This window comes from Engystomops pustulosus, chromosome 6, assembly GCF_040894005.1.
Source record: "Engystomops pustulosus chromosome 6, aEngPut4.maternal, whole genome shotgun sequence".
NCBI classification, from domain to species: domain Eukaryota; kingdom Metazoa; phylum Chordata; class Amphibia; order Anura; family Leptodactylidae; genus Engystomops; species Engystomops pustulosus.
Window position 1 is genome coordinate 84746980 of NC_092416.1, and position 72089 is coordinate 84819068.

The 72089-nt window shown below is 40.7% G+C and overlaps 2 protein-coding genes and 1 long non-coding RNA gene across 4 annotated transcripts; 1 reads left to right on the top strand and 2 right to left on the bottom strand.

Moving 5' to 3' along the window:
- Window positions 1-342: 342 nt before the first annotated feature.
- Window positions 343-29979, top strand: LOC140135397 (galanin peptides-like). Of its 2 annotated transcripts, none has more exons than XM_072156887.1 (6): window positions 343-468; window positions 22488-22568; window positions 23140-23194; window positions 25446-25535; window positions 27023-27097; window positions 27204-29979. In XM_072156887.1, exons 1-6 carry the CDS (start codon window positions 373-375, stop codon window positions 27260-27262), a joined length of 456 nt encoding a protein of 151 aa, XP_072012988.1. In that variant the 5' UTR covers window positions 343-372; the 3' UTR covers window positions 27263-29979. The 2 variants fall into 2 exon arrangements, with proteins under 2 accessions (XP_072012988.1, XP_072012989.1); XM_072156888.1 differs by lacking the exon at window positions 343-468 and adding an exon at window positions 17076-17237 and having other exon boundaries at window positions 27204-29975.
- Window positions 29105-39191, bottom strand: LOC140135398 (uncharacterized). Its single transcript, XR_011856508.1, has 3 exons — window positions 38901-39191; window positions 35485-35599; window positions 29105-29128 (listed from the first exon to the last, which is right to left on the bottom strand). It is a non-coding gene; the product is annotated as an uncharacterized lncRNA (long non-coding RNA).
- A 16961-nt stretch (window positions 39192-56152) lies between these two features.
- PTH2 (parathyroid hormone 2) lies at window positions 56153-60391 on the bottom strand. Its single transcript, XM_072113364.1, has 3 exons — window positions 60275-60391; window positions 58096-58205; window positions 56153-56649 (listed from the first exon to the last, which is right to left on the bottom strand). Exons 2-3 carry the CDS (start codon window positions 58200-58202, stop codon window positions 56217-56219), a joined length of 540 nt encoding a protein of 179 aa, XP_071969465.1. The 5' UTR covers window positions 58203-58205; window positions 60275-60391; the 3' UTR covers window positions 56153-56216.
- Between the last annotated feature and the right edge of the window lie 11698 nt (window positions 60392-72089).

Consider the following 72089-nt stretch of genomic DNA (forward strand, 5'->3'; position numbering starts at 1 on the left):
ACTGTGATTAATAGCACTACACTGCCTGGATTTGTGGAGTATTTAGCTCTCCGCCTCCCTGACTTTGTCATGCCCCATAAATGGGTTAAATGTTCAGTTTTTCCATGAAATAGGCAGATACATTATATATGTAGGTGAATTCATTAAAAGGGGCTATATATAAAATCATTCATGGTGAATTATGTATGGCACCACATATAATTTATTAGTGTTACAGTATCATTTATTCAAGGACTATAGAGTAATAATATATTCAGGATTGCAATGTAATTTGTGATATATGCAGAGTGCTTAGAGTGGTTTTATTATGGGGGTATATTTCTGTTCTCCAGGTTACATTATATCTAAGTGACTTAGTTGCACAGTGTGGAGATGTACTGCCAGAAGCTGAAGATATCTGTTGGAAAATTCTGTAGCCATAAGTCATGGCACTTCTGCACACAAAGTAGAAGTCCTGTATTTTGTCAGGTAAGAGATCACAATTTTGCCTCTGTTTGATTATTGCCCTGACTTAAAGGAAATCTACCATTTGTTTTTATGCATTGTGAACCATACATACCTTGAGAATGCTGTAGCTACACTGATGCAGAAACATATCTTGTTTAATCACTGAACTCAATTATAATTATAAAATTCAGGACTGTCCAGAGAGGACTAATCAACCTGAGCTGGATGACTCAGATAGAAGCAGGGGGGTGGTGCAGCAATTGATTACTTATGCCTGTCAGGGACAACACAGTGAATACAGCATTCTCTGGAGCATAATACTGGTAAGAGGAGAAGCGCTGGGGCAGCCACAGGAGCAACAGCCTCATTATCATAATTTTATAATAGTTTTTTCAGCAAAACCATTCAGATCAGGGATTTAACAAGATATATTTCTCCATCAGTGTAGCTACAGCATCCTCAATGTATGTTTGGTTCTCAATCCATGAAATCAAATGGTAGATACCAGATAACCATGCCCCATTATTATGACTGATAGCTCTGTATCTCTTCAAATCCATGCTTTGCCTCCTTGTACTTAGGGATCGTCTGCTAATATTCAACTACAGACATATGGGAACTACTCTATGTACATATGGGAAATATTGGGGCTCATTTACTAAAGGTCCGCAGAGCGCGTTTTCGTCGGGTTTCCCGACAATTTCCGCCAATTATCGCCACATTTAACAGGGTTTTTGGCGCACGCGATCTGATTTTGGCGCATCGGCTTTCATGCGACACAAATCGGGGGGCGGGCGTCGGACGATCCGTTCGGACAATGCGCAGGATTTATCATCGGAAATTGTGTCGCAAAACACGCACTTCGGCGGACCTCGGGGGAAGCCACAGATGCAGGATCTCGGGCGCACAATGCTGGCGAATCGCGCCGGGCTCCATCTTCGTGGGACCGTCCGGATTGGGGATCGCGACAGGACCGGGTAAGTAAATGTGCCCCATTGTATCAATTTTGTTACACAGTGCCTTGTGTTACATTCCTGACCAGTGACATCATCGCAGGTCTCTCAGCCTTAGAAGAATAGCAAACTGTACCCAATGTATGTGATCACATTAAGTCACAGCAGCCTCCATTGAGGATGGAGAGCAGTAGAAATCCATGGAGGCTGCTGTGACTTCATGTGGTCAGATACATACATAGGGTACAGTTTGCTATTATCAAAAGTCTAAAGGATCTGAGATGATGTCACTCTGACACACATGACAGTTGACAACTGTGACCAGTAAGGAGACATAAGGCATGGGGAGGATTAGATAGGAGTGGCCGGGCAAGCAGGACACCCCCCCCTCCTCTGATGCCAGGTAATATAAGATAAAAGGTGATTTATGTGTATGTAAGCAAAACCATTTTTAGCTAACAGAAGGGTGTCAGTCAGTTATTAGAGCTCTATAGGAACCTGTCACAGGCTGTATATGTGCAAATGTGGTGACATCTTCCTTTTAAATACCTGTATAAGCAGTTTCCACTAGAAAGAATGAGCAAAGTCTGACAGAAAGCCCTTAGTAAATGTGCCCCATTGTGTGGAGAAGGAAGGGATTAATGTGCTCAGTGTGTAGCAGGACTGGAAGAAGAACACTAAAACAGTGAGAACTGTACTATGTGCATCTTGCCTATGCAGAGTGCACCAGATTCATGATTTCTGGTGCACATTCTTCATTAATCTGTCGCTCTGGCAGAGCGCACCAACTTTTTCTTGGTGCACTTTTAACAAGGGGCGTGCAACAAACTTCTGTCAGACTGTGCATGATTAATATGGCGCACCCTCTGACTGAGCACGTAACATCCAGTGCGTCAGGGATAGTGCAGCCGCAAAACAAAGGGCTCATGTGCGATACATTTGTGGCGCGGACACTTCTTAAATACATATGCAAGCATTTTGCACAGAAAACTGGCACACATCCTTTAGTAAACCTGGGCCATTGTTTGACAGCAAGGGACCAGGGAAAGTGTCACCTATGGATGAAGACAAAGTAGCGACAGAGAGGATCCCAGCAGGCAACAGCAAGAGAAAACACAGACACATGTATTGGACTGACCTGATGTGGGATTATAGATAATGAAAGAAAAAGAGAAACACTATGAAAACAGAAGGACTCAAATATAATTTATAAAACTGAGATATTCCATTCACAATTTCTTCAATTGCTACCCTATATGCTGATGAAGGCATGCAAGTTATTAGTAGGCTAAAATCACACAAGCAGATGACTGGATGCTTAGGTTGGGTTCACACGTGGCATTTACACACAAAGGCATTGGGGCACATTTACTAAGGGTCCGCAGCCGCGAATCCGTTGGGTTTTTCCCGAATATTTCCGCTTTGCGCTGTATTTCACGGGATTGTGGCGCACGCGATCGATTTTTGGCGCAATCGCGCCGACTTTCGCGCGACAGAAATCGGGGGGCGTGGCCACCGGACAACCCGAAGGATTCGGAAAAACCACAGAATTTAAAAAGCCATTTGTGTCGCAAGATCAAGCACTCACATACACCAGAAAAAAGCAGGTGAACTCCAGTGGACCTCGGCGCAGCAGCGACACCTGGTGAATATCGGCGCACGGACCTTAGTGAATCCCGGCAGAACCCGAATCAGCGTCGGAGAACCCGCCGCTGGATCGCGACTGGACCGGGTAAGTAAATGTGCCCCATTGTGTTTACTGTGCATTAAAGGGGTTTGAGCATGAAAGAAAATTTCAATCCACTAGTGATGTTTACACAATAAAGATAATGTTTAACCCCTTACTTTACACTTTTACTCAGTTTTATTGTTGTTTTAGCTCCTATGATTCAGTGTTGGTCAATGTAAATGATAAAATCCCAGAGTTTGGACGGGGACTCTCTAAGCCAGTGATTTTCAACCTTTTTTGAGCCGCGGCACACTTTTTATACTTAGAAAATCCTGGGGCACACCACCAACCAAAATAGCACAAAATGACACTAAAACAGTCATATTATACATATAGTTAATATAGATTCTAAATTTATTTTACTCACTCAGTGTGAAACCTGGGCCTGTTTCAATAAACACAACAGGGATATCCTGGCAGGAATGGTGGAAAGACACACACGAAGCTCTTCCTCAACGGTTCTCAGTTTCTCCCTGTTTTTAGTATATGATGCTGATTATTATGTGGCTCATATACTGCAAAATAAAGGGGTACAATGAGAAGTACTATGGCCATGAGGCCAGAGTACAAGTGCCCGCTCATATACTCAGCATATGAGCTGGTACTTGTAGTACTCCAGCCTCATGACTATAGTATTTCTCATTTTACATTTCTCATTGTTATATGCAGTATACTGCTGGAGTACTACAAGTACCAGCTCATATGCTGAGTATTCTGCCAACAGTTCATATAGTCAGGCAAAAGCTCATATAGTCAGCATTATTGGTGGGCATTACCTTGGCGGTGGGCAAATGCGAGAGTCTCTCCGCTCTCAGGATGATGCGCCGGCCTCGGTGACGTCATTTTGTCGTGCGAGGTTCAAAGCTTGCGCATGTGTTATTGTACACGTCTCCTACATTGTAAGAAGCCGTGACTGCGCATCGCTGTGCATTGCCGGGAAACAAAACACAGGGGCACCATAGTTTGGGGAAATTTCCCCACGGCACACCCGACCATGTGTCGCGGCACACTAGTGTGCCACGGCACACAGGTTGAAAATCACTGCTCTAAGCAGCCACTTCATGATCCCTCTTATGCTGTGTTCTGACAGTGTGGTTAGATTATCAGGGTACAAGGTTTATATACACTTTCATTTAGCTTCTGAACATTGTACTTGTATCTGACACATAGAAAGAGAGAGACAGATCAGAGCTAATGAGATGCATATTACACATTATCAACTATGCTAGCTCACCTATAACACACACCCCCTCTCCCTTTCTTGGATAAAGATCTTATCTGTCTATAGCTTGTAGCTGTACTCTCCTCACAATGTGTTGCTTCACGGCAGGAAGTCAGTGTCTGTGTGTGTGAGCTCGTTCTGGAATGCAAGGGTGGGGGCTAGAGGCAGAGAGCAGAGAACGATTCAGCTCCGCAACATCAGACACCCTAAACTCAAAAGATCCAGGGTTGAGTATAGGGGCAACCAAAATTGTGTACACCAGGGCTGATTGAGACAGAATTATGTCTGTGAAATGCTGTATTTTTGTTCATAACATTGAATTAGAGAATGTGTTATTTTGTTAACTTGGGTACGTTTAAGAAGTTTACCTTCATGGGAATACCACTTTAAAATTTTGTTCAAGTAAATACTATGTTAACACAATGCAATTAGGCAAATGTAAAAACCACATGTGAATGCTGTCTTTTCGTTGTTTCCAGCCCCCAAATTCTGTTATGGGTGACTGATGATGGAGATTAGGACGACTGCTAAAATAAGATTGTGATGATGATTAACTGATTAATCAGATGTAGATATTACCTTACTACCAATATATTGATATATAAGCTGATCATGCTACTTCTTTTTTCAATATATATTTCATAATGGCTGCTTAATGGGGATTTTTTTTTTTTGAGCGATATGTGTATGTCTCTTTGGACCTAGTATAACACTTTTCATAAGCCTAATAGCGGTACATATCAAGAATTATTATCTGCAATGTGTAATACTTTTACATCAATGCACTAGTAATATCTGTGAACAGCTAAAGACCTCCATAAAACCATTAAATGCCAGTTCACAGACATAAATGTGGCCAAAATTAGTGAAGATTGGTTAGAGAAAAACACATTAATTAACTACACTACTCCTCCACCTGAGACACCACATCCTCCCAGCTGCAACCTTCCAGTATGTCTTTCCATTTTTTATTGTGCCTATTGTAAATACGTAACCAAGCTTGAGGGACTATGGGTGCGGCATAAAATAGCATCACGTGGCTTTCTCTCCTTAATGAAAATCTCAACAAGTTATTGTGAGAACCCTGAAGTAAGAAAACACTTATCAACAATGAACCAACCAAACTGAGGGAACCCAAACTGCAATACAAATCATACCCTGAATCATAAAAGAAAAACATCAGTCATTATATTAATTTTAATTTAAAAAATCACATTGAATATAAGTGATGGCAAGGATTAAATAGGTTTAAGAAAATTACAAAGAAAAAAATCTTATCTTCCTGCTGATCTTGTCTGTCCTGTGTTTGTTTCATGTGACCACTAGAGCCAGTCTGAGGCTCCAGTGATCTAATGTTATCCTACCAGCATCACTGCTCAATATTGGGAGCCATTATGCCAATAGAGAGGTGAGTACATGGCCTAATTCAATTTTTTTCCTCACATTCTCTGCTATATAGGTTTATTATTTTTTTGTCATAGTCAGGTATGTCTAAAATTTTTCCCCAGAAAGAAAGTCACCATTGAGTCAAATTCAGCATTTACTTAAATAGGACCTTTCACCACCCCAGACTACCCAAACTGATGATTCCGAGGGCTGTATGGTCAGAAAGGAGGAGCTGCAGCACCTGTGGGAGGGGGGGAGGTGACGGTGATCGGAAAATCAGATGGTGTCAGAGAAGAGCGCATAGCCGCGGCTCTACCGGCTGTTACAGACAGAAGAGGAGCTGCGGGGAGCGGAGCATCGTGGAGAAGACAGAAGAGGAGCCGCGCCAAACATCAGGACCACCCCAGCTGGCTGGCCGTATTGTACAGGGGGCTGGCTGGCTGTATACTACTGGGGGCTGGCTGGCAGTTTACTACAGGGGGCTGGCTGTCTATATACTAAAGGGGGCTGGTCGGCCATATAATAAAGGGGGCTGCCTATATACTGGGAGGCTGTGACCAATGCATTTCCCACCCTCGGCTTATATTCGAGTCAATAGGTTTTTCCAGTTTTTGGTGGTAAAATTATACTCGGGTCAGCTTATATACGGTATATACGGTATGTTTTCATCTGTTTGACTTCCTTTACCCTTCAGAGTTTACGGTAGTTATAACCACAATACTCTGCTGACTGCATTACTAACATATAATTCCAGCAATAAGTGTAGGTAATGGTGATAGAGGGGAAAATGTTTCGTAGCACAGGTGAGGTTGCTTACCAATGTGACGTATGTTATGATAACCAGTAGGCATGGTTATATTGGAATCAGATGGCCAAAAATAACATCAGTGATTAGGTAGAGAAGAAGTCAAGACTAGGTTATAATTATTGTTCATTGCATATGGGACATGTGGTAAAAAACTAAGACTGTACCATAACCAGCAACACATCTGATGACAAAAAAAATCCCATTTTAATAAGTGTGTTACCAATGGTTGTACAGCTGTTAGGACTATCTGAGTTCAAATATTAGACTTTTATTACTAATCTTAGGGAGTGCATTTGACATTTTTAACATGTATCATTAAATCAATGTCCCTTCTCACAAACCACTATGCCGAGGGATTTAAGTGAAATATTCAGCTCCTATAACCCAGATTTTTTTTACTGAATTTTTGGTTCATGGAACCTGAGAAATCTTATCTTTTCATATGGAAATTGAATTTCTGATAATAACTAAAGCTGAGCTTCAGCATAGAAAAATACAAATAGCTACCAGAGCGATTATTCTGAATTGCCTCAAAATGAAAAAAAAATCAGGTAATGGCCTATTTTTTTTCTAAGAAACCAATCTATACCATCTAATAAATAATAACCTGATTATCATGAGAAAAGAAAAGTTAATGCAGGGCATATAAGCAAGAAGGTAAACTAGTATAAAATAAATTCAATTACATTATAAAATGCTGAGTTTATAACAGAATTTTTTTTTGTTACAGCTAGATTTCACTTTGCCATCAGTGCTTGAACAATTTGGAAACTTGTGTTTAATAAAAGGCTGGTGTGACATTTAAAAAAAATCTCTTGAAGCAGGAAATGCTACTAAATGCTACTTAATATATCTATCTAGTAGAAAAGTTCAAGGCAGCACAAAAAACCCCTCAGAAGGAGGGCTGCAGTTCCCCCATAGGTCCTGGTTTGTTCCTCCATAGACAAAAAAGGTAGAGGGTTCCAGATTCAAAACAGGGTGATCTTTATTGAGCAAGTGGCAACGTTTCGGTGTAAAACACCTTCATCAAGCCCTCACAATTAGTTTCATCAACTTAAATGAACAATTGCTTAGAAGAGCATTCCAGTCATCCAAAATAAATTACAATAAATAGTAGTGGGTAACTTTTTGATTCTAAGTCCTCTGGGAATCATTTTCTTTGCCAGTTAAGAATCCAAAGTTTCCGAATCCCACCAAATACGTGCCTCTTTTTCAGATAATATGGACAGCTGATTCCACTCTAGAAAGCAACCTGAGGTGCCATCCTCCTTTGAGGGATCTAAACTTATTTGTTTGCGATCAAATGTTTCTTTGATTCACCTCATTCAAGGGAAAACCTCATCCAAAGCACATGATTGCGACATGTCAACAGGTTATTCTGTAATTTTACAAACAAACAATGGGGGTCATTTACTAAGGGCCTGATTCGCGTTTTCCCGACGTGTTACCTGAATATTTCCGATTTGCGCCGATTTACCCTGAATTGCCCCGGGATTTTGGCGCACGCAATCGGATTGTGGCGCATCGGCGATGGCATGCACGCGACAGAAATCGGGGGGCGTGGCCGAACGAAAACCCGACGGATTTGGAAAAACCGCCGCATTTTTAAAAAAAATTTGTCGTGGAGCTTGCACTTACCTTCACTCAGCCCGGCTCGGTGTACTCCAGTGCGTTCCGATGCTCTTCAGCGCAGCAGCGCCACCTGGTGGACGGCGGAGGAACTACCTTAATGAATCCCGGCCAGACCCGAATCCACCGCAGAGAACGCGCCGCTGGATCGCGAATGGACCGGGTAAGTAAATCTGCCCTAATATATAGGACACACAACGATATTTTTCAGATATTACAAATGAATCAGTAAATGTATCAGCCATTTCTCAGCATTTTAGAAAGTTGCATAAGTGAAAGACCAAAGGCTTCTTATGGAAGGGCATAGAAAAAGTTTACCAACCAGTGCCGTGTCGTGATTTGAAACGAAAACTTCTTAACAAAGAAGCATACTGGATCTTCACTCTGGACAGTAGGCAGCCGAAGGGACTTAATAAAATACTAGACCTCATACGTTCTATTTATATTTATTGCACAATTGATCATATCTGTTCATTATTCTATTTATTTATTTATGATTATCAACCTTTACATTCTTACTTCAGGTTCTATATATTTAAATATCCCATTCTGAATAATAATTCATCTTGAAATGTATCCCTCTTCACTATGGTTACGCATCTTCTCATTCACGCTCCTCTGATGCGCTAACAGATACCGCTGCGCAGCACGGCCGTTTTCTCTCACTGTGCGTGCTCCGGCAGCCATCTTGGTGCTCCCTGGTCTTCGATTCCCCTATGCACTACACACATGCGCGAACGGCCATATTGGTCCCATTACGCGCTCCCTACCTCATTTATGCCATCACTTTTGGCGTCTCTAATGCCTTTCTGCACCTGCGCATGCCATTTCTGGCACCAATATGCTAACAACAGCCACCTACAAGACAACTTATGTAAGTCTTTCATACATTTTGGATATACTAGGGGTTAATATATTGTCCTTCTCTGATTTCTCCTTTGTGTACCCTGTCTCTTATTGGTCCAATGGCCCCATGTGGTCCACCTTCAGTCTGTATATATATGTATCCATCTAGCATGTTTTCATTTCACTTCTGTCCTACACTTTGAAAAAGGGCTGTGCCCGAAACACGTTAGTAAGGACTTTAAGTTTTATCCTTTTTATCCATTTTACTTTATATTATTGCACTTTTTTCACCTGTGTATCACTTTTATGAATAAATAATCAATTTATTGGAGATACAAGTCCAACTCCTCATTCAAGTTGTTGGTAAATATCCATGGTAATTAGCGCCACATCTTTTGCCAATACCTTTTTCAAAACCATTGTTTACATTTGATTCCAAGTTCCATTTTTTTGGGAACCTGGGAAAACCTTCTTGGCTAGTGGCTGCTGCATTTTACCAAGGATCCAACTCAATCTGGACAAGTGGAGCATCTTTCTGCTTTTCAGACCCCTAAATGGGGTATTTCACCTTGTGACAAGACATCGACAGGTGAGCACCCCATATTGGGGCGGGTTTACTTCACATTACTGCTGGAAGGTATCACCCGAGGCGCCATCCTCTGTGTTTATGTTTTTTCTTCACTGTAGGTGTAGTACAAATCAACCAAGCCTCTCAGGGAAAGGAATACACTAGTGTTCCCACTTGCAGAAACAGCATAATTTAAACTAACATATCAATGCATCTATAATGTAACATTATGATAGTATAAGTGCATGTGTGCAATGGCATCAGGCAGTTTCCACAATAATGCTGCCATATACTGTACATGTCTTGGTCCAAGGTTTCGGAACCTTGGACCATGGGTGAATTATTTGATTTTCCTGATGTATTTCCACCAGCATGACTGACAAATGACAAATTATAGCTAAGATTTATCATTTACTATGGTAACCCACATAGTATCACAGTATCATAGTATATAAGGCTGGAAAAAGACGCAAGTCCATCAAGTCCAACCTTTAAGAATTAAATAAATGTTTTATCCCCATAACCCGTGATATTTTTGCTCTCCAGAAAGGCATCCAGGCCTCTCTTGAACATGTACATAGAGTCCGCCATAACACCCTCCTGCGGCAGAGAGTTCCATAGTCTCACTGCTCTTACAGTAAAGAACCTTTGTCTATGGTGATGGTAGAATCGCCTCTCCTCTAGGCGCAGAGGATGCCCCCTTGTCCTGGTCACAGGCCTAGGTATAAAAAGATCTTTGGAGAGATCCTTGTACTGTCCGTTCAGGTATTTGTACATTGTAATGAGGTCTCCCCTCAGTCGTCTTTTTTCTAAACTGAATAATCCCAAATTTTGTAATATGTCATTGTATTCTAATCCCCCCATTCCACTAATAATCCTGGTTGCTCTCCTCTGCACCCGTTCCAGCTCTACTATATCCTTTTTATACACTGGTGCCCAAAACTGGACACAATATTCCATGTGTGGTCTGACCAGCAATTTGTATAAGGGCAAAACTATGTCTTTATCATGAGAATCTATTCCTCTCTTGATACATCCCATAATTTTATTTGCTTTGGCAGCAGCTGCTTGGCTCTGGTCACTAAAATTAAGTTTACCATCCACCAATACCCCCAAGTCCTTTTCAGCTCCAGTTTGACCAAGTAATTGACCGTTTAGAACATAATTATACTTTTTGCTATGTGCTCCTCTGCTCATTGATTACAGGAAGCAGCCCCATCATGTCTGCTCTGTCCAGTTTACACACTGCTCTTATGTTCCCACACACAAACCACCTCCTCCCACTGCAGCTGCTCAGAATATTATCCATAAGCCTGCTATGCAAACCACTTCTATCTCTTTATAAGCCAAAAGTCAGATCAGTGAAGAGAAGGTAGGATGAACACAGTAGTCTAATGCATAGGATGAAGGCTATTTACTTCTGTGTGTTCTCTATGCTACCCCACTGTCCTGGGCTGAGGGGAAAGTGGTAGCTGCACAGATCTTTCTCCCAGGATTACGGTATGGGGTAGTATAAACTAAAGCAGCTTCCGGACCCTCCTAATCCTTATTCTGGTAACAATTGGAACTTGGTGTTACATTGTTTTGGTAGTAGAACCAATCGTACTGCCATTTCTCTATATACTTATGAGAAAACACTCATTATAGCATGGGCATCTCAAATTCTATAGAAATCATCAACATCGGTAATTATCATAATTAATAACTACTATTAGTACCTGCTTACATACTGTACTTTGTGTCTTGTACACTTGTACACTTTATCATGTATGATGAACTCCCCACCCCTCCTATGCCACTGGATACATCAAGACTTTCAATTATCGGTCACGTCCCCTCCAACTTGGTGTGGAGGTGGTGTTAAAGGGCAAATCATTGCAATTACTGGAAGTGTGCCAGTAATTGCGATTATTTCAGGCCTTTAATGCCAGAAAACTGGTGTACAAGCCTTTATAAATGTTTGCCATAGTTTGTACTTTGTAACATTATAATGAAAGTTATTATGAGTTCATGTAGGATGTGCTGTCCTTACTTGTGTCAACAGAGTTCTGTATTTTGTTACTCATCATTAGAAGCTATGGGGAAATTACCTAGATAATTATGTTCTTAATCTGTTTTTGTAGCTTTTTCCAGGCTTGCAAGAAGCCTTTAATTGAACGGAGTGGCCACTTATTTCAGCAGCATCATTAAGACAAAAATTTTAATGGAAAGAAAATTAATTAATTCTACGTTTTTTCTTAGTTTATCTACTGAAGGTTCCTATAACAGGCCAGTCATGGGTAGAGGAAGGTACAAAAATACTTGCCAAACATTTACATACATAGAGTAGTTTCTAAAGACCAGTATGTATTTGTGTTCAACCCTTGGTCTTAAATTTGTAAAAAAAGAAACTGGCACATTTACTAAGAGTAGTGCAAACTGCCAGTGTATTATGCAGGGTGCGCCGCAAAGTGTTGTGTGCACCAGAAATGTGTCTCGGACAAATAGCTGTGCAATCAGTTTGCACTGAAAAAGACAGGCAAAGTCTGACAGAAAACTGGAGCACGGCCCTCAGTAAATGTCAGCCAATGTGTATATAACACATTGGGGCACATTTATTAAAAAAAGTGCAAACTGAACTAAATGCAGTTTGCCTCTGTAGTGTGCATGATGTGCCAGATACATGATTGCGGGCAACTTTTCTTCATAAATCTAAGTGCAGCTGTGCACGTGCGACACAATTGTGGTGTAGACACTTCTTAAAGGGCTCACCAGACTCATGAAATGTGTTGCACATTCTTCATGAATCTGGCAGAGAGCACCAACTTTTTTTTGGTGCACCATTATCATAGGACGTGCAACACAATTTTGTTGGACTCTGCAAGATAAATGTGAGCACTGTAATGCCCCTGGTGCTGCCTGACAACTATGGAGGTGGATTATCACCCATGCCTCTTCTGAATCATCAAGATGGTCATTAGCGAACTTCAAACGGGCTTGGACATGTGCTAGCGTAAACAGGGGGACCTTGTGTGTCCTACAGGATTTTAATCCATGATAGCATAGTGTTTAACTAATGGTAATCTTTAAAGGGATTCCCATATTGGCAAATTAATGTTATTGTTTGATGATAAATTATACAGTTTTCCAATACATTTTTCCCACACAGTCCACACTGCTATATACACTGTACAGTGAAAGGGGCAGCATTCTAATGAGACAGAGAGAGGACTCCCTGTCTGCTTAGGCCGAGATATGAAGAGACACTGAGCTGTCAATCAAAAGAGTGAGGCGGGGCTCACTGGTAGCCTGGAGAACCATGACTCTTTGTCAACTCATTGGCATATCAAAAAAACGACTGTAATTAACCCCTTCCCGACATTTGACATACTATTACTGCATGGCGGGAGGTGCGTTCCCGCAAAATGCAGTAATAGTACGTCAAGCTTCTGGCGCCGGCTCCTAAACGGAGCAGGCGCCAGAAGCTGCGGGTGTCGGCTATATATTATAGCCGACACCTCCCTCTAACACCCGCGATCGGAGATTTATCCGATCGCGGGTGTTAACCCCTAACACGCCGCGGTCGCGCTGACCGCGGCGTGTCAGGGGCATTTTCGCTGGAATCGGACCCCCCCCCCCCCCCGCGGCGCTTACCGGGGGGGTCCGCTGCTCCGATCGCAGCCCCCTGCCCCTCCTGCCGGGAGCCGGGTCCTGCGGTCCTCCTGCCGGGAGCCGGGTCCCTGCCTTCTGGCAGGACCCGGCTGTGACACACTGAGCACGCGCAGCATGCTCAGTGTGTCACATAATACAGTGTAATACATCTGTATTACACTGTATTAGGTGAAGAATAGCTTGAACAAGTGATCAATGGATCACTTGTTCAAGCTAACCTGTAAAAGTAAAGAAAAAAGGTAAAAAAAACACTAATAACACACTTTTGAATAAAAATAATTAATTAAATAAAGTTAAAGTCCCCCTAAACACAAACATTCCCTATACACATCTAATAAAGTGAAAAAACCTGAAAATTTCCAAAATACCCCACATATTTGGTATCAGAAACATTATTTGGGGTCAGAAACATTATTGGACCCGTACGGTGAACGCCGTAATAACAAAACGCGAAAAACTCGCCAAAAATGTAAATTTTCATAAAATCCCTTCACAAAAATGTTCCAAAAAGTGATCAAAAAAAAGTTATGTGCACCAAAATGGTACCACTGAAAAGGACAACTCAACACGTAAAAAATAAGCCCTAAACTAGCACTGTCAACAAAAAAGTATTAAAGTTATATCTCCGAAAAGAAGGCGATGCAAAAACAAAGGAGATTTTCTTTATATTTGTTTTTTCCTGTAAAATATATAAAAAACTATATAAATGAGGTATCACCGTAATCATAGTGATCTAGAGAATAAAAATATTATAGTATTTTTAGTGTATGGTGTACGACCCCAAAAATATACAAAAAAAATGAAACCAAAATTGACAATTTTCTTTTCCTCCATACATTAAAGAGTTAATAAAATCTCATCAAAAAGCTACAGACCCACTAAAATGAAGTATTTGTAAAGTTCATCTCATGTCGCAAAAAATAAGCCCTTATATGTCCAAATTGCCAAAAAAATAAAGATTGTATAGCCATTATAAAGTGACAATGGATAATCTGCTCTGAATGGCGCAGCTACCCTTCGATGCCCTGGCGTGTGCCCATACAGCAGGTTACCACCACATATGGGGTATTACTATACACGGGAGAGATTGGGTATCAATTTTTGTGGAGGGATGTAGTTTCTATAATGGGGTAATTTATGGGGTTTTACTTTTATTCAGGCCTCTCAAAGTGACTTGAAACCTGAGCAGGTCCCTCAATAGCAGGATTTTGCTTTTTTTATGAAAATGTGAAAAATCGCATCTAACGTTCAAAGCCCCATAACATCCTACAAAAATGATAGTATGTATAAAAAACCACGGAGGTATAAAGTAGACATTTGGTGAATGTTAGTTATTATGTTTTCTGGTGTTATGACTCATGTGTGGAAAAAGTAGAACATTTTGAATTTCGAAAAATTGAGAATTTTTCCAAATTTTCACCAAATATCTGATTTTCTCATAAATAAATGCAAAACATACAACCAAAATTTTGTAACTAACATGAAGTACAATGTGTCACGAGAAAACAATTTCAAAATCACTTGGATATGTTAAAGCGTTTCGAAGTTATAACCACTTATAGTGACACAGGGCAGATTTGAAAAAATGGGTCGTGTCAGGAAGGTGAAAAGTGGCTTCAACGTTAAGGGGTTAAGGTACAGTGCCTCAGTGGCAGATCATTTTAGGTGATATGGGAAAGACTTTTAACCCTTTACCAGCAATTTTACTGGTGTGAGTAATAAAATTCTGGTGAAAGGTCTTCTTTAAGGCCAGTGTAGTTCTGGGCAGATTCTTGACTTTTCTCAGATTTGTTTTTACCCCATGAGGCAAGATCTTGCATGACTGAGGAAGATTGACAGTCATAATGGGGGTCATTTACTAAGGGCCCGATTCGCGTTTTCCCGACGTGTTACCCGAATATTACCGATTTGCGCCGATTTCCCCTGAATTGCCCCGGTGTCCATAGATAGCTCTTTGGTCTTAGCTATGGTGAAGTCGTGGGATGGTGATTGAGTGTGTGGACAGGTGTCTTTTAAGCTCAAACAAGTGCAATTAATACAAGTTATGAGTGTATAGTAGGAGGAGCTTCTAGTGGGTCTGAGAGAGCCAGAATTTTTGCTGGTTAGCAAAAATCAAATCGATGCACGCTTTTTATAATCATATCAAATAGTACATATAAAAAATAACATTGAAAATATTTATATGGCAACTCAAAAGAAAACTACCTTTTGTAAAAGGCTTTATGGTTAACTTGAAAGGTCACCTTAAGGAATTTTCTATAGTGTAAAGCCCACTCGAGGTTTCTCTGGTAATTGGCAGGTCAGTCTAAGGTTCCATGCAAATGAATGCTGTTTTTTGCTGTGTGCTAGCCGTTGTCTCATGAGCTAGCACACAGTCCCATGTATTTCTATGGGTCATCCTCACAACTATGGTTTCCAAAACCCACGTGTAAGCCAACTGCCCAAGCCACAAAACTCAAAGATCATCTCCTCAGGCTACATGCATGTAGCCTTACACTGCTTGGGGCCTAAAGTCCTTTTTGGTTGAAAATGTTCCAGGGTGCTCCAAAGCTAAGCTATAATTTGCAAATGGAGATGTTCTAAAGATATCACATTTAATAGCCAGCATGAGCCAATTTAGCAAAAGATGAAAAATATGGCACATCTTTAGATGTCTAAATATTATTCAGGTGTAATGAATCTGTCTCTAATGTATGCCACCATTTACTAGAATCAGGGGGTAGGTAGATTGCCAATTAAGCCCACTTTTAAGGTGTGTGGAGATTTAAAGCCATAAATGCTCCACTAGGGAATTCTGGGAAGTATGCAAATACTTTCTCCAAGGTGCTAAATGGAAAACAATGCCTCCTTTTGCTACCTTGAAATGCAGCCCCCTTAACACCAAGTATGACCTACAAGGAGTCTAAAAACATGATGTGGGATTAAGCCATACCAGGATATCTATTCCGGAAGGAACAGACGTCCAACTCTAGACAGCACGGTTTTGACCTGGTTGGGTCTCCTCAGTACAGCGTAGGGAACTGAATTGGCTGTATGAGAGGCTATTGACTAGGGTCCCTAGTGGAGCATCTATGTCTTTAAGTCTCCACACACCTTAAAGGTGGCCTTAATTGGCAATTTCTCCATAAGGAGAGCACCTATCTTCTGACCCTAGTCAATAGCCTCTCATACAGCCAATCCAGTTCCCTACGCTGTACTGAGGAGACACAACCAGGTCGAAACAGTGCTGTCTAGAGTTGGAAGTCTGTTCCCTCCGGAATAGATATCCTGGTATGGTTTAATCCCACATCATGATTTTAGACTTCTTGTAGGTCATACTTGGTGTTAAGGGGAATGCCTTTTAAGGTAGCAAAAGGAGGCATTGTTTTCCATTTAACATTTTGGAAAACATATTTGCATACTTCCCACCATTTACTAGAATTCATACTGCATGTTTACACATGATACTCATACTAAAAGATTTAAAACTGTCTTTTTACTTCCTTGTGGGTTCTGCCTTAAGGAGACCATACATCTGTTAAGCTCTAACAAGACAGTAAATGGGGGCTTCTAAAACAGCTTGTTGAGTTGTGAAGAGTAAACATGTGAAAATAAGGGTCCTTGGGGGCAGTCATAAGCAAAAGAAGAACTACAGAGAAGGCACCCTTGACTGGAATTTATTGACATAAGACGGAAGTCAATTATAGGCAATTATAGCTATCAAACTAATTTTCCTGCTGAAAAGGGAAAATAATAGCATTCACCTAATCATAAACCTTTTTGCGTATTTGCCTTTTATCCCCTCCTTTTCTCCCTCCTCTATAATGATTTAAAATGATCCTTCCCGCATAAATACTCCCCAAGTAGCTGAGATTTTGCAGTCAACGGGTGGCTGAGTAACATCAATTTCACAAAATTCCAGCCACCACATTGGCTAAGAAGATATATGCCAAAAAAAGAAGATAATCTTATTCTCTTCTGGTTTGAGCAACTGAAACGGCAACAGTTTTAAAGAAAAGGTAAGATATGTGCTATTTCACGTTATATCATAAGCATCATTTTCATGATCATCAGATTTAAACCTTATATATTGTCTTACTATCTCTGTAAGCAATGAACCATGCTATACCGCAAAACAGTGCTCTTTAACCTGATCTTTGTCAGGGAATTCTGAGGCTTGTAGTCGTCTCAACTAAGGAACAACTGGAAGGGCAGCTCATATTTACACTGCTTATGTTATTAATATATAATATTATGCTTGTTTTGGCAGTAGTTAAAAAAACATGAGAGCCTTCTCCCACACTGTGAATTATAAGAATATTAGAAGTTACAAGACATTCCGAAATCATATAAAAGCAAAATGGTGAAAGTTCACAGCATTTATATAGGTCATAGAACACAAAGGTTAAATCATATTTGTATTTTTTTTACAGTGGGGGGCATATTATTTCTCATAATACATATGTTAGCTGCCACCGAACCTCTTTTAAAACAGCAAAGAGTAGAGCTTAGTAATGTAAATTAAAGGACCTCATGGAACACCGACTACCACACTGCACTCCAAAAATTTAAAATATAAGAATTAAAATAAAAAATAATAAGTCTCCCTATAACTTATCTGATCCATTAATTCAGGTCAATCTTGTTAATCCTGTGCTCCTTCAAGTTTCCACACAGGTATTCTGTTATTGCATCTTAGTGTCTGCTTTACACAGCTTATTCAATTGTACAATCTTGTTCATACCATCGGTCAGTGAGAAGTTAGGAGACAAGCACAAAGCTCCTCTCACTGCCTTGGTATGGGTCGCATCTTTCAATTCATGCTTTTAATCCATATATAATTCTTACAACATATCCAATGAATGTGACATAAAGTGATTTTACACAGTTTTATGCTTTTGTTTGCATCTGCCCTAAGGCTACACTGTGATATGTGTTTCAACCAATAATTATTAATGTTTGGCATTAAAACCCATCACCTTATACCACAGCTACACAACACACATGTATTTTTTGTGCAAGTAGAACAAGATGAATGCGACAATTTCTGCAGACAAACTGTGCACATTTGTTTTTTTTTACAATTGCCTTCTGGATCTTCTTTTATACAATTATTCATATAAATTTTACTCAACTCTGTTATACTTTATCTTACATTTTCCTTTATGGCATTTCTCTACAAAGTGAATCTCACTGTGATTTACTAAATGGTCTAAGTAATGTAGAACATCAATGTGCTGTAATCTAGATTGTTTAATGAAGCATACCACCTCTATGTGACTTTTTACTCTACAGAAGCACTCAATAAATAACATAAGCATCTTTAAGTAGTAAGGTGACATGAAACGAAGATTGTTGAGTGATCACAGATACATTTAGACCCAATAACCTCCCACATGGGTAAAGACAAACTCTTTGTTTCAGAATATATTTATGTGAATTCCTTATTTTACCCATTACTATCACCCGTAAAACAGTTGGACTAAATTACAAGTAGCCTATTAATTACAACAGAAACCTCAAAATAGCATTATTTAAGTTACAGTTCAAGAATGTAAGCAATAACAAACAATACAAAACATTCTTTTTCTGTAGCCCTTGACCTTAGTGGATAAAGATAAATGGTATACCTCTTGTTCAGGTATTAGAGAGCATGGATTGCTACAAGGGAGTCCTTTGTGTTTAGAGCTTTTGGTTGATCCTTCCACCTCCTAGTGGCACCTTCCATGGGCTACCTGTCCCACTTGCTTTAAGCCATTGTGGGTATACTCACACAAACACTCAAGAGAAAGAGAGATCATGTTGTAGAACTTAATAATACTTGGCTAATTCTCATTCTCATTGATGTTTCGTCTTGGATATGTACTATGTTTCATTCTCAGTATTTCTAAAAGTTTTTAATTCTCACTCAACCACTGATGATTTCATTGACTACTAGTTCTAGTAATGTAGCTATCATTTCAATAAGCAATAAAAATGGTTGATTTGAGGTGATACATACAATAAAACTATAATGTTTTTATCAATTAAATATGTCTCTATCTACAAAGGCGAAAATCTTGGCCAACGCAATACATAAAGAGACATTAAATAAACTCAGTATAAGAAATCACTTTGCATTATAAAGTGAACATTGACTTTTAACCTTTAGGTATGTTGTATCTCATGAGAAGGAGAAATAGTGGATGAAGCTTGTGGTTCCAGTATTGATGATCTGGGCTATATGCTTGGTACCATTATTGCCCCTCTTGCAGATCTGCTCCATGCCATTGACTGATTGATGGATTGTTTAGTCAAACTGACTTCTTTGGATTTTAGCTATTAGTTGCCATTTTTGGTTGTATACTTAAGCTCTATAGTCATATCCATATAATATTTTAATTAGAATTAATGTTTTTCAAATTTATAGCCTAGAGATTAGAACAAACATTTGGATGAATAAAATCGTTTACAAACATACATGAACAGACTATTTACAGTAGTTATAGATTTTGTATGCTCGGATATACACACATACAGCCCCTTTACCACCTCCTAAATAAAAAAAATGATGTTTTAACTGCATAGATCCAGAAGGTAGAACGCTTACAGAACCAAGTGAAATACACCACAGAGCCAATACGATGCCATAAATACAGCCCCAAAAGCAAGTTTTGGGTACATTCACACGCGGTATGCCCGCCGTGTGCTGGAGGTGAGGAGGAGGTGGCCCCTCCTCCCTCCATAGGAAATAGCGGCACACGGCTGCACATCCGCCGAAAGATAGAGCATGCCCTATCTTTTTCCAGTGTGCGGCCCGGATTGGTGCCACACATGTGTGGCACCGGATCCCCGTCGTGCCGCTATTGCCGCTTATGGGGACATACATGAGGCTGCATGTACGGCCCCGCAGATGGCAGTGTGAATGAGCCCTTTATATGTAAATACAGCACCAAAACCAAATTTCTCACATACTAGCAGCTCCATAACCAAGATTTGTGTTTCAATATTTAACCAGAACCAAGATCAGTAGAAAAAATACAGCAGCAGAACCCAGTTCAGTACATAAATGCAGCGGCAGAACCCATCTCAGTAAATAAATTACAGAAATACAGCAGTAGAACCTATTTTAGTGCAAAAATACAGCAGAATCCAGCTCAGTACATAAATACAGCAGCAAAACTCAGATCAGTATAACAGCAGCAAAATCTAGCTTAGTACATAAACACAGCAACAGAACCCAGATAGGTACATACATACAGGAGCAGAATGTAGCTCATTACATAAATACAGCAGCAGAACCCAACTTAGTACATAAAAACAGTCTCAGAACCAAGCTCAGTGTATACATATTGAGTATTGAGATCAGAATTGTGAGCTCATGTGTAATAGAAGCACTTACTTAAAATCTGGCAACTTAAGTGATGACTGTGATCGAAGGAGTTTTTTTGAATTATCTTTTTCTTCCTGACCTATCATCTCATCCACCGTCTTATCAAAAACGTGCTCCCCCCAACAGTAGCCAATATAGTAATCATGCCCAACTGTAGCAGTAACAAATTGGGCTATTTAATAATTTCACCCCCACAGTAGCCAATACAGTCACAATGCCCCCACTGCAGTCATTGTGCACACAAAGTAGTCAAAATATTTACAGTGACCCCACATAGTAGCCAACATAGTCACAGTGCCCCCTCATAGTAACCAACATTTACACTGTAGTCAATTGTCTCAGTGCCCCCCAAAATACCCAAAATTCACAATATAGCCACTCAGTAGTCAATAGTCACTGTGCTCACTAGCCTGCCCCACAGTGTACAATAATATAAAATAAAAAATACTTAAATGCCTCTCTATGCCTTCTACCCCAAGCTTTATGGCAGTTGCAGGTCCTTCTATGCACTGCAGTCAGTTATAACAGGTTATTTAACAGAAAATTATAAATGGCATTACATTCGCTGTATTTATTTCCTTTCCAATTCTGGCAAAATTATCTGGTGGTTTCAGTTTTGCATATTTTCCTTTTTTCTCTACAAAATTTAAATTGTGTGCACAAAAATTCTTAACACTTTTGTTGGGTCCCCATTTTGTTGTGGTTGTTTGGGCTAGGAGTGGACAAATGCAGGTTGTCGATGTATGCCCTGCCTACCCCTTTTTCCTTCTCTCCAGTAATTGTAGCAAGTTCCTAGCAGATGACTGTTATCACTGCATGCTCCAACCCACTGATATTAACAGCTAGAGGAGAAATTAAATATTTTAGTGTCAAAAAATTTTGCTTTTGTAAGTATTTTTCAAATAAATATATAAAATAGTTCTATTACAAAAAAATGCAGGGTGATAAAAAATGTTAGCTATGTTTCTATTTTAACATCAGATTACTATTTTTTAAAGCTCCCTAAAACCAAGTCTGTTCTTATTCATTTCATATCATATATTTTTATACATCTTTATAGCTCCACAACTTATACAATCACAACATACAAATGATCATGTTCAGAGGTCATGAGCTAGCCACACAAACGCTGCACATACGTACTGACTGACTAGTCTCTTTCAGTTGAAAGTGATTCTCTGTTAATTGACATGGAATGATTGACATAGGACAGGTGAGCATTGTCAGCTGGGCCACAAACAACCGCACATAGTCTACCTGAGCAGACTGTATAATTCCCCCTTATTGCTCCCCCCATCTCCACCCACAGCTGGTAGTCACATTTTGCCTCTGTCTGCTCCCCCTCACATTGTGCCCCCTCATATTCTGCCCCCCCCCCCATATTGCGGCACTCTTGATAATGTGTTACCTCTCATATTGTGCCCACCCAGCAGTTCCCAGCAGCTCCCTGATGATGTTGCTTAGTAAGGAAATAATAAAAGTTACTCAACTCTCCCTGCTTCCCCACAGCTTTCCCGCACTCTGGTGCTGCTGTGCCTAGTATTGAAGGATAACATCAGGACATTGCACCTGCTACACACAGCACACACAGCCTGCTGCACAGTTAGAGCTCATGGCTCTCTGCATTATCTCTGTATTCAACTCTATTGGCGTCTGGAGGATACCAATAGAATTGATGTCCCGGGACAAAAATTTACAGAATTTTCATGTAGCAGAATTTTTTCATTTATTTCTGTTATGTCAAAACGGTTCCTTTTATTGAAATAAGGTTAATTTTGCATGTGGATCAGAAATTTCTACAAGTGTGAATGTATCCTCATATATTTGAGATGTACTTGGGTAACTAAATCTTCAGACACATTTTCTAAGAATCTCTTGTTATATTTTTGCTTTATAGATGCGTAACTCTCCGGCTCTGCTGTGTGTTTCCTTCCTTCTCTGCGGCCTGGCTGCTGATTGCTTTAGCTACACTGTAATGGTATGTAAACTAAAACTATTTATTCTGATTCCATGAGTGGAAGTAGCATCAGTGCCAGTGTCTACAAACATTGACATGGCTATGGGGTTCACCATCGAGGATGCTGATCATCGATAGTTCCTATCATCAAACCCTTTGCCGCTGATGCCCTTTCTAATTTTTACATTTTCTGCTCCCCTCCTTTCAAAAGCCCAACCTTGTGATAACTTTTTGTTCATATTTTAGGTGTGGCAAAATGGTAAAAAAATTGGTGATTCAGATATTTGGATTTTTTTTGTTATGGGATTTACCACAGGGAATACATTTTTTTACCATTTGGTTTAGGGTACTGGAACCATAGGGAATAATATTGCTCATTCTGTGAAAGAAAGAAAAGACTCCTGGCCCTCATAGTAATGGATCGGCTTCCCCTGACAACACCATGTGGGGAGGGGGAGGTCTGAGCCAATATGGCTGCACTTATGTGGTGTTGGCAGTGGGTGTTTGCATAATAATATGTATAGAGAAGGCTACTGTTGCTTTTTACCTTCCCTTTTTTTTATATATTTCATTTATTCATTAAATATTTTAGCCAAAAGATAAGAGAGGATGGACTCTGAACAGTGCTGGTTATCTACTTGGCCCACGTAAGTATTATTCATTGAAACAGACTATGAACTAAAATATGCATGCAAAAATATAAACCCCTGCATAAAAAAATGCTCACCTATTATTTACCCCTCTATATAGAAGGGTAACATGTGACCTCTGCAGCCAATTTGTGACCATGACAAAATATTTGTATCATGGCTGCTATCACTGTAGTAGTGATGCCAGTAGGGCCCAGTTCACACTTGCAGTTGAACTTTGCTTTCCGTTTACGGAGAGCATAACGGAAGGTCCTTTAATAGACCTTTTGTTACCTTTCACTATGCATCGGACAAAAAAAGAAGCAGAGGACTATTTTCCTGCTATTAATAACGGAATTTGTAATGGAACCTGCCAGGCGCAGGTGTGAATTCAGCCTAATACAGCATGTGTTGGCATGATTGGCTGCAGCAAGCACATTCTTCTTGTCTATTCAGTGCAAGACCTCTTTAATATTCAGTAATGGAATAAGTATATCAGTTGCCCAGTAAAACAAAAAAAGTATTTAAATGGACTCAACAGGGTGACAGTATCAAAATGCCAATACCATTTACACTCTACTGCCTTTGTACCTCTCGACACCAGAGGATATGCTAGCCTAGCAAACATTGATTGAAGTAATGACCCTCCTCTGCCATTGACTGTCCAAGGCTATCTGCACACATTGCGAATTGTTATGTAGAAAATCCGCATACGCACAGTTTTCATGTTGATTTTTCATGTACATTTTATGTGGTTTTGTCTATTGCATTTTTTTACCTGATCTGTTTCATCTGATCAGACGTCATTTCAAGAAAAAATTTGCATCAAATCTGTATCATGGCACAGATTTGATGCTGATTTTCACTCTCCCATAGATATTTTTAAAAAAATGCATGCAAAAATGTGTAAACAGTAACATGATCATTATTTTATTATCGGCACTGAGCAACAATTTACATGCAGAAAAAATGCATTGCCTCCATTACTTTTTCCAAATCACATTCACTTTAATGCTACTGTATAACGCTGCAGATTTTCCACATCATAAAATCTGCATGGAATCCACAACATTTGCAGATAGACTAAGCTGCATTTCCTAGTTTTTCTTGTTTCCTGAAGTCCTTAGGAAGTCCAACAGAGCATCAGGGTCAGCAATTATAAAGCAGGGAGCAGAAACTAGCACTCTAAGGAATGGTCTTTATTTTATTAGAAAAGCATATATTTTACAGAGTAAAGATGGTCTCTCTGCAGCACATTGCCCCCATGTAAACTGTTTGTGTATGATGCATCCTCAGCAATAATTGTTTAGTCTCAATGTTGCGAATAAATGTATAAAGGTAGAACGGGTGGTAGGCGGATGAATGGGACGTGAGGATAGCCCTTTTTAGAGCTAATGCTCATGTCCCGGCTATCTTTTAGAAAAATTTGTTCCGCTGATATGTAAATTTTGTTAAGCGGCTACTGGAGCGTGGAGTAGCCGGACATGAGACTACACATCGCAGCTGCTCCACACTCCAGTAGCCTATTTTCTCCTCCTACCATTTCATCTTTCATCATCTAGTCCGAGTACCCAGCGTTCTGCGCCACAGAATGCCGTGTACTCGGACGATGGCGTGCAGCTACGAGGAGCTGCGGTCCGAAGATAAAAGGGTAGGTGGAGAATATAGGCTACTGGGGCGTACAGTAGCCGCGACGTGTACCCTCATGTCTGGCTACTCCACGCCCCAGTAGTGGCTTAACAAAATTTACATATCATATACCATGGCTACATCATAAGGCCAGATTGGATGGCACCATCACAGAAACGACACATACCTTGCAAGAAACACATACACCACTCTCTCTCTTTATCACAGGGTAGGTACCCAACCTTTTAAACCAAGCTTACCTCCCTAAGACAGCCCTAACGCATTGCTAACATCCAATTTACAAGCTTGCTTGGAGTATTTTATGTTTGTAAAATGTATATTAGAATATGTGGTGATTGATGATGCCAATGTTATTATAACCTGAGTCAATCAGCTGACCTGTAGCGGACAGCAGAGCCGCATGTGGGCATGTCCACCCCATATGTAGGCAGCTGCGTAGATCCAGTTCTTAAATTGCTGTCTTATTTGCCTTTGTAATTTTGTTTTATTACTGAAATGCATCAGATTCATTTGCTTGTTTGATGTTAAATGAGCAAATATTACAAAACTATAAAAATTTATTAAAATTTTTCAAAAAATAACATAATTATTAATTACTTATTGTGGTTTGTTTGGTCAGATGCTCATCGGACCCTAAATGACAAAGGGGTTATACCCGGTAAAAGAGAGCTTGTTGATGAACTGTTCAAGTCTGGAAGAGACATATTTGGTAAGTGTGGTGTGAATAAGCAGTGTCATATAAACTGGTAGTCTGTGATTCTTTGGTGGTAGAAATTTTGAGGTAGCCATCATTTTTTTTAATCTTGCCTAGTAATAGCCTTTATAAGAAATTTACCATCAACATGTTAAAGGGTAAACCAGGGACACTTACTCATAGATGCAGGCATTTTGACTGTGGTAATCTTTAATGGGTAATTTGTTACCCATGGCCTTCCTTCTAAAACCAATTTTTCAAGCTATGCTAATAAGTCTGAGGGGCTACCTTAGCCCCTTTGTGATCTGGCTTTACAAACTGTTTCCAAACTATCTGTGAGACAGATCACAGAGCGGCTAAGGTAGCTCTCAGGCTCATAAGTATAATTTAAATGTTGATTTTAGAAGGAAGGAGGCCATGGGTAACAAGTATAAGAAGATTACCACAGCCACAGTGCCTGCATCTATGAGTAACCACCTGGTTTATCATGCTGGATTTTGATAGTACATTTGCTAAGTGAAGTCACTTCTGAACACCTATGGTGTGACTAATAAATGGATGAAAGTCCTAACAGAATATACCTTAACTGAGTAGTTCCAGAACATACACTTGTAGAAATGAGCAATGGAAAGATTTGCACTATTTTACAGACACAGATTTTGTAAAAACTTGCTACTGAATTTCCATTATTAGGAAATTAGGTGCAAGGAAGGCTTGGATTCCTTTTCAACGATATAGTATGTATGATGATGTAATTCCATAGTTTGTGGAGTTCTACAGGAGTGTGGCCTCTAGTGTGCTTGCTGGGGTGGCAAGGGTGCATAGTGTATACCATTTGTGCCTTTTTTCATTAAAGCAGGGAGGTGTACCTACTGAAGCAGGCGTTCGGGTGCTCAGTCTGACCATGCGTCCGATTTAACATGCAAAGTCTGACAGAATTGTGTTGCACGCCCCATGTTTAAGGTGCACTAAAAAAAAAGTGGTGCACTCTGTCGAATCTGGCCCCTTCTGCACACTACACAGGCAAACTGCATATAGTGCAGGTTGGACTATTCTTAGTAAATGTGCCCAAATATGGCTAGGGGGCAAAAAGAATAAACCACTTATTGTCAACTCTATTGGTTCTCCCGTTCACACCCAACACTGCCCGTCACTGCCGGGTGTATAAAGAGGCTGGTGCTGCTGTCCAAACCACAACTGCCCCTGCCACAGCTATAGCAGTTTGTATACAAACAGACATCTGGCTTTGATAGGCACTGTCGCTGGCAAACGTAGCACCTTAGGAGGTGAATATAAGTGGTTTATTGTTTTTATACCCCTCCAAGCATATACATACCATTTTTATCTGTTCCTGGAAAAATAGAAAATGCTTTCTGTTTTGCTTGTGGAAGGGCACCAAAATACGATTCTGCACAGGACACAAGGAAAGGTCATGTCTGGTCAACATCCTTTATGTTTTGAATTGAAGGAACACAATATATGCTGTATAATTGTTTCCATAGGTTCACAGCAGCATTCACTGGATGATAGCACAATGCAGACTGTCCTTGAGTTTCTTACATATCTACGTCTCAAAGGTAATAGGAAAAGTTTTGTCGCAGAATTGAGAAATCTGTACTGCATTTGTGGTTGTCATATTCTGTATCATCTATATTATTTCTACATGTTTTCTTATGTTTTCAGAAATTGGAGCTTTGGACCATTTGGGGTTGCTCATCTCAGAGGAGTCTACACAGACTTAACACCATAAAACATTGCTATACTTTCAATGTTATTACAAGTATCTCTATTGCAATATTTCAGTTACAATCCAAATTTCAAAATAAATGAAAATAAAAAAAAAAAATTAATTGATTATAGACTTTCTCAAGTGTATCAAAAGAATACTGCAATACTTTCTATCTATCTATTTGATGGGGACCTCTGTTATCTGAGGCCCCATGTCTCACAGAACCACAACCAAGCGAAAATGTCCTATATTTTCCCACTTTGCGGAGGCAGTCCTCAGCTCTCTCTGGATAAGTAAGGAGCACTCACTCCTCCTCCACCTGGCTATGTGATTGCCTGGGTAACAGCCGGGGCATGCACACGTCATGTGCATGAAGCCTGACTTGTGAATACAGCATTGTTGCAATTCAACAGATAAATTAGTGTAAACAATGTAGTAACATTTGTAATGTATTGAGAAAAAACTATCCAGGTATGGATTTTAAACAAAACAAAAACCTAATTGCACTACAGGGTGGGTGCTCTAGCTTAGGATTGCCTTAAAAGGGTTTGCCCATGAAAGAAAAATTCTCAAAGTTCAATCCTCTAGTGACCTTTACACAATAAAGATAATTTTTTTAACCCCTTACTTTAAGAATCTACTAATCTAGTTTTATTGCTGTTTTAGCTCCTATAACTCAGTGACGGTCAGTGTAAAAGTGTGGATGGTGTCTCTCTAAGCAGACACTTTATGATCTCTGCGTGCTGTGGCGTAGGCACTTCTTAAATACACGTGCAACCCAAACATGCAAAGTCCAACAGAAAACTGGCACACAGCCCTAAGTAAATGTACCCCATTCTCCTAATATAAAAGGTCCTGCACTTCTTCTAATTATGGCTTCGCTGTGATCTGCTCAAAATTTCAGGCAAAGAAGTTGTAGTTTTTGCCTCAATCTATGTAGAAAGATATTATTGTTCGCGTTGGTGCAAACTTGGTGATGGTTTTGCCCAACAAAGGACTCTCTGGGACTGCTACTTAACACTGTGCAGCTTTTTATGGTCAGGGCTACTGGTACACATCCTTTAATGACCTGTTCTGCCAGTTGCACACCACTTAATATTCCACAGCGCTTCTAGGGAGCAATACTGGATTTGTATAATTTGGAGTATGATGGACAAGGGTAGAATAGAAACCTTTCTTAATACATAATGGAGGTATAGTATAGCCAATTTGTATTTCATCCTGAATTAGTGCTGTATACTCATTGTATAACCCCATTTTCATTAACATCTACAAAGTTGGAATTGACTTACAACAGGCACAATGTTAAAAAAGAAGGAAATCACATTTGTTTTGTATAGAAATATCAATTCATTTCCAAGAATGCTGTTACAATCAGGTATAAGAAAGCCTTATTGCTGCTAGGTGATGAGTGGCAAGCATTGAAAGCATGGGACCGTGAAATGTGCAGATTGTAGATAATACATGACTGAAAATGGTTTTCCATGTAAATCACCACTAACATGTTCAATTGCATTTAGTGCGATCTTACTATCTTCGTTTTCCAGCTGAATACTTAATGCTGAACAATAACATGAATTAAAATGTGCCAGTTCCAGCAGACTGAATTCTAGTTAAACTGAGTCCAGTTTTAACTTTGATCCCCGTTTCCCAAAGCGTAACCCAAAAGAGTTAATGTTGTAACCAACTTGAGCTTGTCGTGACTGCCGACCATTGAGATAATTGGCCAGCCATTCTTCAACAGCATTCTTTAATTTTTCTACATCTTCTGTGTCATAATGTGGACTCTGAAATTCGAGATGTGAAGCGCTTTTAACAATTTCCACAAGATCGCAGATATTCAATGTTGGCTCTGCAACATTCTCTAAAGCTGCATTCACTGCAATAAATAAGACAGTAATTTATCATTCAATTGTCTAAAGGAGAATTGAAGAGAAAAATCTGAATGAGGCAACTTCTAGTTGAGGAGGATTAATTCCTCAAAGTCCTGGAAAGCAATCACTTACATACATAGAGAAGACATAATATAAAAACAGAATGCACATCCAAAATAAATGTTGATTCATTTATTATCATATAATAACAACAATACTTACTTAATACAACAAATAAATTTATCAAAATCCAGAAAAAAACAACAAAGTGCATAAGATCAGACCTCCCAAAAAGGGGAAAGAGTTAAAAATACTTAAAATAATGTCATGAACAAAGGGGAGACTAGTGTAGCAGTCATTCCCACGACATGGCATGGGCTAAAAAATTCACACCTGTACTATACAGAGAAAAATAGGAGAGTTAGGGGGGTAAATGTCATATTGGCTGTTTACCTGAGTAGACCCCATGCCATGCCAACATATGTGCAACATCCTCAGGAGAGGAGAGGGGGTAACAGTGCACATCCTAACTGAGGAAGCTACACACTTGCAGCAATATGCGTAGATTCTGCTCATTTAATCGACATGATACTTGTGCCACTCCCTCTCCTGTAAGGCCTCTTCCACACTAGCGTTGCGTTTCACGTCAGGGTGCAATGCGTGAAAAACTGACGTTTTTGGCTGCGTTTTTGTTCCATTTTTCCTTGGAGTAATTAGCGTTTTTGCGTTTTTCACGCGCATGTTGTTAGCGTTTTTTTTGCGTTTTCGGCGCATTTTTCACGCGCGAGTCAATGGGAGAATCGAGCATTTTTCAAAGGGACCATGGTTTGGGATTAAAATGGGTTATTTAATTAAAAAATAATGTCTTCTGATAAGTTGCAAACATCTGCGATCTATTCTTCACTGTTCCCCGTGTATATTATCTCCCGACAAGTTAGCAGATGTGAAGAACAGTGAATAATAGAATAAAACCAGTGAACACAGTGAAAACAGTGACCACAGGATCATTTAAGAGAAAAACACAGTGCAGAACACAGTGCAGAATAGATTACAGATGTTCGGCACATCTGCTTACTTGTCAGGAGATACGCGCGGAACGTTGCGGCCAAAATAGCATGTGAAGAACAATATATATGTGTGTGAAGAACAAATTGCAGATGTTTAAATACATCTGCAATGTGTTCTTCACACATATATATTGTTCTTCACATGCTATTTTGGCCGCACCGTTCCGCGCGTATCTCCCGACAAGTAAGCAGATGTGCCGAACATCTGTAATCTATTCTGCACTGTGTTCTGCACTGTTTTTCTCTTAAATGATCCTGTGTTCACTGTGTTCACTGTTTTTATTCTATTCTTCACTGTTCTTCACTGTGTTTTTTTAATTAAATGATCGTTCGCGAGCAGGGGAAATACTGTTATTCTGGTCACCTAGCAACCCTTACGTTTAAAACGCATTGCACTTGCAATGATTGCAAGTGCAATGCGTTCTTGATGCATCTCCATAGACTTGAATGGGGCGTGAAAATTGCGCGTGACTCGCAAAAATAGAGCATGCTGCGATTTTGACGCGCGTGCAAACGAACGCAAGCACGCGCGTGAAAAACAACGCTAATGGAGAAAGAGCCATTGAATACAATGGGACAGAGTGCAATGCAAGTTCTGCGCGTCAAATGCACGCGCAGAACTCGCGCGTGAAAAACGCCAGTGTAGAAGGGGCTTAACTGTTCTTGTTTTATTCATATGTGATGTCATTACATAATAATGTGTTACTTGTTATGGTGTTTTGTTTCTGCCATTGATTGTATACTGCATACTGTACTAAATATTGGAGAATTCCCCAGCTTTTCTTTCCACCTTCTTTCCACTTGATATTGTTATCAATTGATATTGTTAATCTGTATAGTACAGACTGTTGTTTCATAATTTTTCTGATGCTGAATAGCATGAGAGAAGGGTGAGCTAAAGAGGCCTCTTGATAGAAGACAATGCTCAAGGAGGAAGATAAAAATAGTGATGAGTGCAGAGTAATGTTGCGGAAACAAACACTTAATATAGATGTGCTCACCAGAGGTAAGTAGAGATATAGAGCTATAGCTTATCAGTGTTGATATACACTTCATTGTAGCACAGTTTTAACTCAGGAAGAGGAGGGTAGAGCACCCATGATTTAAATTGAAGACTTCTTTAACCCCTTAGCACTCTGCGCCGTACAAGTACTACTGCTGACTTCCCCGGGTAACACCCGCAACCACCGCATTTAACCTCTTACTGACATTTGACGTAATAGTACTGCATCGCGGGAGGTAGGTTGCCGCAAAATGCTGTACTATTACGTCATGCTTCTGGCATCGGCTCCTGAACGGAGCCGGCGCCAGAAGCCGCAGGTGTCAGCTATATATTATAGCCGACACCTGCCTCTAACATCCGTGATCGGAGATTTCTCCGATCGCGGATGTTAACCCCTAACCCCTGCGCGACCGCAGCGTGTTAGGGGCATTTAAAGTGAATCGGACCCCCCCTCCCCCGCGGCGCTTACCGGGGGGGTCCGCTGCTCCGATCACAGCCCCGGGACTGCCAGTGCCCGGGGCTGTGTAATCTGCTTCCTAGTGCCGGGTCCTGCCTTCTGCCGGGTCCTGCCTTCTGCCTTTCCCCCACGATCGCCCCCCTCACGCCGTTTTTGGGACCCCAGGGCTGCCTGAAGGCAGTGCGAATAAGATGGCGTCAGTGACGTCATCTTAAAGGCACAGTGTCAGCCTATGCATATACAGACACTGCTAATACCGTGCAATACATTAGTATTGCAGAGTATTATCATGAACCAGCAATCAGATGATTGCTTGTTCATGTCACATGGTGGAATCAATAAAAAAGTTTAAAAAAAAGTCATTCAATAAAAAATACACTAATAAATCAATAAAAAAGCCCCAAAACATATAAAGAGACATATAATGCACAAAAAAAGTCTAAATCATAACACAAAGCCCACATATATAGTATCACCACATCCGTAACAACCCGTAGAATAAAACGAAATAATTATTGAACTTGTACGATGAACGCCATTAAAAAATAACGTAAAAAACCTGCCAAAAATTATAATTTTTACCTATTTAATCCCACAAAAAATGCAATAAAAACTTATCAAAAAATCATATGTACTCCAGAATGATACTGTTGCAAAGTACAACATGTCCCGCAAAAAAAAGTAGAAATGTTATGCCACTTGGAAGACGCAATGCAAAATTGATAGATTTTTCCCCACATTAGGGCTTTATTTGGCAAATTTAGTAAAACATAAGAAAAAATATTCATGTATGGTATCCCCATAATCGTATCGATTACATAATTACCGGGCACGGTGAACACCAAAAAAAAAGTAAATAATTCAGTACAGAATTGATGCTTTTCTACTCCTGACCTAAAACAATAGGTGATACCAACCCCAAAATGGTAACACTGGAAAAAGCCTCTCATCCCGCAAAAAAAATGCCATCACAATAACGAAAAAGCTAAAATTTTATAGCTTGCAAAAGGGCCAATAAGAAAACTTAAATCCTGGCAGCTGCAGGGAGCTCCTTCCCTTCTGCTATGCACCCATAAAATAAGAAACGGCCACATGTGTCTCTGTACTCAGGAGAAATTCTATAACAAATTTTAAGATGGGTTTTCTCTTTTTATCCTTTGTAAATGTGTAAATTTTAGGGCTAAATGAACGTATAACCGACAAAATTTGACCATTCTAAATTTCACCTCCATTTTGATTTAATTACTATGAATATCTCAAGGGGTTAACAATCTTCCTAAAAGCTGTTTATGATAGTTTGAGGGATGCAGATTTGAATATGGGTTGATTATATAGGGGGTTTTAATGCTAAATATTTAAAATGTAATTCAAAACAGCATTTATCCCCAAAATAGTAAATTCTGAAAAAACGAAAAATGGTAATTCGCAAGATATTTGTAGCCATGTGACATCAAAATAAATTATCCAGACATTTCAAAAATTATGAAAAAAAAACCAGCCAAAAATTGACATCTACTTTTCTCTACATTTTCTCTTCTACTTTTAATAACATTGTAAAATGCGTATTTCCCTCCTAAATCTACAGTCATCACTTTGGCAACAGATAACACTGCATAATGATGTTATATTAGGAGGTTAGGGTGCCCAATTATTGGCTCAAGCCTCCTGTAGTTTAACCCCTTTACGCTCTGCGGCAAGTATATGAAGGTTGTATGAAGAGGGCTCACGGGCTGAGCCCTCTTCATACAGAGATGGGCTTTGCAGCTAAGACCCATTACTATAACCCGCGGTCAGCACCCGCAGTCCCTTGGGTCTTTGTCAGACCCGAGGCTGCATGGTTTCTGCATATTCATTACAATGAGCTAGTGGCTCATTGTAATGAATGACATGCAAAAACTCCATATACTGCAATATACTGTATTGCAGTATATGGTAGGAACGATCTGACCATCTAGGGTTAATGTACCCTAGAGGGTCTAAGAAATGAAGAAAAAAAAAGTGAGAAAAATGAAGTGGAAAAAAGGGGAAAAAAAAGTTTAAAAAATGAAAAAATGTATGAAATATTAAAAATTCAAATCACCCACCTTTCCCTAGAACTGATATAAAACATAATAAACAGTAAAAATCACAGACACATTAGGTATCGCCGCATCCCAAAATGCCCAATCTATCAAAATATAAAAACGGTTAGAACTGACGGTGACCTCCGAAATGGGAAAAGGCACCCGAATGTCCGAAATGCGACTTTTACACCTCCGTACAGCTCCGTACACTAAAGTATAAAAAAGTTATTAGCGTCAGAAGATGGCAAATTTTTTTTTTCCTTTTTCGTACACATTCGTTTAATTTTTGAAAATGTATTAAAACGCAACAAAACCTGTATAGATTTGCTATCACCACTATCTGACTGAATCAAAGAATAAAGTAGGCATTTTATTTGGAGCACAGAGGGAAAGTTGTAAAAACTGAGCCCACAAGAACGTGACGCACCTGCGTTTTTCTTAAATTTTTCCACATTTGGAATTTTTTTCCTGCTTCCCAGCACACGGCATAGAATAATATATAACATCACAGGAAAGTAAAATTTGTTACGCACAAAATAAGCCCTCACACAGCTCTGTACATATGAAAAATATGAAAAATGAAAAAGTTATGGATTTTTAAAGGTGGAGAGCGAGAAATGAGGGAAAATACCCTGCGTCCTTAAAGAGGACCTGTAACCCAAAATTTCGGCACTAGGAACTGCTTACTGAATTAAGCATCTCCTAGTGCTTGAACAAACGCTGCAGTTTTAGAAGGATAGCGTTACCGGAAACCTCTGGTAGCGCTATCTAACACTAGCAGTGTACAGTGTAATTGTCGGACCACTTGCAAAGATGTCCGACGTATTCATGAGGGGGTTGGGGCATGGTTAGGGGCGGTGACTGCCACATGACGCGCGGGAAGAGGCAGCGCCTCGGACATTCCCCAATGATTAGATCCGACCGCTAGGCGAGCAGTCCGACAATTACATTGTACTCCGCGGAGTTTGTTCAAGTACTAGGAGCTGCTTACTTAAGTAAGCAGCTCCTAGTGCCAAAATTATGGGTGACAGGTCCTCTTTAAGGGGTTAAGGAACGGAAATGATCAACAGCTTGTCAAAACAATAAATAAACCATAGGGCACAAAATGACTGGTATAGGTAGATACTATTTAAAGGGATTGGCCATTGTACTTAATGGTGTTTTGTTATGTCTGTGTTTGTATGGGGAGTTAGATATTAAGTCATTTACCAATATACATCTATTAGGTAAGGTTTTTGAAGTGTCCATGAACCAGGACCTTTTGAAGTGTCCAGGACCTTTTTTTATAATATTCATAAATACAAGGTTAAGGTCCTGAAAGGTAGATTGGTCAGGGGCAGTTAGGATCACTTGACCTTTTATGGACTGATGAGGTAAATGACAGCTGGCAGCTGATGAGGTAAATGACATTTCTGAACCAGGGACTTTACTTTGCTTTTCAAGAAAGATGTATATTGGTAAATTACCTAATATCTTTCCCCACACACATAACAAAAAACATAAAGTGGCTATGAATCACATATATCATTTGGTCTTAGACATTATATCTTACAAAAGGGAGAATTTATGAATCCACTTGTGCCAGACTTCTGCCATCATTTGCACTTTGCATGCAATTGAGTACAATTAAAATTGAACCTAAGAGTCGGGGAATGTTATTGAATTGGTATAGTTTTGGTATCCATTTCGTTACTAAAAAACAAATACTAGGTTTATCTCTTGGACCTCCATATGTATGCTCAATCAGCAGTATTAGTGTGTAACTACCCACCTACAGTCCTTATGTTAGTCTCAGGTATAATAAATGGCAAGGCATTTGAAGAACATGTCAAGCAGCAGATGACCATTACCGTCACACTATGTAGAAGTCGCATGGTTGCTGTTGCCTGTATATCACAAGAAAAATGAAGAAAATACATTGTTAGCTAAAGAGTCAACAAGAACTGGCAATCATATAGGTAAAGGAATGAACCTATTGATTAAAAAATTAGAATCTCAATGTATCAATAGTATTAAAGGAGTAACCGTATCTTTATTTAAATGGTATCCATCACAACCATTTACCCACCTGAACTCATTGCTATGTTAAGTAATTATATTCCTAACCATGCCACCCATAACTTTTTTATTGTGTAGCTACTCCTTCTATATAAAAAAGAAATATGCAAATTAGGCTGAAGGGTTTTGGCAGAGAACCTAAGTCTCTAGCTCCACATCTTGCTGGATCCAGGAGTGACACAGCTGCAGTGTGAAAGGTGAAAGAAGGTGCTGGGCAGTGGAAGAGTAGCAGAGGACTTTGTTATTGCTGTGGAGCTGGAGCCCTGGGGTGCTCTAATAATGCCTCCAAAGCACTTCACCCTCATTTGCATATTTCTAGAGTTGATTTTTGGAATGGAAAGATCAGCTGTAATTAAAAACAGACATTGGGCGCATTTCATATCTGTAAGATTAGGCAAATCATCATAATCTTTGCTTTTGGACTATTACCTTTAGTAACAATGTTTATTGTTATTGTCTCAGACCAGAACAAGGCTGACACACAGCCAAGGTCTGAGGCGGTGGATACCACTTCTATCTTCCAGGCTTAGGATCGCTATACAGTACAATCCGCATCTGAGGAAGGTCTTTTTGACCGAAACGTCATGTATATGTATTAAAGTGGATTGGTACAAGAATAAAAGCATTTATTTTCAAAATTGGATTGAGTGCCATCTTCCATATCCTTACTTGCATACGGGGTTGGGACCCTATTTTGGCACCATCAAATACTGAAACAGGAGTGCAGTGGAATTTCTACTTCATATGGTTCTTGTCTTTTTTTATTTTAACAAATGGAATAAAAACATGAACTACGCGTTTCGGCACTGGACCAGCGCCTTTGTCAGGTTCAGAATCTGAACCTGAACCTCTGTACTGTTAAGTATTTGGAATCTACTTCTTTTTGTACCACATAAGTAGTATGTAATGCATTATTTATCCCACTAAGACATTACTAGAATAGTTCCTCAAGAAGTAACTAAAGAGACCACAGTTTAATCTTCCAAATACAATCTGTCAGAAACCCAATTGATGGAAAAGAATGGGCCAGATTCATCAAAAGTAGTGCAAACTGCATTATGTGCAGATCCCCTTGCGAGTGTGCAGGATGTGCCAGATTATTGAATAATAGTGCATGGTCTTCAATAATCTGGCGTAACCACACTGCTTGGGAAGTGTGCACCAACTTTTTTTTGGTGCACCTTTAACATAGAGCGTACGATAGAATTATGTCAAGTTTCTATGATAAATGTGGTGCATGGTCCAAATCGGCAGGGGAACACCCCTTTACGTGCAAATTTTTGTGGCGCAGTAGATACAGTAAAGCCATGACACAAGACTGGCGCAAACATTTTATAAATGCATGTGCAAGCAGTTTGCATGTTCTTTTCAGTGCAAAGTCAGACAGAAAACTGGCGCAACCAGTTTAATAAATCTTGGACAATGTCTCTAAGAATGCTACAGCTCAAAAAAGACAATTTTTTAAAAGTAATTTTTGTTGTCCAATGGTGAAAAACAGCATCTAAACAATACAGGCAGAATTGCATTTCCAGTTGGCTGGAAAATGAACAAGTAAAGAAAATAAAGAAAGAGAGGTCATGGATAGTCATAACAGCAGCTGAAATCGCTTGGTAATAGTAAAGCAATCCAAGGCACAGCCAGGGCAACCGAGGAGTGCGAAGCATTCCAGGGTTCTTCAGTGGTCTAGCCAGTCTCCAGATATGAAGACATAGAAAATCTTTGGGGGGAGCTTAAACACAATGGGGGCAATTATCTTATCCATGTTTATTTTGGCTAGTTTTTGTCTGTCTTTTTTTCTGTTTGCTACTTTGATAATTAACAGTCTCACTTTTTCCTTGTGTTAAATGTTGTTTTTTTTTCAAATCTCTTTTTGCTACATTTGTTACAAATGTCTCAAGTCACATCTTTCCATTTTCCTTAAACATGGTTTAGTCTGGAGTTCTTTGCACCAAAAAACATTTAGCACATCTGGAATAGAAGATAAATGTGGCTTACTGATAATAAAGTACATATTTCAAAAAGTCATGAAAAAGGAGCAATCATTTCAATGCGCTAAAAAAGTTGCAAAAAAGACAGAAAAAAGGAAGAATGGAAAATGTTCTCCAGTGACAGCCCGAAAACTAGTTGATCTGGAGAAGATCTGTATGGAGGAATGGGCCCTGCTGCAGTCTGTGCAAATGTGGTCAAGAACTACAGAAAACTTCTGATCTCTACAATTGCAAACAAATGTTTCTGTACCAAATACTACGTTCCCTTTTTCAATGTCATCAGAACTTATTTCATGTAATAGAATGCAAAGTAATTATTTAAAAATCATACTATGTGATTTTTTTCCTATATATTTTAGATTCTGTATCTCACAGTTGATTTACCTTCGTTGTAGGGGAACCAACTTGCAAAATTAGCAGTGTATCTAATACTTATTTCCTCCACTGTTATTCTATCTACTCAAAGCATATATAATGCTGTACTACGGTATATTTCTCTGCTCTGGGCAATGTAAAAACTAAATCTCTGTTCCTGACATGGATTATTGACAATTATTGATTGCTTATTTATTTCTTGTACTCCATACAATAAACTTGAATTTTGTTTGTACTTTTTGTGGCCAAAGCCAGATACAGATCCACAAAAGAAACAGAATGTACATCTCCATGTTGCAAAAAAAAATAAAGCCTACAAAAACTACACTCATGGCAAATCAATAACTTTTTAATACAATTACCTTGCCAGTGTGAAGTTTCCATGTTTTTTACAGTATTTTTTAAGTCTACTTATGGTACTATTAAAAAAAACAGTTATTGAGAATTATTTATGGTGCTAAAATATGCTTTAGAAATATCTGGGGTTTTATGTTTATTCATATTCATCTATAATTTTGTATAAATAATTTTAATTTTTTTTAATAAAATAAAATCTATACAATAATTATCATTCACTTTTATTATGCTGCTGACTTTACTATTGTAAATATTTTTTTTTTATGTAAGAATTGTTTTAAGTGTATATGAATGAAATATTTTTTTTAATAAATAAAGATAAGTGTAAGTTAAACTACACATTAATGTAATATCTGTAGCAGTCTTTAACCTAAACAAATTGATCTAATATGTAAATGCAGATACTCACATTTAATTCCAGAACTTCTTTCTCTGCTGATGGTAAGGCTTGTAAAACACAGACAAGAGCTCAGGGTTCCTCTACTAGGAAGGGATAATGTCAGGGAAGTAAGCTGGAGGCTTGTTTATCACTGTTCCTTTTATATTTTATCATACAATGGTAGACTCAAGAGAGCCATGGAACAAAGCTATGGCACCAAGGATATAGCATAGCTCAATGTAAGGAGGTCCTCAGCACTTGCAATGTTCAAGTGTCTGACGCATAAAGGTCCTTACAATAGATTTGTAAGAGGATGTACCCATTGTCTGTCCTCTGTACAGATATAGAGATACATCTGTCTATTTATTAATGAATTGTTTATTTTCATCCTCATTTTCTATATATTTGTCTGTGTGTATGTACAGTCATAAGAAACAGAAGTATGCCCTCCTTTAAAATGGATGGTTAAATATCTCATCATTAGGCTGCGTTGACACGCAGTATTTACAGACTGGTAACATTGTGTTGACATTATGTAAATTTAATGTAAACACAACATGTGAAAGCAGCAATAGAAGATCTTAAAACTTCACATAAACATCACATAACTGATCTTTAGACCAGTGCAGAGTGCGCCAGATTAATAACTGTGTCTGATGCTGGATGATTAGTCTGGGGCAGTATAAGACTGTCTCAGTCTTAGTTGGTCTAGTTGCTGCACCATTATACTGAATGTATTGGTAGGCCACACCCCCTTTTTACACACTGACACGCCATTACTTCTTCCATAAGAATTAAGAGGGTTATTTGCAGCTAGGTCTTACTAATCAAATGTTCCTAATTAAATGATTATCAAAAAAATGTGACCATCTCACGTAAAAAAAATAAGTTTTGGCAGTTGCTGGTATGAAGCATTTACAGTCGTGGCCAAAAGTTTTGAGAATGATGCAAATGTTAATTTTTACAAAGTCTACTGCATCAGGTTTTATAATGGCAATTTGCATATACTCCAGAATGTTATAAAGAGTGATCAGCTTAACAGCAATTAATTGCAAAGTCAATATTTCCCTAGAAAATGAACTTTTTCCCCCCAAACACATTTCAACTTCATTGCCCGAGGCCCCTTCCACACTTGCGTTGCAGATCACGTCAGAGTTTGATCAGGGTGGGATCAGGGTTTGGTCAGTGAAAAATGCACATTTTCCATCACAGTTCAATCAGTTTTCAGTCAGAGTTTGTTCAGTGTCTCAGTTTTTCATGCGCATTTTCAATGCAATATCAATGCGTTTTTCACGTGCAGATAATGCGCGTGAAATGGACTCAGGGCTGAGCTCTATCTTTTCTATGGCAATTGATGCGTGAAAAACGCATTGCACTTGCAAGTGTCTCAGGGTGCAATGCGTTTTTGATGCATCTCCCTAGACTTGTATGGTGCATTTTTCACGCGCGTGACTTGCAAAAGTAAAGCATGTCGAGATTTAAACGTGCGTTAAAAAAAACTTGCGTGTGTGCATGAAAAAATGCAAGTGTGAAAAGACCCATTGATTACAATGGGTCAGAGTGCAATGCAAGTTCTGCATGTTAAAAGCACGCGCAGAAAACGTGCATGAAAAATGCAAGTTTGAAAGGGGCCTTAAAAGGAGCAGCTAACATCGTTTCAGCGATTAACACAGGCGTGGGTGTTAATGAGGACAGAGCTGGAGATCAATCTGTCATGATTAAGTAAGAATCACACAACTGGACATTTTAAAAGGAGGCTGGTGCTTGGCATCATTGTTGGTTCCATTGTTTCCAAAAAGGCTCCAGGGTGCCAGGACCATCTCTTAAAAGACCTTGCTCAGGAATGGCTGCAGGCTGGTGTGAGTGCATCTGCATGCACTTTGAGGCGGAGACTCTTGGAGCAAGGCTTGGTGTCAAGGAGGACAGCAAAGAAGCCACTTCTCTCCAGAAAAAACATCAGGGACAGACTGATATTTCGCAAAAGGTATGGGCAGTGGACTGCTGGGGACTGGGGTAAAGTCATTTTCTCAGATGAATCCCCTTTCCGATTGTTTGGAACATCTGGAAAACAGCTTGTTCGGAGAAGACAAGGTGAGCGATACCACCAGTCTTGTCTCATGCCAACTGTAAAGCATCCTGCAACCATTCATGTGTGGGGTTTCTTCTCAGCCAATGGAATCGGCTCTCTCACAGTCTTGCCTAAAACACATCCATGAATAAAGAATGGTACCAGAAAGTCCTCAAAGAGCAACTTCTCCCAACCGTCCAAGAGCAGTTTGGTGATCAGCAATGCCTTTTCCAGCATGATGGAGCACCTTGCCATAAAGCAAAGGTGATAACTAAATGGCTCAAGGAACAAAACATGGAGATTTTGGGTCCATGGCCTGGAAACTCCCCAGATCTTAATCCCAATCAGAACTTGTGGTCAATCATCAAGAGATGGGTGGACAAACAAAAACCAACAAATTGTGACAAAATGCAAGCATTGATTGTGCAAGAATGGACTGCTATCAGTCAATATTTGGTCCAGAAGTTGATTGAGAGCTGCCAGGGAGAATTGCAGAGGTCCTGAAGAAGAAGGGTCAACACTGCAAATATTGACTTGCTGCTATAACTAATTCTAACTGTCAATAAAAGCTTTTGTTACTCATAATATGATTGCACTTGTATTTCTTAATGTGACATCTGACAAACACACATAAAAACCAGAGGGCAACAGATCATGTGAAAATATAATATTTGGGGCATTCTCAAAACTTTTGGCAATGACTGTAGTGTCCATCCTAACTCCTCTTTTGGAAAAGACTCTTTTCTGAGTCCTTCCTTTAGAAGCAGAGGAATTCACCGTGACAATGCTGTCCTGGCAAAACAGGTGGAAATCTAATCTAGAGGTACTGGGACCCTGTCCTTCTTGTCCGAATATTAGTTTGTTAAAATGGAGAAAGGATACTGAATGACCAGCACGTTGGAACAGCACGTAAGAGCTGTACAGCATAATCTGTGCAATCTACGTGGCCAGCGCTTTTGTACCATTTCTCCGTTTTCCATAGGGTGCTGTACGGTCTCAGCAACTGATCTGACAGATCAAAACCACCCATGTACTTATTGTGGCTTGTGGTCTGCAGTGGTGGTACCCCGTACAGGGGTGAGGGGGCTGGAGCCCCCATGAATTGTTGTAAGAACAAGGACATGGTTTTGTCCTTATATTTAACCAACCCCATGTTCTGATCAACGGCTGCCTAACAAGGGTTCCAGGAGACCTCTATGGTTTTTGCCATATGCTACAGAACCTATGAAACTGAGGGATTGGAATAGGGCAGTGGTGGCAAACCTATAGCACCGGTGCCAGAGGTGGCACTCGGAGCAATTTATGCGGACATTGCCGCAGGACAGAGTTCACCAAATAGGATCAAATCCACCAAAACTTCCTGCAGCCTCATGAAAATTAAGAGATGCTGCTCTCAGCGCTGAAGCGATACTTCATTGGCTGTTTAGAATTGCAGGAATGGTGAGAAGGTGCGGACAGAACTGTAATATCTTTAGAGGTCTTCCTGCTGGACCCAACATTCTTCCTGTACAGGGAGATCCTGTAGAAAAGCTACATTGATGTCTGAATTTGCCCTCCTTCTTTCAACTGTATTGGTGACCTCAGGGGGGCGATAGGATTTAAAGATTTTGGAATAAAAGGTAGCAATAAGTTACTGCATCAAATACCATGTTGGCTCTTCACCAGCCAATAGCAGCGCACATGAACAGAGGGGGCAATGAAACCCCTCTAGACCGTAAGCTTATTGATTTGATTTTATTAAAGGGGTATTCCAGGAATAAGCATAATTCATATACAAATGGGTACTCAAAATATAAGCTAATGTGTAATTAGTTGTAATTTAAAATTTTGCTTCCCTTAGCAGAAAATGCTGGTGACATAGACTGTAATGAAGAATTGAAATGCTACTGTCTCTTTCATCAATCCGTCAATTTCCTCCACGCAGTCCATTGCGGAGCAGACACAGGACAGAAGATGGCCACTGATCACATGTCCACATCACATGTCCTGCACCTGCCTGAGCAGGTCATGTGATCACCACTAAGTTTGGCTGTAGTCGGTTGGTTGAAGTGCATCCAGTATGGCCGGTGTTCAGGGATGGCAGTTACACATCATTACTATGGTAACAGAGCAGCACAGTTTGTTACATCATCACTGGGAGCAGAGCATAAGAGGGAGGAGGAGTTACTGAGAACTAAAGAATCATGGAACTTGTAGTTTCCAGTGGCGGCCATCTTAGTGAAAACTCCACCTACTTTAGAGAGGCCATTACTTTTGTAAATCATAAAATCAAACTATTTAAGCTCCTTTTTGTGACTAATGACATTGAGTATTGTTGTACTCATTTATTTATAGCATAATGGGTTTTTGTGTCAGACGTTCATATTCCCGTAATACCCCTTTAACTGTGTGGAGGAAAATAAAATCATCAAATCTTGTTTCGGATTTTTAGCATTTTTTTTGGGGGGGGGGGGTGTTCACTGTAGCATTAAAATAATATATTATCTTTATTCTATGGATCACTACAATTACGATGATACCTCATTTGTATAGTTTTATTTATATCTGCCCAATTTTATTGAATTAAAACTAGAATAGAAAAAATTGCATTCGTTTTTATATCGCCTTGTCACACTTGAGGAGGGAAAGTGTGTAAAAGTCTCTTGGAAGAGTCTGTGGACCCTCTGGACCACTGCGGGAGGTGGTATGAGACCCGCGGTGGCAGCCAAGGTAGTACAGCAGGAAACAGTCCAAACCTGAGATGACAGCAGGAAACACGGAGGAATACTGGTAACGCTGGCACATAGAGGAACACTGGTGATGATGGCACAGACAGTAGATTCCGCTGGACAGGAACCCTGGAAGGCACAGCAGGACAGGAACCCAGGCACCGCAGGTCACAGCAATGGTAGCAACACAGAGGATCGCTGGTAACGCTGGAACACAGAGGAACACAGGAAAGACAGGGATCTCAGGAGGGCTTTCTGTTAGTAGGAATGATGCTGAAGATCCGTGAGGGAGTGAAGGGAGGTGCCGGATTATAAGGGCGAGCCGAATTAGCATGAGCCAATCAGGAGGACGCTGGCCCTTTAAGTCTTAAAGAGCCGGCGCCCGCGCGCCCTAGCAGTGGGACAGCCAGGAGCGTGGAGAGGTGAGTCCAGGCCGGGGAGCGGGACAGCGGCAGCAGGGACCGCGACACACAGAGGGGCACGGGTGTGCCCGCGATCCACAGCAACAGATCCACAGATGCGGGTGCATCTGTGACACACCTTTTTTACAGTGGCATAACTTTAGTATTTTTTGGTTGACAGAGCTGGTTGTGGGCTTATTTCTTGCACGACAAGTTATTCTTTTCAGTGGTACCATTTTGGTGCTTGTAACTATTTTGGATCACTTTTTAGAACATTTTTTGTAAAGCAATTGGATAAAAAAAAATTTTTTTTTACCACGATCACAGAATGGGACCATTTATGATTATGATTTATTGAACAGATTGTTACAGATGTGACAATACCAAATAAGTGGGGATTTTTTTGTGATTTAGTGTTTTTTGTACTTTATTACTTGAGTATAGGGAGTTGTGGTGTTTGGGGGACATTGACTTTAATTTATTATTTAATTTTATTAAAAAACCTTTATTTATTGTTTTAACTTTTTTTTTTACTTTTACTGACATGTTAGCTTGAACAAGTATTCTTCTGATCACTTGTTCAAGCTTAGATACAGCTTATACAGTGCAATATAGGTGTATCGTGCAGCCCCGGGACACTGGCAGACCCCGGGGGTGCCAACGGAGGATCAACTACCCACCCTGGTAAGTGGTGCGGGGAGTCCGTTCCACGTCAAAAGCCCCTTACACACCGCAGTCATGTTTGCGGGTGCAACTGACACCCGTTCCTTATGGTGCCGGCTCCAGGGTGTTAAACCCTTACATGCCGCGGTCAACAGTACGTAATAGCATGGCACGCACCGTTAAGTCACTTTCTATCGTGCCGTACATTTACGGTGCACGCAGGGAAGGTGTTAAGGAGCTGAAACTTCTAAACCCTTCATCCAGTTTTAATGTGGATACCCTCAAATGAAAGCTTAAAACCTGGACTTTATGCCCATGTCTATTTTATAACTATACGCATAGCTTAGTATAGTAATCAGAAAAATAGTGTGAATAGTGTGAGGTTAGAGGTAGTAGTACTTGTAGATCTTGTTAAGGCATAGTTCCAATTGTGAGAAGGTCAATGTGGCAAGGGAACTCAGTTTTCCATTGGCATCTGCTTAGTCTCCCGAAGTCATCTACCTTTGTCAGATAGAATGTTGACAACGGTTTTTCTAGAATTGCAGGGAGAAGCAGAAACCCCAGTGGTATCTGATGTCTGCCCATCGGAGCACCAAGGTGATTAGCCGCAGTGTTTGCACATTCAGCATTGTGACATTGGGTGGTATATAGTTTTTCTGAGCTCGGAAGGCCCAGGAGGGCAGCAAAAGGTATAAGTAGGAATGCAAATCGGTATTGGACTGCCTCTCAGAGGTTGGTGTTGGACTCAGGTAGTCCTCAAATACAAAGATTCCATGGTATGCTTCTGTTCTCCAAATCTTCGCATTCAGCCTCAAGTTACTTGATTGTCATTTAAAACTCATCTTGTATCCGTCTGTCAGGATCTAAAGAATCTAAGATATTGTCAGTCTCACGTTCTAAATCAGTTTGTTGAACCATGTAATTAATCCCTGCTGAGATGCAGTTAAAGGGGTATTCTCGTCAGGGCACTCACATTCAGTTTCATTAATCTGCCATATGTAAACATTTCTTCAATTAGATGTTATTAAAAAAAATGTTCCTGTGTGAAGATAATTTCTCATAAATGTAGCCATGTTGTCCCTTAGAAACGAGATAGCTTCCTCAGATACGGCCACGTCTGCTTGAGGGATTGCACAAAGAAACAAAAGGTTTTTGTATATGAAATGTCGGGGATTTACTACATGTCGCACAGCCATCCTGTGGTAATGATCGCTGAATCCTGGTGGTCCAGCAGGACTCTGTAGCGCAAGTCTGGCCACTGCTGCCAGAGTGTGACGTGGTCGTATCCGAGGAAGCGGATCTGGTTTCTAAGGGACAACATGACTACATTTATGAGAAATTATCTTCGCACAGGAACATTTTTTTTTATTAACATCCAATTGAAGAAATGTTTTCATAAGGCAAATGAACTTAATTAAATCTAAATGCCCAGATGGGAATACCCCTTTAACTTTAAGGAATGTGGGTAGATCGGCACCTTCAGGAACCCCATCCCGATCCCTATACCTATCCCCATTAAAGTGACAGATATGCTTTTGTGATTTTATCACTCCTCGACCAGGATTTGCCTTTGGTGAGACAACAACAGTAAGGGATGCATTGATATTATATTAATTTGCCTTTAAAATGGCAGTATGTCAGCAGTTGATAAAGGCTTGGGATCAAGCCGAAATGGGTTCTGATGTAAACCTATGCTAAATTGTTAATACATTTTCCTGAGAAGCAAGACCTAGTGAGTGCCAAGATGCTGTCAACTGTTGCTTTAAGAACATTGCATGGATCTTGTCATACATATTAGAGTCTTAGGGTGCTGACACTGAGAGCTCATAGGCAACTTGTGACAATCTTTCAGGAAGCCATGCTGGAGAGCTGACAAGGTCGGGGAATTCAGGCCTTGGGAGGGTGTTGGTGCCATCTTTGTGGGTAGTGGAATGCAGGAAGTGCTTTTGATAAATTTGATAAATTTGGATAAATGTAGTTTTGCGACTTTCCATTGTGCCAAGTGACCATAGGACAGTGCAAACTCACTGACATAGACCCTGCTTCCACCATACTCATTATTTGCATAGACTAGTTTTCCCAAAAGGACTGAATTCATAAATTGCGACTTTGCGTTTAGGTGCAAGTTTTGGCGCAAATTGACGCTAAACCCTGGTTTGATTGTATGCTTTTTGTACAACTGTCACAAATAACCCACATAGCTTAAAACACAACCAGCAGGATTATCAAGGACCAAAGCCATTGATTTTGATGACTGCAGAACTCCAAAGACAGATATAGAACTGTTGTAGAGAGCCTGCCCAATGATATATTTCCTTCATTGTGTGCATGAGGGCTTAGACTGCTTATCATTTACAACTAATTTTACTAGCAGACTATCACTTATCTATTAATAAACAGTGGCTTCTGGTGGTCAAGGCCAGTATGACACCTACAACATGCACATGCATTTGGTCACCAGTTGTCTGTCCAAAAGGTAAAAAAACAACAACTGTGGAACTTTGCCAAAACAGTGCATTATATTAATAAAATATTACATCTATGACATAATTCCTTTTGATAGACTAATGAATAAATTATGTGAAAAATCTTCTTCATTTGGAGCCTCAGGAATTTTTGCGGTATAAAGTTACTACGATTCCGCAGATGGGTCATCAATCCAGGGGTGTTGGGAGATTTGGGGTTGTCACATTTCAGCAAATAATTGATATAGATTGTATATTGAGAAGTTATTACATTTTCCAATATACTTTCTGTATCAATTCCTCATGGTTTTCTATATCTCTGCTTGCTGTCTGTCTATAGGAAGCTTCTACGTTTACTTCCATGGATACAAATCTGTCCATGGTCTTGTGATGAACATGCAGGTGCACTAGCTGTTAGTATCACACAGCTCCTATTACTCTCTGTGACACTAACGGTTTGTGCACCTGCATGAGATTTCTATCCACTGGACGTAAACAGAGAAGCTTTCTATAGAAGGACAGCAAGCATCTAGAGATTTAGAAAACCATGAGGAACTCATGTAGAAAGTATATTAGAAAATTGTAAACCTTTTAATTACACAAACATAAATTATTTAGTAAATGTTGACCACCCCTTTAATGAAGAAATTTTCTCCCTAAGAAGGAAATAATTATCTTCTTCCTCTTGAAGACTGTTTTATGGTTTCCTCAACACTACAGGATGAGAGGCGGAATGGTCATATGGACCTCAATGCTACGGATTGCTCTAGGTCTGATTTTTATTCTGGGGTTAGGATGTATCTAGCCAATTTTACACCTGAGGTAACTGATTTGCTTGAGGCCCCCCATCACAATTGAGCTGTCAAAAACTCCCGTTTGGGGAAGGCCCCCACCCCTGAAGGCTTTTCACTCCCATACTATCGGCAATTCTTAGACAAACTAAGATGAGAAAGAATCCGGGCCAATGCCCACGCTACAGACCCATCACTTAAATTTACATGGACGTGAAACTATTTGCAAAAATTCTTGTCACTAGGTTATCTCCTCTCCTTGCTGATATTGTTCACCCGGACTTGGTAGGCTTCACGCTAGGCCATGAGGTTTGTGCACATACTACTAGAGCTTTTACCATCATCCATAAAGTTAAAGTGTCACAACAATACCTGTCAGGATTGTCCCCTTTCCCATTTTATTTTTATTCTTACTCTGGAATAGACAGAGAGTTAAACCTGATATTCAAGGTCTTCGCATCAGGAATGCACATCATACAGTAGCAGCTTATACTGATGACCGTTTATTTTTTTTATCACAAGCCTCTTTGCCTAATCTTACACACGAATATTTGTCTTACTCTAACCTCTCTAACTTCAAAATTAATATATTTAAATATTTCCCTCCCTGTAAGAATAGTAGGGGATCCGCTTCTGGCATTCCATTTTTCATTTCTTGACAGAAATCCTCCTGTTCCCTCCCCCCATTGGGTCCTCAAGCAGCTCTCCTATCCCTAGATCTGGATGATCTTAAAGGGGTTTGTCCATGAAAAAAATTCTCAAATTGCAATCCCATTGTGATGTTTACACAATAAAGTTCATTTTAACCCCTTACTTTACAATTTTATTGTTGTTTTAGCTCATATCACTCCCAAGTTTGGTCAGCGTCAAATTATAGGGGGTGAGAACTTTCTAAGCAGACACATTATACTCCTTCTTGAGCTATGTGCTGACGATGTGGTTAGATTATCAGGGTATTTTCATTTAGCTTCTGAACATTCTACTAGTATCTGAAACAAAGAAAGGGAGATGAGACCGATCAGAGATGAGATCCATGAGGAACCAGGGGCAACCGAAATTGTGTACACCAGTACTGATAGAGACAGGTTGGACTTGTATGCTTGTGTATTTTAGTTAATAATAGTGAATAAGAGAATGTGTTATTTTGTTATCCAGAGCCTATTTAAGACTCTTGTCTTCGTGGGAGTACCCCTTTAACAAAGAGGACAAAATGTTGACATTCCCTGTTACGAGCGTACACATAGCTAAAAAGTGGAAATCTAGCTCCCCCCGTTACTAAAAGAGATTGTGCAAGGGATACAGTTTGTCGCAACTATGGAAAGACTTCTTGCAACAAGAACGGGCTCATTACCCACATACAATCGTACATGGGCCAAATGGCATGCATACTACGCCTCCAACCCACCTCAGTAGATCAGACCTTAAACTTTAATCACGAAAACTGGTGCTACACATATATATTCACCACTGAATCACACCCCATGACAAATCTACCAAGTAGTCCAACAGCGGTAAAGATGGAGGGTGAAAACATACAGGCGGTCCCCTACTTAAGAACACTCGACTTACATACGACCCCTAGTTACAAACGGACCTCTGGATATTGGTAATTTATTGCGCTTTAGTCCTAGGCTACAATGATCAGGTGTAACAGTTATCACAGGTGTCTGCAATGAAGCTTTAGTGTTAATCCTGATTCTTATGACAACCCAACATTTTTAAAATTCAATTGTCACAGAGACCAAAAAAGTTCTGGCTGGGAATACAATGATTCACTGGGCCAACGGACAGCACAGATAAAACAAAACTTTTATTAAGACGTCTTGGTAAAAATTAGGAAAGCAGCCCAATTATAAAAAATAAGCCCTCATAATGTGGTATATGCACTGGCTTTATTGTAAGTGGGACAAGGGATAAGATTAGTACCTATTCGAACCACTAGGTGTCGTGCATGTGTCACAGTGGTCCCTATTAAAAGTAAGATGCGTTACACTTAGAGATTGAAATAAAGACGAGAGAGAATTGAAAAGCCCCCCGTTCCTCTACTCAAGGATAGGATTGTCACTTGTGCCACTTAGTTATCTGCACCCTGTACTCAAGACATAGTGTCAAGGGATCCAGAAAATAATCTCAATAAGACAACCAGATAAGAGCCTTGGTGATACTGCTCTTAATGGTAGAAAGGGTACACAGGTGCAACGGTGTACGTTTCGCCTTGATTCAATATGTGCGTCGGTATCTCTCACATGCACACCTCAACAGACATATTGCCTATCACATCCACGGACACTAGATATTACTGGTTGGTTATTCCGCAGATAGCCGATATGATAGGTGGTCAGACACTCAGATAACTATAAGCATGCATCCCCATTAGATGTACACTTATCATTTATGGAGTGCATTCAGTTCTCATGCATCTCAATATATCATGGATGTGACATGCACTCGTTGGTATTACATGCACACTCCCTCTGTTAGATCTAGCAACATGCACACTTGATTACTTTGTACATTATCTAAGTCTAGTCTCTCAACGCGTTTCACCCAGGTTTTTTCCGGGATCATCAGGAGAGATAATTGGCATCTAGTCTATAATAAGACTTGTTAACAGAAAATAACAAACGCCGGCGTCCTGATGGTGGGTGACGGCAATAGAATGGTCAGCCACGAGTAGCGGTGCCGAGACGCTCATTGGCCCTTTGGTTTGGGCAATCACTGGGAGGCTGGGTGGGGCTTATGTCAGGAGAGCCTGATATTAACGTATTGAAAAGGCCGATTGACGCAAAGGTAAATATGTACCTCGACCAAGCTTGTATTTGTCCAGAATTATGTCGTGTACTAGAGATGAATCCGGATCGATAGCCATCTACTGATACAACTATTTAGTTGTATGCTTGTAGTGTTACACACTGTTAGTCATACGCCATCGAGGCTAAGTGATTCCGGATATGTATAGTCATATTCGTGATACCATACATATAGGACGTGATTAGATGGAGTGGAACAGGAATAAATACAAATAAAAATAAATCGACTGGGCTATGGATGGGACAGGTATAGCCGCGTATCTGTATTGGAGGGTGTAGATATGGTCACTCCAGTGGACTGAAAAAACAGAGGGGAATCCATATGATATTAAATTATTACGGATTTACCACGTATACTATCAGTCAGTCGCAAGCAGGGAACTAACATCCATATATAATAGTAATTTTAGAGCATACACATATACAGATATGGGAGGTCCAGTCGATATTACTAGTCGCCATCCTCATCCGAGGCAGAGGTGGACTATAGGATAGTTATGCCTAAGGCAACCTATACACTAAATACAGATACGAGTGCCCATAAAAATCGCCTAGGTCCTCTTAGACCGGGGCCTCAGTCAATAAAGGAGGCAAAGGAAATACCGTCATTCAAGCCAGCCAGCTTTACGCTCTTCATGCGGAAGATCCATTCCGCCTCTTTCCTTAGGATCTGATTGTCCTAGTCGCCACGTCTAGGAGATCGCCTCACCCTCTCAATTGCTTGAAAGGTCAAGGCCTTAAGGTCACCATTATGGCATCGATGTATGTGATTGGAAATGGGTTTGTCTCTGGAGTTTCTTACATCACCCACATGTTCTAAAATCCGATTTTTAAATTCTCAGAAGGTTTTGCCCACATGGGCATGTAATGAGATATATCACTCCCATTGTGTGACAGTTCACGAATTCTCTATTGTCATAGGAGACTCCAGTGGAGGCGCTTCTAAAAGACTTACTCTGATGGATAAAATCACAAGCCTTGCATCTGCCACACTTAAAGGTGCCTTTTATACGACACTTATCAAGCCAGGTGTCTTCTGAAGTAGTTGGGGTGAGGAAACTATGGACCAGTCGGTCCTTAAGGTTTCGTCCTCGCCTATAAGTGATAGATGGGTGGCTCTCAAGCCTATCCTTGATATCTCCATCTTTTTTCAGGACATGCCAAAATCTGCGCATAATGTCCCTCCGGAGCTTGATTGTCAAACGTGCCTATAAGGCGAATAGTGCCTTCACCCTCTTCCTTCTTTCTCGGTACTAACAGGTCGGACAAGGTCACCATTATGGCATCTATGTATGTGATTGGAAATGGGTTTGTCTCTGGAGTTTCTTACATCACCCACATGTTCTAAAATCCGATTTTTAAATTCTCAGAAGGTTTTGCCCACATAATTAAGCGGACATGGGCATGTAATGAGATATATCACTCCCATTGTGTGACAGTTCACGAATTCTCTATTGTCATAGGAGACTCCAGTGGAGGCGCTTCTAAAAGACTTACTCTGATGGATAAAATCACAAGCCTTGCATCTGCCACACTTAAAGGTGCCTTTTATACGACACTTATCAAGCCAGGTGTCTTCTGAAGTAGTTGGGGTGAGGAAACTATGGACCAGCCGGTCCTTAAGGTTTCGTCCTCGCCTATAAGTGATGGATGGGTGGCTCTCAAGCCTATCCTTGATATCTCCATCTTTTTTCAGGACATGTCAAAATCTGCGCATAATGGGGCAGATTTATCAAGCAGTCTGAAAGTCAGAATATTTCCAATTGCCCATGGCAACCAATCACAGCTCCCCTTTAAAATATTCATGAGCACTGGTGAAATGAAAGCTGAGCTGTGATTGGTTGCCATGGGCAACTGGAAATATTCTGACTTTCAGACTGCTTGTTAAATCTGCCCCAATGTCCCTCCGGAGCTTGATTGTCAAACGTGCCTATAAGGCGAATAGTGCCTTCACCCTCTTCCTTCTTTCTCGGGACTAACAGGTCGGACCTTCTAGTAGTCATTGCGGTCATTTTAGCCGACTCGATCACTGTTGCAGGGTACCCTCTTTCTAGAAACCTTCCAGTGAGGTCACCTGACTTGACCAGAAAGTCCTCATCTGAGGAACAGTTTCTTCAAAGCCTCAGAAACTGTCCTCTTGGTATACCCCGTTTAAGAGGTGGGGGATGGTGGCTCTCCCATGCCAAGAGGCTATTCGATGCCGTTGGCTTACGATAAATAGTTGTTTCTAATTTGCCATCTTCCTTTTTGGCGATCTCAAGATCAAGGAAAGCGATCCTATCGCTATGAATCTCGGACGTGAAATTTAAACCAATGGAGTTCACATTAAGTTCATCTACAAACTCCTTAAAGGTTTCTTTAGTGCCTGTCCACAAGATCAACACGTCGTCTATGTATCGAAGCCAAATTAACAGCTTCGACGTCCATTTCTCCATCTCCTCAGTAAAAACAATGCGCTCCTACCACCAGCCCAGAAATAAATTCACGTATGTGGGAGCCATCGGGCTCCCCATCGCTGTCCCTCTGAGCTGGTGGAAGAAGCGCCCGTCAAACAAAAAATAATTATGCTCCAGAATAAAGAGCACCAGGTCGACAATCAATTGGTTGTGACCCCTTAGGTGAATCACCCTCATGGACAAGAAGTGTTGTACTGCTATGATCCCTTTATCATGGGGGATCGAACTGTACAACGCCTCAACATCAAGGTTGCCCAAGAGTGTGTCTCCTGGCACCACCACATCCTCCAATTTCCTCAAAATGTCCATAGTGTCACTCACATATGAGGGTAATGCCAGAACAAAAGGTCTTAACACAGTATCAACATATGTACTAATGCCCTGTGTAAGGCTATTGATGCCGGACACTATTGGTCGACCTTTCAGGGGAGGATACCCTTTGTGGACCTTAGGGATGCCGTAGAATGTAGCGATAGTGGGGTACCTTGGCATCAGAACTTTTTGTTCCTCCTCCCCTATCAGGCCTTCCTCAAGGACTTTCCTCAATAACATATTTAGTTGGATAGCAAATGTGTGTGTAGGGTCACTACTTAGGATCCTGTAACAGGAGCCATCAAGAAGAATGGTAAGACACATCTGAATATAGTTATTCCTGTTTAGAATGACCATATTTCTGCCTTTGTCAGACGGTTTCACAACAATGCTCTGATCCTTTTCCAAGGAGAGTAGAGCATTAATCTCTCTTTTATTAAGATTACTGTAAGGTCTTTCAGAGGGTCGTAATCTTGATAGTTCATCAATTACCAACTCTTCAAAAATGTCAATAGTGGCAGTGTCAAATTCTGGAGGTGAAGCTCAGCTTTTAGGTTTAAGGTTGGTAAAGGGGCCCGCCCCCTCATCCCTTTGTCCCTGGACCCATAGTTCTTCTTGTAGTGTCTTAAGATCTGTCTGGTCCTCCTCACACAGACCACTCTCCTTACATCTCCTCCTATCCTATATTGTCATGAACTTGGCCCTTCTAATTTTCCTAGTAAATAATGCCAAGTCTTTTACCCAGTTGAACAAATTAAAGGAGGTAGTAGGGACCAAGGAAAGTCCTTTGGCTAAAACCTCTATGTCCGCCTCTGATAGATGTCGTTCAGATAGATTTAAAATTTTTAGTGTGTCATTCCTTGATGTGTCCATGATGGAAGGGGGATTGGTTGCTATTGATTGTCCGTATGATGCATTCATGGTGGGTATTTTTTGGGACCTTATCCCTATGCTGGGTCCTTCCGACCCCTCAATAGATATTCCGTAATAGGGGGGCCTTGGGATAAAAAATGGGGTTCACTTTGGAAGTCTGAACTTTGAGTGCCTCTTCCCCGTCCCCCCCTCCCTCCTCTAGAGCCTCTGCCACCTCCTCTTTTGCCACCTCTCCCTCTATTCCTTGCTCCCGATTTACTACTTTTGCCTGATTTCTCAGTATCTGAAGTATCGTAATCAGTGGAGGGGCCGTCAGTATCGGGTATCGGGTTTTCCTCAAAATCTGTTAGATCCCTGATATACTGGAAATGCTTTCTATTTTTAATAAAGTTGGTGAATTTCTCTAAATTCACCTTGAGAGCTTTTTCTTTTTTCTCAAAATCACTCTCTGAGGAAAAGGTTTTAGTTGCTTCAATTGCCTCTTTTAGTTTAGCTGCATTTCTCTCTAGGGCCCCTCGTTCTTCTTCTAGTAGGAGCCCCATTAGTCTCAGGGAACTATCGGTAATTTCTTTTTCCTATTTAGTGATTAGGGAGGGATTTCTGATTCTTTTAGCCGGCATGATGGGTTTTCGAAGACCCCTTGGAACTATCTTATTATCCAGATGGGATTACAATGATAAAATATACATTTCTGACTTACATACAAATTCAACTTAAGAACAAACCTACAGACCCTATCTTGTATGTAATCCGGGGACTGCCTGTATAGGGAACCTGTTACTGTTAGTGTTATGGATATTGTTAACTGTTAATATTGTGGTTATTGCTACTAAAGTCACCCTTATATTGTTTATTAGCACCTATTATGGCAAGTAAATCTCTCTGTGTAAAAGGACCCTTAAAACACCAATACTGATACCAGTAGATTTGCCTTTACCACAAATTTGAGAGCACCTGGTCAACTTCTTGAGCCAACATTTAATACATTTTGTAATTACTGGCATGCTTGTTAATATGGCAAAATATAGAGTTTTGTTTTTAAGTTATTTCATATGGGGTAAAATGATTTGACCTGTCAAGGAGATACCAAATCTATATAGTTTTTAAATGTTCTTATACCTTTATAAAACTTTAGAATGCTGGGTAAAAAAACATCTTTGTATCATCATATTCTGATTACATTTCTGTGTGCAGAGTTGTTGGTAATATATTATTTCTTTTGTAGAGTGAGTTGTCATTTTTTTATCAGTTGAGGAATGTTCAACCTTTTGATCCCTTTTTTAATACAATTCTTTGAGTTGTGAAATGGGTCAAAACCAGCCATTCACTGTACGGGTTAATAGTTCTATATTTATAGCTCTATTTTTTTCTCATATGTTCTATATGTGTCTAATATATTTGTCTTCTGAAGGAGTTGAGACTGCCTAGAGGGACGCATGGTAACTTAGAAGAAGTCTAGAAATATCTGGTTAATTTTCCTTATGAAAAAGTTTAGTGGCTCCCGCAAAAGACTGTTCTGACTATTTCATATCTTTCTAGCTGTCTATCTATCTGTGTTTGGTAATATCTATCCATCTCATATCTACAGAATTGAACACAGAGATAGGACACCGATTTGATTAAGCAGAAACATGAAGGAGGCTCAAGAAACCTTCAAGAGAGTAATTTCTTTATGAGTGTAGAGACAGAATAATGGGGATAGGAGTATCATGCACATTTGGTCAAAACCAAGAACTAATTTTAATGTTTATTGTATGAATTTACAGGATACAATGTACACAGATTTCTATTCACAACAGTTAAATAGAATTGACCACAAGAAGCTTCTGCATGTAAGAGTTTAGCCATTTCTGTCTTTCCATTGCTGTCAGCATTTTACTCTTTTCACGGAAGGCAGCGTCATCTGCCACCACTATGCTTCGTTTTTCCATCTCTTCGTTAGTAGGCCACATTGATAGCCATCTTTGGTCTGTCATTCCTCTGCTAAGCCTGGCATCATCTGGAATTAGCTTTTTTGGAACATCATTGGTTCCAAACAGAAGTTGTCTGGTGATGGGCTGCAGAAGCAGCTTCCTGGCCCTCTCATCAGGGGACTCATTTGGAAGCACATCTGAGGATAGCATTTTTAGGCTCCAGTCATGGAATGTTATAGAGGGGACTTGCTGGTTCCAGGAATCTGGTCGAGTCAGGAAGGGATTTAAATCTTTGTCACTAAGGTCTCTTTTCCACAGTCTAGAATGAAAGGTAATTCAAAAGTCACTAATAAGACAAACGTATTAACGTGTAACTAAAGACATGTGACCTTCTATTGTCTGCTCCCTCCCAGTTGTAATATATGGCTGTATGTATCTATATATGTACACAGCCGCCCACTAGTCGCTGCTGCGGGATGCGCTTCTATTGAATATAGCAGACTTTTAAAACTTGCTATATTCTTTGAATGCCCCCATTAACCAAATAGCACAACATTTTTTTTTATAACAATACATATTCTAATAATATATTAGAACTCTTCTTTAAGGTTGAAATATTTCTATTATAAATAAAGAGCGGCCCATTCCATTCCTATCTCAAATTAATTTATACAAAAACAAAATAGTTGACATATTGTAGAGTGTGTAAATCATAAATGCTTGATAAGAATTGATAAGCCTGATAAGAATATGGCCATGTAGTGGTAGTTATAGATATTGTGGAAATGAGAACTAAACATTTAGCAAATTGCCACACCTTTGTTCTATCTTGGACACAAATGCTCCTCACCTCTCTCCGAACCGTGAGAGAAGCCAAGTGACCGAACCGTGACCGGGTTCCATATACCATACACCTATGGGGCTGTGGCATGCCTGCAAATTGTACGGCTGTATCACAGGCTCCAATATGGTTGTATGTATGGGGCCTTATACTTCCAGACCCCTTTTTCTGTGACCCTTCTAATATGTATTATGCATACTTGCCATCTTCTTTGAGAAGAGAACCCCCTTGGATGCCAATTTTGGTTGGTCAGTTAATTAATTTTATGCAGTTACACTACTAATTTACACTTATTTTAGAAGTTATCATAAAAAATTAAAGGAAACCTACCACCTCGGATCTACCTATTTAGGTAGATCCGGTGGCAGGTTCCTGTCGTGTAGAGTTGTGTAGCCCTTTTTAGGGCTAATTCTTTGGTGGCCCATAACTTTTGTTAATTTTAATTCACACAATATTCAAATTTTCTAAAGAGGCTACTACATGATGTGGCTACTCCACGCCCCAGTAGCCTCTTGTGTTCCGCCTACCAATACACCTTCAGCGCACACCTCCTGGTAGCTGCGCATACTCGTCTGAGGAGCTGGGTTCTGCGCATGTGCAGTACCCAGTTTACCAGATGAAGTGAAAATGTCAGGGTAGGCGGAACACAAGAGGCTACTAGGGCGTGGAGTAGCCGCTCCAAGTAGCCTCAGCTCCAGCTATTCCAGCCTCCAGTAGCCTCTTTAGAAAATTTGAATATTGTGTGAATTAAAATCTACAAAAGTTATGGGCCACCAAAGAATTAGCCCTAAAAAGGGCTATACAACGCTACATGAGAGGAACCTGCCACCGGATCTACCTTAATAGGTAGAATCATGGTGGTAGGTTTCCTTTAAGTAACAGTTGCAGCCAACCTTAACTTGGCCTTTTTCCATTGATACATGCCTGTTTGGGTTCCGGATGGTGGGAATTAAGGCTGGAGAAGACACACTGCAATATCCCAGGAGGACTGTGATCAGAAGAAAACCTCGCCCAACAACAATTCTTTCCATGCCCTATAAAAATATAGAAACATTAATGAAATTATTTGACCATATTTACATGCTATATAGAGGTTGTATATCTCTATCCAACAATATTATTTTTAACATATAAATTTAAAATGGTTTTCCTGTTTGGTTTACTTCTAACATTCAATAGAAATGTCCGAAAAATAACAAAATTTGTGGTAGGGAAACAGAACTCCAAAGATCTAGAACAAAGGGGGTGCATTTTTGACTTTCAGACCCTTTAACCCCTTAAAAGTCATTTGGATTATAAGGGTTACAATTGGAATATCAGCCAATTAAAGAGGTTATCCAAGACAAATAATGAATACATATGTGGCCAATTTGGAGCTGATTTAAAAATAAACATTAACTTACCGCCACGGTTCCTCCTGATGTCCTGCGAGGCCATCTCTCCAGTCCTTTGCGTGAATGCTGCACTATGAACAGCTTCCCCCATATTTCAGCGCCTGGTACAGCTCTGGGAATGGCGTTGGGTGAGCGTGGCCAGAGAGATGGTGGTGTGGGACACCGGGAGGGATCGCAGAGGTAAGTACAACTTTATTGTACTTTATTGTGTAAGTACAACTTATTTTTTTAATCAGCTCCCCATCTGCCACATATGTATTTTTCATTTGTCTAGGACAACCCCTTTAAGGCAACAAATTACATAAACATCAACATTTGGACATTTGGATATATCTAAGATGCCTGAGCCTTCCTTTCCCTGAAAGACGACAAGGGATCATCAGAGCTTGCATTATACAGATTACATGACCTTTTTCTGAATATAGACATAATATAGTTTGTGAATGGGATGTCTACAATATTGACATATTAATGTGAACGGACATTGGGGAAAAGAAGGCTTGTTATATTGTATGTAATCATTCTAAAGTGTGAACCTGGAGATTAGCTGTGTCTAACAGCTCTTGGAAGCTCCATCTTTTCTGCTAAAAATTAGAACTTTGATATTGTTATCGATACACTCTAACTCCTGTGTTCTGTTGCTAGGAGTACCTAGTAAGAACCTACAGTAAAAGTTGGATTCCAAACAACAGTCATTCCTATACAGTACAGACAGTCCCTGACTTACAGACAACCCCTTTTTTCAAATGGACCTCTCTGCCCACTGTGACCTCTGGTGCAGCTCCCTGGATGCTGGTAATTTACTAACTTTAGCCCATCGCTGCAATGCCAAGCTGTAAGAGTTATTATATGTGTCTGCAACAAAGGTTTATTGTTAATCCTTTATTTCCATAATAACAAAAAATTTGAAAATCCAACTGTTGCACTTACAAAATATTAATTCCACCTGAGAACCAAATGAACAGAACCTATATTGTTCATAACCCATAACTTGAGTCAAGTGCTTCAGTTTACTCCATAACCTAATAGCCATCATAGAAGTATGATACTGCCTATAGTTAATGTAAGAACTAAATTATACTATTTCTTGAAAATTAGCTTTAATTGATTGGCCAGTTTTATTCTCATCGTTATTAGGGTGATGAATTATCTCTACATAGTTATGAATACCATCAGTTCACATATTGAAGTAGTAGTTTTTGATCATGAAAGGACAGAACAATCCTACTTCACATCACAATAGTATTATTTTGCTTCTTGGAAGCCTTCAAGCTGTATAGATATTTCTTGAATCGAGTGGGGGAAATGCGATGCTATTTACTATATCAGCAAATATATCCTATAGACCATTAAAAAACATAGTAAATCACTGTAAAGAAAAAAAAAACCTTTACAAACAAGTTACTGTTAGCATTGTGAGCTATATTTCAACTAGTTGAAATTATCTATGGATCTATTTTTGAGTTTGTCAGTCCACCCATCTCCTTTCCGATAGAATTACAATTATGAAAGAAGCAGATTGCAAATATCTCCATCAACAACTAAGTAACAGCACATTGTGCTGTCAAATTACTCAAAAGTTATAAAAGTTGATACAAAACTTCAAGAAAAATACTTCAATTTCCAAGGAACATTTTTTGACACTGAGCAACATGCAAAAGTTATATTTCCCTTACTTATAGAACTATCAAGATAAGATTGAAGGTTACCTGGGTATCTTTTTCCCCTTCTCTTCTTGACGTGTGGTCTTTAGCTGATAAGCAGAAATAGTGTGGTGTTTCGCATAGTCTCCAAGTTTTCCTTTCCTTTTATAGATACATAAATATGGTTATTAGATGACGTATTTTGCCATTTTCTTGTTTCTATATACACAAAATTGACTGTGTCACCTCTGCTCATAGGTCCTCTCGATATCTCTTTAACATCTATCAAGATGCGTGCTTGTGTCGAGACATGGGGGAGGAGGACATAGGAAAACAGTAGAAGTAGTGACTTTATTCTTAGCATTTATTTTGCAAAAGATTATGTTCACGCTAGAAAGGGGGTAAATCAGACACTTTAATGAATTGAATAATGACATGCAAAAATTAGGTGAGTGTTCTTTACGGAGGCAAAGGAGAGAGACTAGTGTCAGGACTGCACGGAAAAAATCCAATATTGCTCATTTTAATTCAAAGTCAGCAGAAATAACGGACCTCTTGCTTAACCTTCTTCTCTCTTCCTGTTGTCTTGTATTTAATTTTCAATATCAAAATGTCCAGGAAACCCTGTGACCTCCAGCGTTGGGGTTAAGGGTGACCTTGTTAAAATTGTAACGGTGAAGGGCTAATTGTTTACAGAATGAGAGCCCTCGTTTGCTTGTTAAGTATGAGATGTCTGCGGACCAGCCGTGAGTCACCAGCCTCTCGAGCATAAGAGACGAACATGGTAACAGAAGAAATATTTTCAGCAGTCAAATTTTTCAGGTCATTAGTGAATTAGGTTTGGACATTGATCATGTTTCTGATTCATCTTAATAATGTTTTGTTTAATAATATTTGCCCTGTGTAAAGCTTAGATTTCTATAGACTGATTGATGCAATTAACCTATAGCAATCCAAATAATTGACTTGTATTAAGGTAATGAGTGTGAAATATACATTCACTGGCAAACGTTTTACTAATACAAATTTCCATTCTCAAAAAGTTTGCTGCTTTAGGTTTTATAGAGGAAATTTAACAGGAACTCACTATGAGTTAATTGCAATATATTGCACAATTACTGCTTGCTTTGAAATACATTTATCGGATCATCAAGAACTCCAGGGAGAGGGGTTTGGGTTCTGTGACAAAGTCTTCAGGGTGCCTATAAAAGTCCAGCAAGTGCCACAACCATCTACAGTACTAAAGAGCATATAGTTATGTAATCAGTTTAACACCAGTGCAGAGAATGCTCAGGAATTGCTCAGCCTTGATAGGCAGGGTGGATTGCCATGAGTCCGAATTTTGCACAAAAGCTAATGTCCAGTGTTTGTCGTGAAACAGGGTCAACACAGTTAATATTGCATATATTAATAAATATTGGGTACCGTATATACTCGAGTATAAGCCGACCCAAGTATAACCCGGGGCCCCTAATTTTACCACAAAAACCTGGTAAAACCTATATTCTTTTTACTTGACATTTTAATTACCCAACTGTGTTTGCTCTGTGGGTCACTTCTTCTTACCCGAGTAAGGTGGGGTAGTGTTCTATGGAAAAATCAACCATTTATAGATCAATTGTTTATATAAAGTGGATTGTGTGAGAATAGAAAATGAAGATTTCTTTCTACCAGAAATATCACTATTTCTTCCCTCATTGAAAAGTACCTGAGTATTAAAGAAGATAATCATGGAAAGGAAGGTGGACTTACAGAGGTATCAGATCATGAAGAAGGCCATGAAAAAGAGAGGTGGTTGAATTAGCATGAACTAGTCAAATAGGGGAACAATGTGATAGAACTGTTGGTATTTTTGCCTTGATTTGACCCTGATTTGGTCTGCCTTACGATTTTGCACTATACCTTGGCCGCCACCTCGGACAAAGTCGCGCCTGTGAAATGACCTAGTGGTGAAAACCGGGTACCACTTAGACTTCGGTCCCAGGTGTCGGCTTACGTCATCGTCCATGGTGGTACAGAGGATCTACTACCTCTGACCCTGACAGTCTCTCCCTGTGCATAGCCCTGTGCATAGCCCCAACTTACAGAGACAGAAGCTCGGTGCGGTAATATACTGGATCGCTAAGCACCTATCTACTGACGGAGGAGATAGCCAGCAGCTTCTCTAGGCGGACCACAGGAAGGTGAAACTGGAAGACCAAGGCAGCACTGACTACCTGTACTGAAGCCTAGTAAAATAGGCAAGTTCAGTCATAGTGAAGCTTTGTTCTCAGCTCCTAGGGACACTCCTCCCAAGAACCCTAGATACGTGAGTTTCCTGGACACTTGAGGACCGGCTGGACAAGACTCAAGAAAGTGTTCCGGGCTGGCACAATAGAGGCAAAGATTCAATGTGCAGGGAGCACTGAGTGATAAAGCCCCTGCCCCATCATATTTAGACCGTATGGAGAGTCTCAGCTTGGGTTCTGTGGAGGGCAGACAAACCGGAGTAGAAGAAGAAACCGCAGGAACTTGACGCTGGTGTGTCAAGTTCAGCATGGCGGCGACTTGTGCGTGCTGCTGACCTTGTGCGGCAATCTGCTGGGATTGCTGGGACACTACAGTGGTAAGATCAGCCAGAACAGGTAGCAGAACCTCCATGGCTGGATCTTACTGTCAGGGTCAGAGGTAGTGGATCCTCTGTACCACCGCGGACGATGACGTAAGCTGACACTTGGGACCGGAGTCTTAGTGGTATCTGATTTTCACTAGAACCTGCCGCAAAGAAGGTTGGACTTGTTGCGGCATGTTCTGCGTAGTGCAGAATCGTAAGGCAAACTCGTGGTCAGGGAAAGGCAGGAGGTCAAGACAGGCAGCATGGAATCAGAGTCGGGATGTAGCAATAGGTCAGGACAGGCAGCACGGGATCGGAGTCAGGAACGGAATCAAGGTCACAACAGGAAATCAGAATTATTGTAGAGGTCACAAACACACCGGATAAAGCACATTCTAGTGCGAAACGGCCGTCGTTTAAAGGCTTTGTGATGACCTGCACCTTTTGTACTCCACTCCGTTTTGTTTGAACAGCATATTGCCATGCTTTTGTGAGTATATAAAAATAAATACTTAAAGAAGATCTGAAGGTGGTGAGTGCCATTTTTTCTACTCTATATGCCTGTGAACATTGAACTTTGCTACAATAAGAAATAGAGCACCATAGCAACCTGTAAGAAAATGTTATGATCTTCATTACTCCCATTTGTCATATTTTTGATACAATGTATCCAGAGATAAGCTAATTTAGTTGGAAAAAACGAAGCAGTAGCCAATCTGCAAATATCTCCTTCTGTATATACCGATGTCTTTTAATATACCAGAACCATGGTTGTGTGCCAGGATTTGTGACTTTTTCATGTTGTGTATGCCACAAAAACAGCATACATCTCATGATAATACACAAATTAGTCCTCATGCTCCCCTTTAATCCCTTAGCGCTCCGCGCTGTAGTTCTGCGGTGCTGGGTCCTCCAGATAGCGCTCAGTAGGGCGTCGCGGGATGTCAGCTGTAATCTACAGAATTGTACAGAATTGATGCTTTTCTACTTGTGACCTCAAAAAAAGTTCCGAAATCTTCAACAATAGGGGATGCAAACCCCAAAATGGTAACACTGGAAAAAGCATCTTGTCCCGCAAAAAAAATGCCGTCACATGGCCCCAATAACAAAAAGCGAAAACTTTATAGCCTGCAAAATGGGCCAATGAGGAAACTAAAATCGTGGCAGCTGCAGGTCCCTCCTTCCCTTCTGCGCCTCGCCGTGCACCCATAAAACAAGTCACGGCCACATGTGGGGGGTCTCTGTAATCGGGAGAAATTGCAAATTGTATGGTGGGTTTTCTCTTTTTATCTTTTGTAAATTTGTAAATTTAGGGCAAAATGAATATATAACCAACAAAATTTGACCATTCTAAATTTCACCTCCATTCTGATTCAATTACTATGAAGATTTCAAGGGGTTAACGAGCTTCCTAAAAGCTGTTACTAATAGTTTGTGGGGGTGCAGATTTGAAAATGGGTTGTTATATAGGGTGGTTTTAATGCTAAATATGTAAAATGTCATGTGACATCAAAATAAATTATTCAGACATTATGAAAATGTAAAGTAGACATATGGGAAATGTTATTCAGCAACTTATTTAGGTGGTTAATCTATCTGCCTGAAAACACAATGATTTTAAATTTTGAAAATGGAAAATTTTTCAAAAAATTCATAATGTTTCCTTTTTTTTGTAAATAAATGCAAAACTTATCACCCAAAATTTACCAATAAAATGAAGTATAACTTGAAAAGAAAAAGCAATCTCAGAATCGCTTTGATAAGTAACAGAGTTCAAAAGTTATAACCATATAAAGCGACGCAAGTCAGAATAAAAAAAAATAGGACTGAGCCTTAAGCTACAAAATGGCTGCGTCCTTAAGGGGTTGAAAGGGTGCATTATATGAATTATGAATTTGAGGGGGAGCACAATGTGAGGGGAAGCTGGCAGAGATTGAATTTGAGGGGGAGGAGGGGGCCACAAAGTAAGGAGAAGGAGGGGGCACATTGTGAGGGGGAACAGGGGGCCACAATGTGACAGAGAAAAATAAGAGGAAATTATACATTACGTCTGCCAGCTTCAGAACTGCACATAACAGCAGAGGAAAGGAGAGGAGCTGCTGCGTGGGAACAGGGACAGGTGAGTATCTGGTGTTTTTTCTAGCAGCAGCATCATGAAAAGGCAGATGTGAGTGACCACAATAGGAATGGTAGCTGCTGGGTGGGGGCTTAATATGAGGGTGAACTACTGGGGCCTCAAAATTATGAGGGAGAGATGCTCGGGCCATAATGTGTGGGTGGGGGGAGGGCAGAGGGCTGCTTGGTGGCACAATATGAGAGGGAGCTGCTGGGGGGTATAATATGAGGGGGAGCTCCCAGAGGGGTTATAATATGAGGGGATCTGCTGGGTGATGGGATTTATTTTAGCTGGAGATGCTAGGGGGGCATTATATTAGTTGAAAATGCTTGGGGGGTATCATTTCCGTCAGCTGCAGGGCGGGGTGGGGGGATATAAACGAGTGGGAGCTGCTGAGTGGGCCGATTATGAGGGGGAGGGCACTGCTGGGGGAGTGCAATATCAGCAGGGGCAGAATTAGAGGTGGAAGAGGGGACCTCAAATGAGGGAGAAGAGAAGGCCATAATATGAGAAGGAAGGGGCCACAGTGTGTCAGGGTGCTTAAAAGGAGATGAAGGCCACTAAGGGGGAAATTTTACTGTGTGAGGGGAAGGACAAAGTAATTTTCACAGAGTACTATGTAAATGATGAAACAATAATAAGTCACAAAGGCCCAAACACCCCCATGATGAAATTGTTAATAAGGTACAATCTGTATACTTTAAATGCAGACTAAAATTGATGTCTTATTTATATATATCAAACAGCTAATAGTGAGAAAATTTTTTGTCTGTAGGTACCGTATATACTCAAGGCCCCTAATTTTACCATAAAAACCTGGTAAAACCTATATTTTTTTTTACTCGCGTATAAGCCGAGTTTGGGTTTTCAGCACATTTTTTTGTGCTGAAAAAACTAGGCTTATACTCGAGTATATATGGTACGTCATTCCTTGTTTGTTTCTATGCCCTATTGCTTTCTTTATAAGGGAATCTAACATTTCACACTGTCCCCAGATTATTTATGGCTCAGTATTTATAGCTGTGTAGATCAACTGAGCCTGAAATAGACTAAATATACAGGATATGCTTTCATGATCTGTATTCTTGACTGTCATTGATCAGCTGAGGGCCTGCTGCATGACATGAGTATGATCTAGAGGTCATTCGAGTGACATCTCCACACATGGAAGGTACAGCTTGGAGAGATTCACTAATCACTGTCCTGTAATGAGTATATTAGTGTTCTCTATCTGCAGCTATGGGACTACAATTACCTGCATGCTCTGATAGACACATTGGCCAAGATGTGACAGCTGTAGAGCTAGCACTTGCTGTACTTCCTAATCTCAGATGAGATGTGAATTCTCTGATGAGTGATAATGATCTGTGTGTCAAATTTATATGTAGTCAGTACATAGTAGTGACATAAAAGAATTTGTCTGGTTCCTGTTTTCAAGTATTCTATACTTATAGTCTGAATTAATAAAGGGTCTTTATTAGCAGGCAAGAATACAACATATTTAGGCTATTTCCACACAGCAGTATTTTGGTTAGTACTTTGCTTCAGTATTAGAGATGAAATCTTGATGATGTAAAAGTCTTTGCAATTTACTTTTCTCTGTAGAATCTATTTCTGGTTTTGATTTACAAAAATGGAGATGCAGATTGAGCCACAGAGCCTAGACAGATACAGAAACATCTGAAGACAGAACTGCAACATCCACCCATTGCAGCCTGACATTAGGTGTGAGGACAACTAAATTCCCTGGTGCCTGAGTGGCTGTCTAGTAGCCCTGGCTAGAGCCAGAGTTGTGTCACAGGTGGCTTGCTCCAGAGGAACAGGCTTCATCCACACCCATCAGGGGCCAGAGTGTAGATGCATGAAGTGGAGGAGGCCGCAGTGTGGTGGAGGGTTCCCCCTGGGTCACTCCCGGTGAAGAAGACGCCCATGATGTAAGTAGCAGTAGAAAGGGATCACACGTGGAGAATGGGATGGGGAACATAAACTCAGTCTCTTTATTCAGCAGTCACTCCAACACAGCAATAGATAACAGGCTGAGGCATAGGTTCATTCCTGCAGGCTTCCACGAGACAGTGGTTTGTCTGAGTGAAATCTCAGCTCTGGTTCTGTAGCTTGGGGCTGGATAGTAGAGTACTTAGGCAGCAATCTGGTGCAGGTCCTGTGGAGTGTAGGCACGCAGAGCCGCTGGTTTGGAAGGGGGATATCCAACTGAAAGGAGATTGTAGCTGCAGGCTGGGTGTCTCTGAACACTTTCTGATCTCAGCAAAGCCTTCTGTCTTCAGACAGGAGCACAAAGAATATTAAGCAGAAAGACACAGAGGTTTGTAGTCTGCGTTTACCAACCAATGGAAGCCTTGGTCTGCATAAAAGAAGTAGAAATAATACATTAAATATAAACAGGAAAAACATTGGCCATAGGTAAAATTACCTAGCTTGGCTAAACAGAGTTGGCCAGACTTCATTAGATCAACAGGAGGCCAACTGGAGCAAATTAGTTTGTGATGCCTGTCTAGCAGGCCATTACAGAACTGGTAGGAAAAGATTGCCTTGGGCTACTCAACAGACACCTGTGGATTGTCAATATGAGAGATTAGAGGGATTCCCTAGATATGCACAATCACATAAGCGGTTCTGACATTTGATTTGGCAATGATTGTTGTTGATGTATGCATATCTCGGAATGTCACCAACTGAATGGCCAAACACTCCCCCCATGTCAGTGTCAGATAATGCGCAATGTTTGGTATTGATTCGATACGAATTTCACAGGAAATTTGATTCGTCAAGGATTTATGCTGATTCATGGGAACAATTCTTTTCCCCCCGCTTTTTAGCTAAATGGTCGCAAACACAAAGGGGGTCATTTATTAAGGGCCCGATTCGCGTTTTCCCGACGTGTTACCCGAATATTTCCGTTTTGCGCCGCTTGTACTTAAATTGCCCCGGGATTTTGGCGCACGCGATCGGATTGTGGCGCATCGGCGCTGGCATGCGCGCGACGGAAATCGGGGGGCGTGGCCGAACGAAAACCCGACGTATTCGGAAAAACCGCCGCATTTAAAACCCGAAAATGTGTCGCATAAGGACCGCTTACCTTCACCTGGTCCAGCTTGGTGCATTCCGGCGCGATGAGTTTACTTTCAGCGCAGCAGCGCCACCTGGTGGACGGCGGAAGAACTACCTTATTAAATCCCGGCCGGACCCGAATCCAGAGCGGAGAAGCCGCCGCTGGAACGCGAATGGACCGGGTAAGTAAATTTGCCCCAAAGTGTTACATGGGGCAAAGAACTCTGGGAAGGAGAAAGAAACACCCTCAATGACATCTGCAGACCTGTAAGCCAATCAGCAACTGGCAGGTTTATGTGATGTCACACAGCCCTTTGAAATCTCGGCATTTCACACTGCATGTGCTGTCTGCAGCGTCCAGCTGCTTCTACTGTATTGTGCTGTAGTGATTTCTGCTCCAATTCCAGGGTATGCATTTAGGGGGATCTGTATAGCCCAAATAGCAGTTCTTTTTTATTACTGAAGCCACTAGGAAGAAATCTGTTTCATATCCACACAGCTGCTGAAGTGATTTCTGTCCCTCTCCCAGGGTGTGCGTTTAGGGGGATCTGTATACCCCAAATAGCAGTTCTTTTTTGTTACTGAAGCCACTAGGAAGAAATCTGTGTCATATCCGCACAGCTTCTGTAGTGATTTCTGCTCTTTTTCCAGGGTATCTGTATAACGCAAATTCCCATACTTTTGTGTTGCTAAAGTTGAGAGCAAGAAATAAGAAAAAGGTTGTTGATTGGTTTACTAGGTCACCCAATTCCTCAAATATAACATCTGACAACCCCAGCCAAGAGTCCGTGGGTTCCTCAGATACAACAATTAGTTGGCTTGGCCCAGGAACAGGTCAACGTCCCTCACCTGTCCTCAACAAGCCTCTGTCCTGTCCATAACTAGGAGAGACAGGGCCCCCTAGCAGGCTACTGCATGGGGCCCCCTTCCCACTTAAAAAATATACATAGTAGTATACTTACACATGCAAGTTACAATCACATATAAATAGACTCATGTGCTTATACACATACATACAGTGCCATATGCAACATACTCACAAACAGTGTATACAGACACCATATACACATCACAGATACTGCATATATACATCAGAGTATATGTTATATACATAATGGGGCACATTTACTTACCCGGCCCTGTCGTGGTCCAGCGGCGCGTTCTCAGTCGAGGATTCGGGTCTTCCGGCGATTCACTAAGGTAGTGCACCCGATGTCCACCAGGTGTCGCTGTTGCACTGAAGTCCGTCAGAGTTCACCGTAGTTCACTAGCCTATTCCTGGTGCAGGTAAGCGCGTGTCAAGTGACAAATTAAAAAAAACAATTCTGCGGGTTTTCCGACGACCACGCCCCCCCCGATTTCCGTCGCGTGCATGCCGGCGCCGATGTGCCACAATCTGATCGCATGCACCAAAAACCTGGGGCAATTCAGGGAAAAACGGCGCAAATCGGAAAAATAAGGGAAACCCGATGAAAATGCGCGGATCAGACCCATAGTAAATGACCCCCATTATGCTGGACATGTGCAGTACAATATAGATATAATGTTGCACATCCTCCATTCTTTATTGTGTCAGGTCGGATGACGGGGTCCCGTGACACTGTGGGCCCCATAGCGGCTGCTATAGCTGCTACCGCTGAAGTTACGCCCCTGGTCCTTTTCATTATCCTCAGCCAGAGAGCTACTAGTTGATCTGGGCTGAACGCCATTATACAGCGAGGATGAAGTGTTTGAGGACAGTCAGCAGCTGCTTGGCAGTGAAAAGGTGGGGCAGACATCCGCGGCTTCGTGCAGTAGGAAGGCTGTGCATACTGACGCAGTTGAGGAGAATACCAGTGACAACGTAAAATTGACAATGATGTAGCCGATCGCACTTGGGAGCTGGGTGTAGCCGGGGATTCATCATCATCATCGGCCGAAGAGTGTCAGCTTGCGTGTCAGGCAGCGGAGCAGGAAGCAAGTCGCCGTGAGTCAGGAGGGTGGCAGCAGTACAAGGATGGCAGCCAAACGACCGTGGGGTCCAAACCCCGCTTCGGTCCAAGTAAGCAGTGGTACAGGGGGTCAGCGGCATTATTAGTCACTCAGTGCAGAGTGTTGGTAGTAAAATCACCACCTCAGCGGTGTTGCAGTTTTTTGTTAAGACACCAGAGGAGCCGAGTGTGTATATGTAGAATCTGCGGGCAGAAAGTGAAGCGTGGCCAGGGAGCTAACTTTGGCACCTCGGCCCTGCGTCAACACATGCAGCGTCACCATCCAATGGCCTCGGAGATACATGGAACAGATGTGGAGGTACATCCTGCCGCCACAGCAACTGCAGCAGCACCTAGGCGGCTCACATGCCATTTCAGCTAGTCAAGGCCTCAGCACCTCTGCCGAAGGGAGCTGTTTGTCTCTGATATCATCTCCCAGTCCAGATGCTCCTGCTCCTTGCTATGGCGCCAGCAGTCGTTGAGGGAGGCGATTATAAAGAGACAACTGTATGCGTCCAGCCAGGGCCGATTCTAGCATATTTGCTGCCTGAGGCGAATATTAAAATGCTGCCCCCCCCCCCCCGCGCTCCCTGTTAAGTAAATCCTTAAACTTTACTAACAATTAACAACCCTACAGACAGCTCCCTGACACTGTGTGACTGACTACAGGATCTGAGAGGCATTAGTGGCATCTAGTACCTTATAGATGACAATCTCTTCCATCAGGACGACTTTATTCCGGGTTCTCCAATCCATGACGTATCACGGCTGAATTCACGGCCGGATATCTTCAGCTCCGTGCAGCACATCTCCACCCGGCGTCCCTAAAAATACCACAGTCACTTACAGTATGAAGTATATACCCCTCACAACACAACTGACCGCACTCTCCACACATATAAAACATCCCTTCATTATATATATTCTACTGGAATTATAGCATACACAGCACCAATCAATATACAACACCCCCAATTTATTAATACAGACCCCCCAACATTTGGTTTAAATGATGCAAAGTAATCTATTGTATCTAGAGATGAGCGAACATACTCGTCCGAGCTTGATGCTCGATCGAGCATTAGCGTACTCGTAACTGCTCGTTGCTCGGACGAGTATTTCGCCCGCTCGAGAAAATGGCAGCTCCCGCCGTTTTGCTTTTTGGCGGCCAGAAACAGAGCCAATCACAAGCCAGGAGACTCTGCACTCCACCCAGCATGACGTGGTACCCTTACACTTAGATAGCAGTGGTTGGCTGGCCAGATCAGGTGACCCTGGGATAGACTAGCCGCTGCCCGCGCTGCTCGGATCATTCTCTGTCTGGATGCCGCTAGGGAGAGAGCTGCTGCTGCTCAGGGAAAGCGTTAGGGTGTTCTATTAGCTTACTGTTAGGCAGGAGTGATTCTAAAAGAACCCAACAGCCCTTCTTAGGGCTACAATAACGTTATATATATTTTTTTTTTTTTATTTGCAGCTAGTACCATATTGTGAGGAATTAGCAGGGGGACTTGCTACCGTTGTGTTTAGCTCTTAGTGACACACATATCCACCTCAAACACCAAAGTGGGAAAATTTATTAGGGGTTTGAGTAGAATTAGGCACAGTCTGCCAGTTTCTTTTTATTTTACGTTTATTTTTTTCATAACTCAGCGTCATCTCATCTGGCATAGTAGTGTGCTGTAATACTTGGCTAGAAAATAGCCATAGGAGAATACAAACGTCTTAATTACGCCTACAGTAGCGTTATATATATTTGATTTCTGGTTGATCTGCTGGTGGCTGTACTTGCTGCAGTGCATCTACTATCAAATTGGGAGCAATTTGGAGTCAGACTTGCGACCACTGTGTTTTAGTGACGCACATATCCATCGCAAAGACTGAAGTGGGAAAATTTATTAGGGCCCGGGGTTGTATTTCAATTAGGCACAGTCTGCCAGTTTCTTTTTATTTTACGTTTATTTTTTTCATAACTCAGCGTCATCTCATCTGGCATAGTAGTGTGCTGTAATACTTGGCTAGAAAATAGCCATAGCAATAGGATAGCATCGTTTGGTTTTAAAAACTAAAAAACACAAAAAAAAAAACAAAAAAAAAAAAAGTTAAAAAAAAAATACAAGTTATAACTCTCATTTT

Bases quoted from the DNA above. Each gene is read 5' to 3' on its own strand.
- LOC140135397 (XM_072156887.1), top strand. From the start codon at position 373: ATGTACTGCCAGAAGCTGAAGATATCTGTTGGAAAATTCTGTAGCCAT. The intron at 469-22,487 runs GTAAGAGATCAC...TTTGCTTTATAG, and splicing joins GAAGTCCTGTATTTTGTCAG to ATGCGTAACTCTCCGGCTCT. The intron at 25,536-27,022 runs GTAAGTGTGGTG...TTGTTTCCATAG, and splicing joins GTCTGGAAGAGACATATTTG to GTTCACAGCAGCATTCACTG.
- PTH2 (XM_072113364.1), bottom strand. From the start codon at position 58,202: ATGGAAAGAATTGTTGTTGGGCGAGGTTTTCTTCTGATCACAGTCCTC. The intron at 56,650-58,095 runs GCATGTATCAAT...CTTTCATTCTAG, and splicing joins ACCATCCGGAACCCAAACAG to ACTGTGGAAAAGAGACCTTA.